Here is a 71584-nt window from a genome sequence, read left to right as displayed (position 1 = left end):
TCATACGGAACTGGTGGCACTGAGTTACTGAGAGATACGGTGCCAGTGCCAGTAGTGCACTGAGTATGCATCTCGGTGCCAGTTGGCCAAGGGGTTGGCGCGTATGTTCGTGTCAAGGTATTATGACATATAGAACCCTGGTTGCAAGTAATTTGTAAGGAAGGCTGTCTGGATGGGAAGACAAAGTTGAGAGGCGTTGGAGGGCATCCGGTGTCCAGCTGCGGGGGATGGCAGGGAGACATACCTGGCCACTGCCCCACCACCAGGAGATGTTCCGGGATTAAAGGGATGAAACATTGAAGATAGGTGGCTCTTGGCTGATGACCCCACAGCTGGGCTGAAGACGCTGGTGCAGGTGCAGCAGGCAATAATGCCTGGCAGGTTATTACAGCTACCTGAGCATCCTTTTAATTAGAGGTTTGATTTAATACCTATCTCTAAATATGGGCAATAGTTATTATGATGCTTGCCTTAGCAAGCACTATTATAGTATCTAAAGTAGTATATTAGTAGATTAGTCTGAAATTCCAATCAATGTCATACGGTCATATATTAGGTCATATATCCCACTTAACCCTTGCCTTTATAGGAAATATTAATTAAAATGTGCATGAAAACCAAACATAATGTCCATAAAAGGCATTCTTTGCTCTGTTTATTGTAATGAACTGTAGCTCATTAGCATCAGAATTTGTGCTCTGGTGCACTATACAAAAGGCAAAATGCCTGAAACTATGTTCTGGTGCACCAAACAAAGAGCACTATGCCTGAAACCACAAGCCTTGTATCCTCATTTGCATTGAAAGCGTGGATGAGCAAAGACTAATTACAAAAGACTCCAGCATCTTTCTGTGCTCCAGTTACCCTTGCAAAACATGCATGACTTTAAATGTCATCCAGTTATTTACCTTAATCAAACGGATAACCAACTTCTCTGCAAATTGCTTCGCTTTTTGGTTTGAGAAAAAATCATTGTGAAATCCATAAATTTGACTACCAGTGCAATTAACTAAATGAGCAGAGCCATAATTCTCCAGCGACTCCATGAAAGCAATTAAGGATGATAATTCAAAATGTCTTTGGGTAATGACACCATAACATGCAAGGTTGTTGATATGTTATCCGCCATCGCGAAAAATGACTTCACACATTTATTGTAGCTAATTAGTGCAGAAGCTCACACATGATCCTACAACTTTTGTGATGGCTCAATGATGTCATTTGTTATTAACATGGGTAATTGGAAGTGTTTGAGTGGTGTGTGGTTTATAGCTAATTTTTACTAATTTGAACTCAAAATAAAAAAATCCTACTGCTTAAATGTATGTCTCTCCAATTTCGAATTCATAAGTGCATACATTAAATTCAGGTGGTTTGCGCTAATTGCCTCTGCGCAACTATTGGCAATCATGTTTAGAGTCTAGAGTTTAGATCAGTCTTTGCTATTTATTTTGATACAGATCATGCTGTTGCTGTTACCTAGAAAGCCACATTCTTATTTGTCCTATTTCTAATGCAGCAGCCTATGCACTTTAACCATGGAAGATTGGGCCTGCATGTAAAATATCTTAATTACAATTTAGCAGAGGGTTATAATTTGCATTTATTCAATGCAACTTAACGAACTCTAGTTGAAAAGACACTTCCCTGTAGAAACCTTTGGTTAAAAGGCTTGGTCTAGGGTTGGATAGCAGTGCTAAGGCAGCAATATACTTACATTTATATTTAAATGTATTAATTCAGCAGATGCTTTTATCCAAAGTGACTTAAAAAATGAGGAAGGATACAACATAAGCAATTCAGTAATACGAAAAGTGCTGCATTACAAAGTTTCAATTCAAATTCCAAGACAGCGAGTAGAGTGCAACAAGAATTCTTAAAATGTTTATTATATTATTATTATTGTATGGTCAAGTGATCGTGAAAAAGTTGCGTCATTAGTCATTTTTCGTAGACAGAGAGGGAGTCTGCTTCACGGATTGAGTTGGAAGGGTTGTTCCACCATCGATGTACAGATAAGGTGAATGTCCGGGAAAGTGATTTAGTGCCTATTTGTGTTTTTACCACAAGGCGCCACTCATTTGCAGACCGCAGCCTTCTGCTGGGAATGTAGCTTTATATGAACCATACAAAGACCCAGTGACTGTTCTGTATGCTAGCATCAGACCCTTGAACTTGATACGTGCAGCAACTTGCAGCCATTGTAGAAAGACAAGATGAAAGACCCTCTCTTGGGTTTGTTGAAGACCAGCCATGCTACGGCATTCTGAAAAGTTAAAAGAGCATTACAGTAGTCCAGTCTAGATATGAAAAGAGACTGAACCAGGAGTTGTGTGGCATGATCATAGAGGAAGGTTTTAAACTTTCTAATGTTGTAGAGTACAAATCTACATGATTGCGAATACACATTATATCATCATTTTGAAAATAATTTGTCCAAAAAGGAGTTTTTGAGTTTGTTTTGGCGGTTCGATACAGCTTGCCAGCACAAACTCTTAGGAAAACTTTGTACCAGCTGATAAACGCCTTACTGCCATTGTTCCACATTATTGTTGGGTGTGGCCTAGTGCACCACCTACTTTGATGCTGACATTTGCTCCCGATTAAAGGAATATTCCAGTTTCGCTTTCAAGTCAGTCACTTCAACACTATGTCAGTACCTGACGCTATGGAGCTCCTCGCAGGTAAACACCTTCTTACTGCCATTGATCATCATTGTTGGGTGTGACTTGGTGCTCCACCTACTTTGACAGCGACATTTGCTCCCGGTTAAAGGAATATTCCGGGTTCTCTTTCAAGTCAGTCACTTCGACGCTACATCAGTACCTGATGCTATGGGAGCTCTTCATAGGTAAACACCTTCTTACTGCCATTGGTCCACATCATTGTCGGGTGTGACCTGGTGCTCCACCTACTTTGACGCAGACATTTGCTCCCAGTAAGAGGAATATTGTGGGTTCCCTTTCAAGTTGGTCACTTCAACACTATGTCAGCATCTGAAGCTATGGGAGCTCTTTGCCGATCTCTAAAAACCTTTTCAATCCCGCCAATATCATTGGCTGATGGTGCTTGGCGCTCCGCCCCCGACTTGTTCACATTCAGCTTATGAGCTCGCTGGTATTTACCCCTGCGACATGGAAAACCAAGTGAGGATAGCCTCTTAGATTGAATTGATGGAGGTCCTCGCCTGGGTGGTAGAGAAACTTCAGCCCGAATGGCCCACTCTTGATATGCTTGAGTGTTTTCAACTCAATTATCTGTTCTTACTGAGTCCAGTGCCATTGTGTCCTGAGCTGTACGTCTAGCTGGTCAAGACATGGCATGCTCCATATTCTTGAGTATTATATAAAGAGAGTAATAATTGATGGTATGTGCTCTTCAGCTGATTATTTGTAAATTGTGATTCACGTTTCATAAAGGCACTTCTATAGCTATAATATAGCTGTTCTCCTTCATTAATGCCTTGTTTTGTTTTAATAACAAAGATTGTAATGTTATGTTGTTATGTGCCTTTGAAGTAACAACTTCTTACACTGAAACATACAACCCAATGAAACACTGTCAGCTGTTTTGATCAGACACGTAACATCGAACTGTAATCAAGGCTTTGATTAAACAAACACGTAATTCCCATTTTCTAACTAGGCATTTTTAAAAACGTTGTTATAGCTACATTATGTAACTATTGGCCCTCTAGTGGTTGAAGCATAACACTGCAAGTTACTTGAGGAGGAACATTTGACATGAGTTGTGATTAGGCACTACTCTTCTGGTGGTTGAATTTCATGTTTTGAGTGAAGACTTGGGAGATTACCTGCAGAGCGGTGTCATGGCAAGCTTTTTTCTTGTTGATATTATGTTATAAAAATGTATAACTGATATATGACTTTGAGGAAGATAAAGAACACTCTTAATTATATTTTAATATGATTATTATATTGTTTTATCCACTACACAATACACATTGTTTGAATTGTACTACACATATCATATTAAGAGGTGAGACTCGTGAAATGGTTGATACGAGTCCAATTGAAGACACTCTATTTTTATATTACAATCTACAGCCTCATTAGACAATGCAAGTGAACAGTTATGCTACAATAGTAGGTCTATGCACTGCAAACAATAAAAGACTGTAATATAAAAATGCAAAATGAGGATTTAATAATGATTAAATACTTTATATGAAAATTATACACAGAAATATGCAATTTAACAATTAAAATAATACATTTTTATTATTTATTTAGAAGTAAGGTTACAACAGAGAGATGGTGACATGCTAACAAAATTGATAAGCATCATTGTGCTATGCAATCGGTACATTGTAGACATCTTGAGATGAGCATAAATTCATGAGGAACCACCTTGTTCCTATAGTGGCTTTTTATTTCTGCTAAAAGGATCAAATGTGCCCATACATGGATTTATTGCTCCAAAAATACTTTATTGGCTTACACATGCTTGTAAAGTTTATACCATTAGGTCTTCCTCAGGCAAAAAAGAGCTTCCTGCTTCTCGCAACACACCTTCTTTCTCAACTTACGGATATGACGTAAACATTAAGGACGAATTATGTATACCTGCGATTTCACACCCTATGACACAGCCAGGTGATAATAGATGGAAAGCTTGTAACATGTAGCACAAAAACACTGTTACCAGGCAAAGAGATATACACTCACCTAAAGGATTATTAGGAACACCATACTAATACTGTGTTTGACCCCCTTTCGCCTTCAGAACTGCCTTAATTCTACGTGGCATTGATTCAACAAGGTGCTGAAAGCATTCTTTAGAAATGTTGGCCCATATTGATAGGATAGCATCTTGCAGTTGATGGAGATTTGTGGGATGGACATCCAGGGCACGAAGCTCCCGTTCCACCACATCCCAAAGATGCTCTATTGGGTTGAGATCTGGTGACTGTGGGGGCCATTTTAGTACAGTGAACTCATTGTCATGTTCAAGAAACCAATTTGAAATTATTTGAGCATTGTGACATGGTGCATTATCCTGCTAGAAGTAGCCATCAGAGGATGGGTACATGGTGGCCATAAAGGGATGGACATGGTCAGAAACAATGCTCAGGTAGGCCGTGGCATTTAAATGATGAACCAATTGGCACTAAGGGGCCTAAAGTGTGCCAAGAAAACATCCCCCACACCATTACACCACCACCACCAGCCTGCACAGTGGTAACAAGGCATGATGGATCCATGTTCTCATTCTGTTTACGCCAAATTCTGACTCTACCATCTGAATGTCTCAACAGAAATCGAGACTCATCAGACCAGGCAACATTTTTTCAGTCTTCAACTGTCCAATTTTGGTGAGCTCTTGCAAATTGTAGCCTCTTTTTCCTATTTGTAGTGGAGATGAGTGGTACCCGGTGGGGTCTTCTACTGTTGTAGCCCATCCGCCTCAAGGTTGTGCGTGTTGTGGCTTCACAAATGCTTTGCTGCATACCTCGGTTGTAACGAGTGGTTATTTCAGGCAAAGTTGCTCTTCTATCAGCTTGAATCAGTCGGCCCATTCTCCTCTGACCTCTAGCATCAACAAGGCATTTTCGCCCACAGGACTGCCGCGATACTGGATGTTTTTCCTTTTCACACCATTCTTTGTAAACCCTAGAAATGGTTGTGCGTGAAAATCCCAGTAACTGAGCAGATTGTGAAATACTCAGACCGGCCCGTCTGGCACCAACAACCATGCCACGCTCAAAATTGCTTAAATCACCTTTCTTTCCCATTCTGACATTCAGTTTGGAGTTCAGGAGATTGTCTTGACCAGGACCACACCCCTAAATGCATTGAAGCAACTGCCATGTGATTGGTTGATTAGATAATTGCATTAATGAGAAATTGAACAGGTGTTCCTAATAATCCTTTAGGTGAGTGTATGTACCGCAAACATTAAAAGAAGTATTGCAAAGAAAAATGTTTTACCACAAAGTAAAACTCAAAGAAAATGTGGTTTTGGGTGAGTGTTTTAAAAGAAATGATGCCTATTAAAGTCTGTTGCAGATGAAATAAGTTGCAAACAAAAAATGCATCTCAATTCTTGGGTTTCATTTGCAACATAAAATAGTTTTTTGGAATTAAATATAGCATTATATTTTACAATTCATAATTTTATGCGAATATATATGGCAGTGTTTTGCCTCTATTGAAGCAAGGTGGCTTTGTAATGCAACCGGTTTGCTTGCACTCTTCTTCTGGACAGCGTTTAGCAAAGCAGAGTGCCACCCCCATTCCACCTTCCACCCAGAAGTTGCAGACCGAGCCACTGATGAGGCCCCAGCAGCCATGGCCTGGATGCAAAATTGTAGTCTATGGCCTTGTCTCAGCGGAAAGAACCCTCCTGGGCATGGCAAGAGCTCCTGATGTTCTGGGTACCACTAAATCTAGAGAGACTAAACCCTATGGAACAGTCTACACTGGTTTCAAAGAAGGCCCAGAACACTTCTTTGTGTCCCCATCAAGAATCCCTCGCTCTCACCGACGTTCAATGCTGGGATTGAGAAGATATTCAGAGCAGGTTTTGTCATATTATTGGCTAATTTCACTAAAACCCTAAAAACTCCCATAAATTTACATCACAAATATAGGAGTTTTCAACAGAAGAATTAATATGTGGCTTTTATAAAATTATAAGCTTTACATTTCTTCCTTTAAACTCTCGAAAAATGGCCCCTATTCGTGCCTCACTGTAATCTCGAGTTTTGTCGCAATGATCTTTTTGGTAATCAACGTTATTCCACAAATGCTATCGGTTGAGCTTAAGTTGTACTGAACCTGAAATATTTCTTTAAGATCAAACTAACTTTCCATTTCCTGGGTCTCTTACGATTGGGATTGAACCTTGACATGATTAAATGCTTGAATGGAGTACTCATTTGTATTTCCAATAAGTGGGCAAACCAACTCCAACATTTACCCCATTTAATATCTTTCAGCTTCTTGATGTTTACTTTTGATCTTCTAGCTGGTCCAATTTGGTCTTTATGGTCATTAGCTGGTCTAAACTAGCCTAGATGGTTGATCAGCTAGACTATCTACTGATGTGGCTGGTAGACCTTTTTAGTCAAGCTGGTTTGAACTGTATACAATATTATATCAGCAACTAACCAGCATGTTTGTGTTTGACCCAGGGCCACTTACTACTTATTTCCTAACTGCCTTCCTTTCAACAGTGTTCTATGCTGCAAGGTTAGTGAAACACGTGCTTTTCAAGTGCCTTATTCACAGCATCCTCCTACGGTACTGTAACTTCCACAATGTGCAAAGAGGTCAACCATAGCACTAGGCCTGGATACATGTAGGTCAGAGCAATTTGTCATGGGGATTCTACAAGTAAGAGATTTGCAAGGTTACAAACTCCAGCCTTTTTATTGAATCAGCAAAGATCTTAAAGGCATTGTGAACAGCTATATCACAACAACCTAATAAAGGTAAAATCATAAGACATGATCTCAGCATCTGCTCTCCTTCTAAACAGATTATGTTTAACAAAAGAATACTTTAGCCCACCACAATAGAGGGGTTCAGTCATGACATCAATTTGTAGGCCAACCTGGAATTTGGATAATTCCACTTGTGCTTTAATATTTAATATGTGCTTTACAAATTATGTGTAATGTGATGTGTAGTCCTTATGTAGCATCCTGTTAGATGTGTTTTAAAAGTACACAACAACATGTTAGAACAAAATGGAGTGTTTCTTCCAGTAGTGATATACACTGACCTTATTTAACAAGTAAATTAAAAAATGCTATCCTAAAAACCCATTTGCAATGAAGGCAACCCACAGCTCAAAAATGCTAATTTTCTTCCAGGTTTTAGTAGTTCACTATTAACAATAACCTTATCATAAAACTTATTATAAATCCTCATAAAAAGAAACAATCCTATACACTTTAAAAATGGTAATGGAAACTGGATTTCATTACAAAATCAGTCAGTTCCCAATGACACAAGAGAACATTTAATCTGAGCCAAGGCAAACATTACCAAGACTTAGAGTGAAATTTTCTTCCACAAAATCTTTAACTGCAGCCAAACCAATGGCAGCATGGCACAGTTATCAGAGAACTGTGCCTGACAACCTTTGCACATGTGTACATTTGTGTGGTGAAACAGTTTATCTAAACCTTATTACAGCCCACTCTGCTAGGAAATGTAGCAATAGATGGTTAGTGGCCAAGTTAGTGTCCCATCATCAAAATAACCTTGACATATCTACAAGCCTCTTTGCTGTTTAATTTGTCTTTGCTTATTCTTTTTCATCCTTCAATGAAACTGACAGCATCATCGGTGTGTAAACAATTCCCTGTGTTCTCAGCCCCAAAGGCGAGACACCAGCCACGTAAGAGGACAGCTGTTCATGGTGACCATAGTAGTGTTAACTTTACGGGAGGAACAAATACCGAAAGTGGATGGAACTCATGAGCAATTAATGACATGACACTTAACAGCACAGCTAGCTGTAACATTGTGTGGTCATCGTGATTCCAAGAATCATCTGCTTTATTGGACAAATGTTGCAAAGGTGGAGCTTATCAATTTATGGATTATTGCTTACTTAGAGTTAGGAGTTTGTTCGAAACCCCTAACATTAGTAATATATTTTGATACATATGTAACTGCCACCACTGTTTGGAAGTAGTTAACTAATAGTGGTGACAGATAGCTCAGCTATCTTCACAGTAGCTTTTCCAGTATCAAGCTACATTTTCCAATGAGTAGTGCTGTAGCATCACAAAACGTTTTGTCATTTGAACACAGCAATGGAAGCGATGGAGTAATCAAACACACTCACTTAAACTGTCCTCTCTCTCTTGTGTAGTGCTGGGATATCCAAATAATTTAAGTGAATTGGTTGTTTTGGACAGTTAATGTAAAATAAGGGGTTAAAATAAATGATTCCCTTACATTCAGCATTGGGAACTCCCATTTATTTCAGTGAGTCAATTATTTCAATGAGTCAGTTCATATACGTATATTAATAAGTTCACTTAAATGATTCACTGATTCAGTTGAGCCAAAACTAATCACAGAATTAAATAAATCATCCAATTTGTACATATCTAAAAACATTTTCTTCTTTAAATAGCTTCAATGTCGTTAGCTACTTATTGTAAGTAGCTTGTAGTGTAGCTAACTTCTTTTTTATATAGTAGCTTGACTGTAGTATACGTAACCACTTTAAGGTATGAATAGCTTGTAGCTTGGGAAGCTAGTTTCAAAGTAGCTTCCCCAACAATGCTAACCACCAGAACCATGGCAGCGAGTCTTGCGCAGCCAAGTACCACTCACACTTTCTGTAGAAAATGTAAAAATCTGGTTATTTAGTAATTGTAATCTGCAGTTATTTAACTTTGATCCATGGGCTTGATCATAATGAAGACCACGAGGCTCTACGTCACAGAATGAAATATCCCCTTATCTACCATCCTATATCTGAATACATAAATAATACTTCTACGCAATAAGGTACTATAATAACTATGCCTTGCCTTACTAGAGGTCTGAAATATAGAATTTCCAAGAAATCATTATCTGAAGGGGGACACACAGATTGTTCAAAACTTGTGGACACATGCAAGTTGCATGTTTTTTTCATGTAAAGCGTTCAAAACAACAAATAACAGATATGCGGCTCCTTCACTTTTTATACCATTGAGTTGGAAATCACCTTAAATGTAGGTCCATACAATGCAAGTGAATGTTGACCAAAACTTTGAAGCTTTAAAAGCCCTTAAAGGCAGCATATAAGTAATCCGTATGAATCCAGTGGTTAAATTCATGCCTTGAGAAGCAATAGAATAGGTGTGGGTGAGAAACAGATCAATAGTAAGTCCTTTTTTCCTATAAATGTCCACTTTCACTTTCTCTTTTACATTCTTCTTCTGTTTTTTTTGTTTTTGTTTTTTATTCTTTTTTTTCATGCATATCGCCATCTACTGGTTGGGACCGGTCAAAGAAATATTTTAAATATTGATCTGTTTTCATCCGCACTTATTATATCGCTTCAGAAGACAGGGATTTAACCAACGGAGTCAGTTGGATTACATTTATGCTGACTTTATGTAATTTGTTTTTAGGAGCTTTAAAGTTTTGGTCACCATTCAATTGCATTGTGAGGACCTACAGTGCTGAGATATTCTTCTAAAAATCTTAATTTGTGTTCAGCAGAAGAAAGAAAGTCTGGGATGGTATGAGATATAAGAGTTTTTTTTTTTTGTTGTTTTTTTTGGTTATGACTGTTTGCATTTCTGTGACAGCTGAATGGCAGGTCACCTCTTTACATGGACACACAATGCAAAGCAGCAGAAAATAATGCAGCATCGTGTTTTGCTTGCCTATGCAAAAGTTACCACCATCATGCTAGGGTGTTGTGAGGGGTTGTCGGCATGTTGCTTTGTGGTTGTGAAAGTGTTCTGAATAATTGCTAGGGCATTTCTAGGTGGTTGCCAGAGTGTTTTAGGTGGTTGCCAGGGCATTGCATTGCAGTAGCTAATGTTCTGAGTAGTTTTATAGGGCATTGATATGCAGTTGTTTGTGTGTTCTGGGAAGTAGCTAGATAGTTGATGTGCAGCTGTCAATGTGTTCAAACTGGTTTTATAGCACATTGATGCGATTACTTGTGTGTTCAGAACAGTTGGGCATTGCTAGCTGGATGCTAGGGGGCTATGGGTGGCTGCCAGAGTGTTGCTGTTTGGTTGCTAAGGATTTCTTATTGTTAATTATTCCATAGGTGGTTGCTAGGGTGTTGCTATGGTGTTATAGGTGGTTTACAGCACACTACTATGCACTTGCTATAGTTTTCTAAATGGTTTTGTAGCATATTGCTAAGCAGTTGTTATAGTGTTCTGGGTAATTACTTAGATGCTTCAATGTGGTTGCTAGGTGGTGTGTATGCAAGGGTGTTGTGGGACATTGTCAGGGTGACTAAAGGGGTTCTGAGTGGTTTTAAGTGCATGTGCAGTTGCTAGGGTCTTCCGGGTAGTCGCTAGGGCATTGCTATGCTGTTGTGTGTGTTGCCAGTGCACTACTATGCAGTTGCTAAATACCATATGGTATTTTGAGTGGTTTTGTAGCGTGTTGATATGCAATTGTTAGAGTGTTCTGGTTGTTTACTTGGATGCTACTTGGTGGTTGCTAAGGTGTTCTGGGTGGTTGCTAAATGTTGTGGTTGTTGCTATGGTGCTGTGGATAGTTGCTAGGGCATTGCTATAGTGTTGCAGGTGGTTGTCGGTGCATTACTATGCAGTTGCCATGGTTTTCTGAGTGTTTTTTAGCATGTTTCTATGCAGTTTTTAGAGAGTTCAAAGAGATTACCTGAATACTTCACTGGTTGCTAGGGCATTGCTTGGTGGTTACAAGGGTGCTGTGGTTAGTTGTCATGGCATTGCTATGTGGTGACTGTGTTCTGACTGGTTTTTGGTACATATGCAGTTGCTAGGATGTTCCGGGTGGTCGCTAGGGCGTTACTATTCTGTTGTGTGTGTTGTCAGTGCACTACTGTATAGTTGCAATAGTTTTCTGAGTGGTTTTGTAGCACCTTGCAGAAAGGTTGCTAGTGTTCTAGTTGATTACTTGGATGCTGCTAGGTTGTTGCTAAGGTGTTCTAGGTGAGGTTGTGAGGCATTGTTGGGTGGTTGCTAGGGCATTGCAATAGAGCTGTGGGTGGTTGCCAGTGCACTTATATGCAGTTGCACTTACATGCATTTGCTTTGTGTTGTTGTCAGGGCGTTACTTTATTATGGCTTAGGTGTTTTGAGTGGTCGGTGGGGCATTGCTTTGTTGTTGTGGGCGGTTGCCAGTGCACTACCATGTAGTTGCTATGGTTTTCTGAGTGGTTTTGTAGTGCGTTGCTATGCAGTTGCTAAAGTGTTCTTGGTTATTACTTGGATGCTGCTTGGTGGTTGCTAGGTTGTTCTGAGTGGTTGCTAGTGAATTAAATGTGGGGGTTTGTTCAAATCCCTAACCTCTTGTATGAACAACAGTAATGATGATGCTTAACTTGAGAAATAGTTAAGCCAACACCACTGATAAACTACTTCTCACTAATAAACTACTTTTAATGGTTTGATCTCTGCAAGACTGGTACACTGGAATATGTTTGCAAAGCCAGAAACACCACTGAGTGTCATGTGTTCTGTGTTGTTCATAGCAGGAGAGATGTGTTGATACAGTTGCTCTGTCTTGCAGACTATGGCCTTCAAAGCCCTTCCCTCATTCCTTGAACAGTTTGTTCAAAAGAGCCAAAAGTCAAGCAAAAAAAGTCCAGAGCAGTTGGAAAAAGGGAGGAAGAAAACTTTAATTACTGCATATTCAACCCCTGCTTGCTTCTTTTTCCCTCCATTCCATTTCCATTTTGGCACAGCGATTGCCGCACACTTAATATAGCTGTTCTCCCCCAAAACAACTCATTTCCTTTGACAAACTCGGGTGTGATCCTTGCGAGCTGGATTCGGTTCTCTAGCTGAACGCTGGTTGACTCTGTGATGTCATTGCTGCTCCACCCAGTGTCCCTTGCTTACATTTCTGGCAGGAGAAACAGGTTATACTGCAATCTAATGTAATTCTGTGGTCATTTTGCAACAAGGCTGAGAGAACATAATTCAAGAATGCACTAATAAGGGCTGAACGGGACCATAAGCATGAAGTAATGATGGCGTAGCAATCCACAGGCCCCCGATTATGTCCTATTCAATGGCAATGATTTAGTTCAACATTTCGGTCAGTTGATAAAAGATGCAGCAATTTATTTGTCAAAAATGACACTATATTTTGAGCTACATTCTCATTATAGCAGTAAAGCTAACGTGAAGCTAGGCAGAATCCTTGTATTATAATATCCACTGTACTAAATATGTAATTTGTGATTTTGTCTCATGCATTGACTCGAGGCTCGTGGCTTTTTAAAATTCTGTTGCGTACAGCTAAAATATAATAAGGTCCATACTGCCATCTAGTGCTTTTATTTTGAAAATCATTACATAAACTCATCAGCTAGTGCAACAATTTTAATAATAATAATGATAATATCAATATTAATAATAACTAATACAAAATACAATAAAACATGTTTACAAATAAATTACAAATATGTTTTGTTCATGTTGTTATAACATTTTCATTTAGTTATATATTATGATTACTCTATTTTCATTGCTCTAATACTTATTTAATACTTTATTTATATATCTGAATATTTTTTTATTTGATTTAAAATTCATATTTTAAACTGCAGAATAGAAAATTCTGGATATCTACAGAAAAGCACTTCTATATACAGTATTTCTCAGAAATGTAATAATTTGGGGGGGATTTTTGTTTTTGTGCAAATTTTATTGTTGCATTTGCACCTCATTACAATTGTAACACAAGTTATTATTCATTGCAAACAACTCTTTGCACATGCCATACACTCAAAAACCAGTGCTCACACCTTTCAAATTAAGGAAACAGTCTTAATGTTCTTTTCTGCCGAGCACATTATGGAGATATATGAGCAGAGCAACAGCAATGCAAAGGTCATGACACTTTATACACCACCTTTCTGACATCACAGCCTCCATCTATAGTCCGCACTAAACCAATAACACACATGATTCACCTCTTAGGATTAGAAATGAACACCTTATAAGGTCATTATAAGCCCTCGCTGATTGGCCAGTGGGGTCTTGAAAGCTTCCAGTTTTTAGGTGTCTTTTCATTTTATGAGCTGCCAGATAATGCCCACTCAATCATGATCTTTTTTCCCCACTGAGTCATGAGCTAGTACAGCATCAGCCAGAGTGATAACAACATACTGGTACTAGATCAGAAGCATGCCTGTTCTTAGACCTAGCATTTGGAGCAGTATTTGCTTATAGTTTACAATTCAGAACCTTGAATAAAAGTTAGAAGAGGGAAAATACAATCTGTACAATATGTGAAACAGCTTTTTTCATTGATAATACACATTTACTGATTTCAGATATTTGTGTGTAACTGTGAGTAAATATTGTGTAATATATACACTCACCTAAAGGATTATTAGGAACACCTGTTCAATTTTTCATTAATGCAATTATCTAATCAACCAATAACATGGCAGTTGCTTCAATGCATTTAGGGGTGTGGTCCTGGTCAAGACAATCTCCTGAACTCCAAACTGAATGTCAGAATGGGAAAGAAAGGTGATTTAAGCAATTTTGAGCGTGGCATGGTTGTTGGTGCCAGACGGGCCGGTCTGAGTATTTCACGATCTGCTCAGTTACTGGGATTTTCACGCACCATCATTTCTAGGGTTTACAAAGAATGGTGTGGAAAGGGAAAAACATCTAGTATGCGGCAGTCCTGTGGGCGAAAATGCCTTGTTGATGCTAGAGGTCAGAGGAGAATGGGCCGACTGATTCAAGCTGATAGAAGAGCAACTTTGCCTGAAATAACCACTCGTTACAACCGAGGTATGCAGCAAAGCATTTGTGAAGCCACAACACGCACAACCTTGAGGCGGATGGGCTACAACAGCAGAAGACCCCACCGGGTACCACTCATCTCCACTACAAATAGGAAAAAGAGGCTACAATTTGCAAGAGCTCACCAAAATTGGACAGTTGAAGACTGGAAAAATGTTGCCTGGTCTGATGAGTCTCGATTTCTGTTGAGACATTCAGATGGTAGAGTCAGAATTTGGCGTAAACAGAATGAGAACATGGATCCATCATGCCTTGTTACCACTGTGCAGGCTGGTGGTGGTGGTGTAATGGTGTGGGGGATGTTTTCTTGGCACACTTTAGGCCCCTTAGTGCCAATTGGGCATCGTTTAAATGCCACGGCCTACCTGAGCATTGTTTCTGACCATGTCCATCTCTTTATGGCCACCATGTACCCATCCTCTGATGGCTACTTCCAGCAGGATAATACACCATGTCACAAAGCTCGAATCATTTCAAATTGGTTTCTTGAACATGACAATGAGTTCACTGTACTAAAATGGCCCCCACAGTCACCAGATCTCAACCCAATAGAGCATCTTTGGGATGTGGTGGAACGGGAGCTTCGTGCCCTGGATGTGCATCCCACAAATCTCCATCAACTGCAAGATGCTATCCTATCAATATGGGCCAACATTTCTAAAGAATGCTTTCAGCACCTTGTTGAATCAATGCCATGTAGAATTAAGGCAGTTCTGAAGGCGAAAGGGGGTCAAACACAGTATTAGTATGGTGTTCTTAAAAATCTTTTAGGTGAGTGTATATATATATATATATATATGTAACGGGAGCCAGCTGGTAGATAGCTGTGCAGTGTGTAAACCTCACTCGACTGACTTTAGAGGCCTCCTTGTTAGAGCACCCGCCTCCCACACCGGAGACGTAGGTTCGAGTCCCGTACGGAGCGGGTAGAACAAGTGCGTCACATTGGTGCCATGACCCGGATGGGAGTGAGGTTTAGGGGAGGTTTAGGGGGGTGAGTGTAACGGGAGCCAGCTGGTAGATAGCTGTGCAGTGTGTAAACCTTCGAGTACCCTACAGAGCGGGTAGAACAAGAGTGTCATATATATATATATAATGTATATCTGCATTATATTCATCAGCCACCTGCTATATAAATATCAGTATTGGCATCCGTTATTGAAAATAAAATATTGATCAAGAACTATTTTACATTATGTGTTTTAACTTTCATAGTGTTCTTGTTATTTGTTGAAATTTCCATAAGCTTTAATAGTTAGTTACTTTCTATATCAGTCATTTTAAATCCACCAAACTAGAAGAAAATAACATACAGTATATCAGGACTGAAGGGATGTTCACAGACCCACATAATCCTTTAGTTAAAAAACATATCGAATTTACCTTAAAGCTGCACTACGTAACTTTGTGCTCTCTACATAAAATGAGGATTCAAGAATGATGGGTGTCATGAGTAATGATAGAATATACTTTAATAAATGTAAAGATAATATGCTTAAATATACTTTATAACAATTACAAGTCCATTTCAGAAGTCATACATTTTAAAAGGGGTGTAAATTAATTGAGTAAAAATACTTAGGTATGATTTTTTATTTTAAACAGAATACTTGTACTTGTACTTAATTACACTTCCAAATTAATTATTTTACTCCTTACAATTTTATTTAGACTTGAAAAGTACTCACTACATTTTTGCAGAACATTTTCTTTTGTCTTAATGGACTGAAGCTGCCTTTTTACAACATCCGAAAAGTGACAAATGACAGACCAGAGGTCAGTCATTTCAAATTGCGGGTCACACGGCGGCTGTGGGGAGTTCTGACCATCTGCAAAGGCCGAATGTTGAATCTTATTAGAGTTTTGGATGCGTTTAAATATTTGTGCAACTAGATCGTATGTGACCACCTGACTGAATATGATGTATTTATTGAAAACTATGAGCACAAAGTGAGAAACACTGACAATTTTTGTCCTAAACTTTATTCTAAATGCCAGCTACTTCAACAGATTGGACAGTTGTGAAGTCAGAAATGATCATTCACGTTGCAAATATATACACTGGCGGCCAAAAGTTTGGAATAATGCACAGATTTTGTTGTTATGGATAGAAAGTGGTACTTTTATACACCAAAGTGGCATGCAACAATGTATAGTCAGGACATTAATAACATAAAATATTACTATTACAATATGAACTTCTTAAACTACTTCAAAGATTTCTCAGTAAAAAAAACGATGATTGTTCGAGAGAGAGAGAATTACGGGCATGTCCGTCATGTGTGTTTATGTTTGTGCTTTGAGTTTAATTAAATAAGATTTATGTTGACAAGCCGGTTCTCGCCTCCTCCTTGCCCATCCTTTAACTGTTTTACATTGACATTCTAGCTCTCAGTTTGTCCAGCTACTCAGGTGACATTTAACCCCACACTTCCTGTAGCACTTGTCATAGATGTGGCTGTCTTGTCGAGCATTTCTCACGCACCTTACAGTCTAGCTGATCCCACAAAAGCTCAATGTGGTTAAGATCCGTAACACTCTTTTCTTTTTGGTTTTCTGTTTCAAAAGTGGCTTTTTCTTTGCAATTCTTGCCATAAGACCTGCACCCCTGAGTCTTCTCTGTACTGTTGTACATGAAACTGGTGTTGAGCGGGTAGAATTCAATGAAGCTGTCAGCGGAGGACATGTGAGGCATCTATTTCTCAAACTACAGACTCTGATGTACTTATCCTCTTGTTTAGTTGTACATCTGATCTTCCACATCTCTTTCTGTCCTTGTTAGAGCCAGTTGTCCTTTGTCTTTGAAGACTGTAGTTACACCTTTGTATGAAATCTGAACCAAATACCTTTAAACTGTGTTTGATATAATGGCAAGTGATTTTCTAGTACCAAATTATCAATTTATCACGATTACTCAAGAATAAGGTGTTGGAGTGATGGCTGCTGTTTAATGGGTCTGTCTAGATTTGATCAAACATGATTTTTTTTCAAATAGTGATGGTGCTGTTTTTTACATCATTAATGTCCTGACTATACTTTGATCAGTTGAATGCCATTTTGGTGAATTAAAGTACCAATTCCTTTCAGAAACAGCTAAATCTGTACATTATTCCAAACTTTTGGCCGCCAGTGTATATAAATATAAAAAAAAAAAAAGCCTTTCGTAATTACTTGTAATTTTTTTTTACACATGCCTTCATATTTAAATAATATCTATGAATTTCTACTCTCTATTTGCTGAATTATTATTCTTGTTGTTAGGCAACTATTAATTATAATAATAACAACTATAAAACCAAAAATGATAATAACAATAATAATAATAATAATAATAATAATAATGTAATCTGAGTAAATATTCATTGTGAATTTTATTGAATTCATTGCTGCTCAACAGCAAGGTTTGTTAGCAAACCTCAGAAAAAAATTCACCTAACCAACAACATTACTAAAATTCTCCAAAGCTTATTTTGATATACACTCACCTAAAGGATTATTAGGAACACCTGTTCAAGTTCTCATTAATGCAATTATCTAATCAACCAATCACATGGCAGTTGCTTCAAAGCATTAAGGGGTGTGGACAATCTCCTGAACTCCAAACTGAATGTCAGAATGGGAAAGAAAGGTGATTTAAGCAATTTTGAGCGTGGCATGGTTGTTGGTGCCAGACGGGCCGGTCTGAGTATTTCACAATCTGCTCAGTTACTGGGATTTTCACGCACAACCATTTCTAGGGTTTACAAAGAATGGTGTGAAAAGGAAAAACATCCAGTATCGCGGCAGTCCTGTGGGCTGAAAATGCCTTGTTGATGCTAGAGGTCAGAGGAGAATGGGCCGACTGATTCAAGCTGATAGAAGAGCATCTTTGCCTGAAATAACCACTCGTTACAACCGAGGTATGCAGCAAAGCATTTGTGAAGCCACAACACGCACAACCTTGAGGCGGACAGCAGAAGACCCCACCGGGTACCACTCATCTCCACTACAAATAGGAAAAAGGGGCTACAATTTGCAAGAGCTCACCAAAATTGGACAGTTGAAGACTGAAAAAATGTTGCCTGGTCTGATGAGTCTCGATTTCTGTTGAGACATTCAGATGGTAGAGTCAGAATTTGGCGTAAACAGAATGAGAACATGGATCCATCATGCCTTGTTACCACTGTGCAGGCTGGTGGTGGTGGTGTAATGGTGTGGGGGATGTGTTCTTGGCACACTTTAGGCCCCTTTAAATGCCACGGCCTACTTGAGCATTGTTTCTGACCATGTCCATCCCTTTATGGCCACCATGTACCCATCCTCTGATGGCTACTTCCAGCAGGATAATGCACCATGTCACAAAGCTCGAATCATTTCAAATTGGTTTCTTGAACATGACATGAGTTCACTGTACTAAAATGGCCCCCACAGTCACCAGATCTCAACCCAATAGAGCATCTTTGGGATGTGGTGGAACGGGAGATTCGTGCCCTGGATGTGCATCCCACAAATCTCCATCAACTGCAAGATGCTATCCTATCAATATGGTCCAACATTTCTAAAGAATGTTTTCAGCACCTTGTTGAATCAGTGCCACGTAGAATTAAGGCAGTTCTGAAGGCGAAAGGGGGTCAAACACAGTATTAGTATGGTGTTCCTAATAATCCATTAGGTGAGTGTATATATATTTTTAACTTTCTCGATGTCTCAGGGGGCTGGGTGCTCTGACATCGCAATTTTCTCATGCTTCCTGTGGCAGCGTTTTTGCTAAATGAAATTATGTGTTTCATTACAGGTCTCAGGGCAGGTCCGAACTGAAATGTCCACTGTGTGGCTCTAAAAGCGAGTGAAATGTTCTCCAGAACAGATTACGTTTTTAAGGTTAATGTTTTATCGAGATTTCAATCAGGAAAACCAACCTCACTACCCTAAACCTAACCAATTGTGTCATAAAAAGCAAATGTGAGATGAAAAAAACAATTTCTAAAACAACCATGTCATTTTGTGGTGCTTCTATGACACTCTGGGCTCTCATGTCGACAAGCATTCTCTTTAGGACTCGGTCCTTTGTATCGCATATGCAACACTCTTCTGAGCTATATCAGTGGAGCTAACGTGCAATTTGATCACAGTTAAACAAGCTTGTAAATGTTGTTGGTCTTTCAATGCAAACATTAAAATGAGTCATGCGCTATAGTAAAAGTGTTATTATATGTCATAAGATAGCATTGTGTGCGGAACAGACATGTTTATGACATATTTGCTCACTCACGTCCCTATGTGTGTGCACGAGCACGAGCATGAGCAACAGGTAGCTTGCAACAGTTCACTTAATGGCCACAGGTGTCCTTAATTACAAGGGTTTCTGAATCTTACATACTGCACCTTTAAGTATAATTTCTGTGTACATTTTACACCACTGCATATAAAACATGTCACAGTAACTTCACCGGACAACATAGATACATCGCGATCGGTTAACACATGAGTAATGTTAGATTCATAAGAGCATGATAAGCAATATTAGCATTAACAACCATACCAGACAACATATCCAAGCATTACCGCAGGTAAACAACTTCACGAAACGATAACAGATAAACATTCATCTAGACTGCAGCGATGCTGTCCTGAACTGTGTGATTGTGACTGAACTGAGTTGAACAGCGTAGTTAGCTTCTCCAGCTGGAACACGAGACAGCCGGCACTTCTTTCCTGTGTCTGCAGACATGATGTAATGACGCAAAGATGAATGGCATAAGCCAGCGATTTTGCACCAAATCTAAACCGACAGCTCAAAATAAAAAGCACCCACTGGGTGGTGCCATGATGATTTAAATTTTTGTATTTCTTTTGTATTTCTGGTCTGGAGACGCCAAGTAAAAACTGTCAAAATGAGCGATCCAGAGGAGAACAACAACCACTGAAGTGTTAATTGGTGTAAAGATTTATTTCTGGCTCACTTGTGCAGTTGTTGGCTGTAATTGTTTATTATATCAACGAAACTAACCTTGGACCATCACTTTATGTCATATACACTCTCTATGAATTGTAACTCGACCCAGTGAAGTCTCGGCATGTTTTTTTTTTTTTTTTTTTTTATTATTAAAAATTGAATACCTTAAACATTACATTACCTGCTAAGAATATACGACGATGCTAGTGAAAACACTGGAGACCGGAAATTGAAAACAGTCGAGTCGTAGAACATTTCCGCATTCAGGTAAAAGGTGAATAGGCTTACCGTACATTGTTTTAAACACAGATTGTTTGTGTACTCAATCAATAATGGCAAGTTGTTAATTTGTAACCCAAAAATGTTACATAGTGCAGCTTTAACATCTAAATTAAATGTATTTAATACCCTGCTTCATAATTATCAATATTGTTAATAATAATACTATAAAGTAAGAAAATTCTCATTATTTGCTTTACAATTTTATAACATCAGATCATATTTAATGTGTGTGACTTTTATTCAACCGCCTCAGGAAGAAGAGTGACTTTTATTTTGAAAAGCCGTGCACAGATGGCAGACATATTTGAGGAAATGGTCACGTCACTACCAGCTCAGCCTAGAATGTAGCATTTGGCAAGTTAAAACTGATTATTTACATTCAGTATGTGTTTTGAAACCCATTTATTATCATTTAAGGGTTCGCCGCTGTTGTGGGACAGAAGTACATGATACGTTTCAGCTCCACAGGTTCATGAACTATACGGTTATTTTCGCACCAGTGAGCCACATCAGAACTTGATTAGTTTCTCAATGATGAGCGCACAGACAGACACACACTGAGACATAAACACACACAACAGCAGCAGTATGGATGAGAAATACAGCAGTAATGTCATCTCCAGTGGTAAACTGGGGCGAGTCGAGGTTCCAAATGCCAGGTAAGACCATATGCATTTATTATTAACCTAAATACTTGACAGAAAAAGATGTGGTGTTAAATCAAACAGTAGTACCATTGGATTTTCAGAGCACTCCTAGCTAGAATACCATGGTATGACTATAATGGTACTGTGCGAAAAACATGGTAATACCATGGTACCTTTAGGGAAAGACCTTCCTAATAATTTCAATGTATCATCCATTGGGATCAGTTCAGTTTTGGAAAGTTTTGATGGCATCAAATGGTGATACCATGATATTTTGATGCATGTTACTGATTGTTTACCATATGCATTTACAATGGTACTTCAAATAATACCAAGGCATTACCATCACGGTGTCCAATGAACATGGTACCATGTTGGCTTTTAATAGATGTTGACAGCACATGTTGGATTTTTTGTAAAGCCTGTTTTTACTTGGTCTGCTTTAACTGTGTTTTTTTGTTTTTCCAGACTGACACAGTACATAGTATTACTGTACTTTACCAAGGTGCTGAAAGCTTTTGGGATATTTGAGTCCTATGATCTTCTCAAAGTTGTGCATATTGTACAGTTTCTCTTCATACTGAAAATGGGGTATGGAGAAAGTCACATCACATAATGAATACTTTAAAAGCTATTAGTGTTATGAGTGTTTAATTACTTCATTGGTTGATAAAGGTGTCTTCTTTTTTGCGTAGGTGTGCAGTGATATTGGTTTTCTTTCAAAAGCCATTTTCGTCAGGAAAAATGATCCCCAAAAGACAGGTACAGTTTGGATGGATGATCAAATCATCTCTTTATAATGAGACATCAAATATTCCTTGATCTTTTGAAGTCAAAGAGTACAACGAAGATATACTGTAATTTTCAGAACTCAAAATTTCCTCACCAGTGGTATCGTATAAAAGCTTAGAATCTGAACATTTCATAGATTGCCAGCACTTCTGCATTTGTTACATAAAATTACAAAATAAGGCCTGAAAACATTCACGTCGCAAATCATGTGATAGAAATTTTTATATGAATATAGAAGTATTTCAAATAGCACTTCAATAGACACATCATAAATTAAATGAAAGCTCTCATTCTCAGGAGTGTGAATGTATAGTTTATTTTGTTGCCCTATTACCACAGTTTGAAGGACTTCAGATTTCAATTGCATTTGAAACCACTTCTCGATGTGCTTTGAATCAGATTCAGAAAAATCAGATTTCAAGTGTATTTTGCTGTCCAGACTATCAAAAACTTATATGAATGGAATTTGAATATGCAAAACAAATCTGATTTTTGTGGCAATCTGAACAAGGCCAAAGTGAAATATGATTTCTGTAAGACATCAAATACAAAAATCTCTTTTATGCACCGATCACTGCTGATAGCTATAACTAAGGATCATAGAGACAATTGAAAAAACTAAATTGGTACAAGAAACCTTGACTAACATCATGAGTGTACCTCAAGGCAAAAAAAACATATATTCTTTTTATATACATATGTGTATGTATGTTTTGGCCCCTTTAAAACATTATGGTGTCAACACTTTGTGTCTTAACTTTGAACCAATGTTTGAACTGATTTCAGTGGATGAAAATCCTCAAGCACTCTGTCATGAGCTGTGTCATCTCTCTTTTGGGTTTCTTTGGACTCACTCTCTGTGGACCGCTCAGGTATCTCATTGAAATAACTAAAAGAATCACATCCCTCCCATTGTTCTGTTATTTCTTAAGCTGTTGTGCTAAACTGACATTTGTTCTTTCAGGACACTGTTGTTGTTTGAGCACAGTGATGTGGTGGTGATCTCTCTCCTCAGCGTTCTCTTCACCAGTTCTGGAGGAGGGCCTTCTAAAGTCAGAGCTCTAGAGAAATGAGTATCTGTGTGTGTGTCAGTAAGAATGACCCAGATATAGCAGCTGACTCATTTCTCTGTGCTTTTCTTTTTTATAGACGAGGGGAGCTGCTTTCTTCATTATTGCTGTCATCTGCCTTTTGCTCTTTGATAATGATGATCTTATGGCAAAGATGGCAGAGCACCGTATCCTTTAAGGGCCTGAGATTTGTTCAAGTTGTTGTAGGTGTTCAAGGTGAAGTGTGGAATATATGTGGCACTAGCTAACCAAACACTTTTCCAAAAATTGCCATTGTTTCCAAAGAGTTCTTATTCCCCCCTCCCATAAAGTCGTGTCCCAAACTCAAGCCAGATGTTCACATGTTGGGGCTATCAAATAAACAGTGCAATTTCTTGAAAGAACCGCAGTGTTAACCAGCTTTAAGCTCAAAATATGCTTTGTCAGATGTACAGGATGCATGACTTAAATGTTGTCAACAGCAGAGTGTGCTAAAGTTGAGCTCAATCGACAGCATAATATCGATTACCTTTTTATCTTTAAAAAAATCAGCGAGGTGGATAGGGGCCAATCTGTAAACATTAAAATTCTCACTATTTGAAAAGTATAGCCACAAGATTTAAGCAATATTTGTGTTAATATGATTTTAGTTTGATAAAATCACTTACTAAACTTTACTGTGTCAAGTTATAGCCATGATGATGTAATGTCTACAAACCATAAAATTACTGTAAAACTTATGTATTTGAGCTGTAAAGTTGTTTAAATCATGAGATTTAACTGAAGAATGAATGTAAGTGCTTTTTGAAAAATTATAATCTTCACATTTCTGACTTTAACCCCTCCAAAAATTGGCCCCATTCACTTCCATTGTCAGTGCCTCACTGTAACTTGGATTTTTTAGAAAAGGAAGGACGATTAAAAATATTTTTTTGTGGTAATCAACATTATGCCACAAATGCTGTTGATTGAGCTTAACTTGTATTGAACCATTGACAGTCATGGTGGGCTGGAGACGAAGGATGAAATCATTTCTTTTGCACACCATGCACAGTGACTGGTTAATGCCAAGTTTTACCAAAAATAGATTTTTTTTTACCAGCCACTTTGATTTTTGTAGACATGTGTGTGTGTGTATATATATATATATATATATATATATATATATATATATATATATATATATATATATATATATACATATATACACATACACCAATCAGCCATAACATTAAAACCACCTGCCTGATATTGTGTAGGTCCCCCTTGTGTCACCAAAACAGCGCCAACTGTTGCACACAATAGCATTCTGAGATGATATTCTTCTCACAACAATTATACAGAGTGGTTATCTGAGTTACTGTAGACTGAGACAGTCTCTATTACTCCGAATGGTGCCAAAAACCTCCTGTGAGCATCAGTTCTGTGGACAGAAATGTCTTGTTGATGAGAGAGGTCAACAGAAAATGAACAGACTGGTCCGAAAGGACAAAGTCTACGATAACTCAGATAACTTCTCTGTACAATTGTGGTAAGAAGAATGTAATGCCAGAATGCTGTTCTGAGATGCGGGTTGGCGCTGTTTTGGCGACACGAGGGGGACCAACACAATGTAAGGCAGGTGGCAGTAATGTTGTGGCTGATCGGTGTATACTGTATAAAGTATATAAAAAATATTTTTATTAAAAAAAAAAATTGTAATATCAGGTGGTGTCAGTCAATTAAAGTTTTTAATCGCATCATTTTACATAGGTAATCGCAGATTTTGAAAGTTTAAAAATGTTACTGTATATCTACTTTTCCTGTCAAATTGCACTTATTTCCTTCTTTAAAAAAAAAAAAAAAGCAAAATAATATGTTATTATAAGGCTTTATTAAAATTTTCCACACAAATCCTTCCACTGTATAAAGATAGAAATGCATTAAAATATCACCAAATCAAGTAATATTAAATTTCTCACAAAGTCTAACTGGGAGGTTTACATATTGGTGGAACTATGCAACCATCGGTAGAGTATTCATTGCAATGCACATTAAATCTCATCCTTCACAGACTGTGGCTATCCATTTTATTACAAAAATCGTGAAACTGCATTCACGATTCCCATCAGGGGTCAATGCCAGCATTAAGCGCCACTTTGAACTCCACATGAAAAGCGCTTGCAGACAAAAACATCTCTTTCTGCATTTTCGTGATAGTTAAGACTTGTTGTGCTTCTGTGTTAATGAAATTGTCCATTACAGAGGCTGCAAAGTACTTGATTTCTGTCAAAAGCCCCATCTGGGCATGTTTTATGCAACAAATAGCATTCAAAAGTAATTTCCCCTTCATTTGATCACTGACACGGCTGTTGTTTGTGGTGTGTGTCAGTTTAATGACTCTGGGCGGACACATCACAAATGCTCTGCCCTTACAACCAGTGTTTATGCTGGTTCATGCTTTATTAATGGTAAATTAATTAATAATGATTAAGAAAAATTAACACGTTAAACTTTTTTAATTAATCGCATGCATTAATGCATTTAATTTTAAGTTTGATAGCTCTAAATATAACATGAAATAACAATGTTATTATTATCATAATTAAAATTTTACAAAATACAAATGGAGGCAAAAGAGTAGACAAGCACAGAAAAGAAACTTCTTGTTCAAGCACCATTTCTGAGGCTGTACTCTATTATGAATGCACACATGACAATTCACCTTATGTCGTTGCATGTCATTTGCATACAGCCACAAATATTTGAAAGTAAACAATGTAAAAATAAACTTAACCTGCTGAGTTGCATTCACAATGCATGGAAAATGCTAACTGCTCCATAGAAATAAAGTGGACTAAACTCCTAACTAAGCCCCTGGCACCCAGTGGAGCTGTCTCTTATAGCTGTCTCTTCACATTCACCTGGAATAGGGGAAAGAATTTTAGCATTGAAAATTTACACACTTTACCTTCAAAGTCAGCTTAAACCGCATTAACCACCAGACCAGAATGGGCCGATTTTAATTTCATGTTGACTTGTTGACTTTAACAAAATGTGCTTAAATCTACAACTCCTTAACTCTATTTCTTACAGCTGAAGGGCACCATGATAGTGCTCTTACTCATGCCTTGTATACAGGGATCGCGTTTTTAGGCTTGGCAGACCACAAAGTGTGTATTTCACCTTTAAGCACTGCTCTTGAGTTTTGTGTCATTGCTTACTCCATTAAAGTCTCTTTTATTCATTGATATTGTACACCGTTGGAGGATCAGTAGAAAACTGACATTATTAACCCTTTATTTTCTGATCAGGGTGGAGTGGTTCTGCTGGTTCTTGCTCTGTGCCTGAAGGTGGCCTTCCACACAGCATCTAGAAAGTTATCAGTGGAGATCGGAGGAGCAAAGCGGCTTTATGCTCTGTCCAACCTGGTGTCCGCTGTGGTTCTGCTGCCCTGGATCATAGTGCTGTCTGCAACCACTGAGGTGAGGAGCAACAGAAGTGATGATAGACTCTAGCTCTCTATACTTTCATTGCTTACAGCCTTTTTAAAGAGATGTCCAATACAAAGCTCCATAACATCTGTATAATGATGATCAAAGGAAATAATTGGACTCATCCCTCAGTTTGAAAACACAAAGTGTGTATACAGTAATACACTTACAATGGAAATCTATGGGGCAAGGTATTTCAGAGGATTTCACATTTTTTCAAAAACATTTTATCAATTCCTCTGGACAGAGAATGTGTATAATTTTAGTTGAAACTTGTCTAAATGATAATTTAGCAGAGGGACTACTGTTCCAGGGATTTTCAAAATGTATTGATGCCAAGCAACCCCAAATACTGCCTTATGAGGGACCCCCTTCCTAAAATATAAAGGTAGTAATATATTTATATATATTATAGTATATATTATGTGTAAAGAGAAGATATGTATATTGAGTGTACATGTATTGAATAGAAAGTGTGACATTATAAAGACAACACATTGTTGGCAAACATTTTATAGTTGGCTTTTAAATTGTCATAGTACTAAAGCCAAAAGAAATTATTAAAATATTAACTGGTAAATGTTTTTTTAGAGTAGAACAATGTTACACAATGAGTCGTGAGTTCGAATCCAGGGTGTGGTGAGTGAGTCCAGCCAGGTCTCCTAAGCAACCAAATTGGCCCGGTTGGTATGGAGGGTAAAGTCACATGGGGGTAACCTCCTCATGGTTGCTATAATGTGGTTCGCTCTCTGTGGGGCACGTGGTGAGTTGTGCATGGATGCCGCAGTGAATAGTGTGAAGCCTCCACACATGCTATATCTCCGCGGTTACGCGCTAAACAATCCATGCGATAAAATGCGCAGATTGACGGTCTCTGACGTGGAAGCAACTGATATTTGTCCTCCACCACCCGGATTGAGGCGAGTCACTACGCCACCACGAGGACTTGGAGCGCATTGGGAGTTGGGGGATAAAAATCAAAAGAAAAAAAGAACAGAACAATGTTAATAAAATATTTAGCTGAAATGTTATATTTGATTGAAATGTATTTGTAGATTTTAGAAAGCAGAAACAGAAAAAATTTCAAATAGTTTTTAAACTTTTTTTTTATTTAGTTTTATTTTCTTTAAACTTTTTTCTCTGAAATATTCAACGGACCCCATAACACCCAATTAAAAAATTTTTTTTAACTTACATCTGGATCACTTTTTTGTTCAATTACGTTGTAAGATATCCGTCCATTTTTCATTCACACAGTGTATATTTTTTAGAACCCATTCAACTTTAATATTGTTAGAAATTGTAAACAAATATTAATGATGACAATAATAAGAATAATAATACATTGTTATTAATATTATTATTATTGACTTTTAATTTTAAATACAACTGTAATATATTTTAATCGTGCACTTTTTAAACCGCGAGTGCATCATCAGCCTGTGGGTGAGTTTGTGTCAACAGAGCAGCACCATTCACTGACGCGCTGGAGCTGCGCATACTATATATTTACTTATTAAACACAGACTTTTGTGATTCACAGAGTTATCGCATGTCTTCAAGTGGCTTTGAATAAAATGCACAAGTCATATGAACTGTTTTAATGGTGTTTTTATGGTTCATTTATGTCATTTGTGGAGCTTGACAGTAACAAAAATGACTAACACACAGTATCGGATTTGGATCGGGCTCATCGGACCAATACCCGATCCGTCCAAAAGCTTCAGTATCGGAGCCGATACCGATCCAGTTATCTGGTCGGTGCATCCCTAATCTCTTTTCCGGTATCCTTGTGTGCATTGTCTGAGATGACATTACCATGAGTTATCATGTTTACCGACTTTACGCGGTCATTAAAGGAGTTTACATTGCAGAAAAGTAGGTGATTTTATTACACTAGTCTTGTGTTAACACACATGTTTTAAGTCTTGTGGCTATACTTTCTAAAACAAAAATAATTATGTTTATTCCATTGCATTGCCTTGCCTCATAGACTTCATTTGTGCTTGAATTAATGTAAACATCTTTCTTTTTTTATTTATTTATAAAGCGCAAAATACACACAACAGAAGTTGACCACTGTGCTGTACAAAACCAGGTTTAAAAAATTAAACAAATAGAATAAAAATTATAATTACATAGTCAAATTATTTTGATTGTGCTGTAAAAACCAAAAAACAAGCAAATAAAAAGTAAATAAGAAATTATTTATGATGAATTAAATGCCCAGGTGAAATGGTAAGACTTTAATAGTTAAAACTTGAATAAAGTTCAAATCATTAAACATGATTTCTTATTTACTTATTTACAAGCTGAGGGACGAGTCAAAATGATTTTCTGTTATATTTCACAGCATGTCACAAATGTCTATAGTGCTTTGCTGGTATTGAACTCAGAACATTCCTTGAACACAACTGTTAGCACCCGAGTGGGTGTAAATCAGTGTAAAAATGTTGAAACGCAAAAACAAAGAGCACCACATTCAGATGCATTTGTCTTATTGTTTATAAATGTCATAAATCCTCAGAGCAAGGTGGAGTCCTGGTCTGGCCTCATCATGCCGTTTGCTATGATCATTTTCTCTGTGATGATCCTGGACTTCTATGTTGAGTCCATCTGCACAGCGAAGCTTGAAGCCTCACGTTGTGCTCGCTACGGCTCCATCTTCGTGTTTCTCATCGGTCTGCTATTAGCAAACTTCTGGACCCACCCGCTGACAGACCAGCTCAGAGTAATGAGTAAACCAGGCCAGGGCAGCACTGAACATGTGCTGTCTGGTGGAGTGCTGGTCAGCGCCTGCTTCTTCATCATGGGTGAGTTCAAATCTCTGACACATTCACAAAAGTAAAGAGTTAAATAGGCAAATGCTTGATTCAAAATCTACTTTTTGCCACCCTTATCAATAGTGTGTGAATTGGGTGAAAAATGGCCATGAATAATTTTTGAGACAGTATTTTGCATTATTTTCTTCATTTTGTTCCAGTGACAATTAAACAGACCAAAAAGGCTGTGTAGCTCTTAAAGGAAGGAATGTTTCACCACATAAGCTTCTTGAGTTATGACCAGTGCTCGACATTAAGCATTGTCATATTCCTGTCCTCCGGACTAGTAAATTGGTCATTCGCTTGTCCGTGTAAAAAGGTTACTTTTCCGGAGAGAAAAAAAGACATTTACGTTACGTGCTCCTGTAACATGTCAAAGTTTTTTGTATATTTGACCATATATTTGACATATTTGACCGTTCAGGTGCGCATTAGCATGAGCATTTTCGGAACACACACACCTGTCAATCAAACATGGTGCAGCTGTTTCTAGATCACTTGCGAATAATACAATGACATGCTCTGGATTACTTTGAACAGCAGAATAAGAATATGAACTTTCTAATAAGTGACACAGGCCTAGGCTATCTGAAATATAGCTGGTTACTTTTTCATTATTTATGTTTTAATCAGTCTGCTTGTCCAATCGGGCAAGTAAAATTCTCTTTCACTTGCCCCTTTAAAAATCCACTTGTCCCGGACGAGCGTTAATATTGAGCCCTGGTTATGACGATAAAAGAAAGGAAATTTCAGATCCCTTGCGACACTAAAATTTCTCTTGAATTACTCACGTTGCTTGTTGCATTGATTATTTTTTTTATTTGGTATTAATGGTTATATAATGTATTGTTAATGTAATTATGTTGGCTTGACTGAATTCTACAAACTTCCCTAAACCAAGACCAAAATTTCTAACACTAAAGCTACATCCACCAAATTGGGTACAGACCTTCAGACTGTTCTGGAATAGTGTGCTATTGACCTGTTTCATGTGACATCACAGTATGACCGTGCCGCCATGTTTGTGACCAAAACTCCATATATCTTCAATGTGCTGTGCTCTGGAATGTGGCAACATTTTTGTTTCCATTTATAAATCTTGAAAAGGTGATTCTGCTTTGTTATTACCAGATCAAACATTTAATTTTTCTTTCAATAAATTTTTATCTTTTAAGTGATGTGGCTTAATTTCGCCAAAGACAAGCAGCGATGAAGAGTGAGAGCAGGGATAAAAACACTTTTACTGGGTATTTGCTTATTTATTCAGACATGTCAGTTATCTGTACACGTGTCAATTATATTTATACCATCATCGATTTGGATACAATAATAGAAATGCACATAGGATGATGTTATACATAATACCCAGACTGTATAAAGGTATGCAGTAATTTGAACACATTGTAATAAATAAAAAAGCACTATAATGTGAATATTTATTATATATTTAATGTGTATATACTCATCTCAGTCAATAAACAATACATCATAAGATTGTGAAGCACAGCCTTTATTCACACCACCAGACTACAATGTAAGCATATTAGTCTCATTCACTAATATACCTCAGTTGCTTTAAAAGCAGTTCTTTCATTAATACAGACGGGATCATCACAGATATGTTGATATATTTTGACCAAATCAGAGCAGAAAACAACACAAGCATTTATAATTTCTAAATGAGAGATGTTCACGGTAACGTACTGGTGGGCATTTGCACTCACCGGTCACACAACAGACTCGCCAGCATATGGAGTTGAATCGTGGATCAAATATATTTAAATGTCCGCAAATGTCAAATTTGTCAATTAGGGCTGAAGCGATTAGTCGTTATAGGCAACACCGACAATAAAAATTGACGACCAAAATTTTCGTTGTTGTATAGTCGTTTGATCTCATTTAACATAACATGGGAACACATTAAACTGTAATGATGATGCGTGAGAGCAGCACTGCAGCTCACGCCTGACTGAGGAGAGGAAGAATTACACGGATCACAGTCCAGATGCACTATAAACCTTCCAAACTGATTCAGCTTATGTAGATCGCAAAGTATGAGGGAATTATAATGCAAAAACACAAAATAAGTAAATACAGAAGCACTCTCATTGTGGAATAAGTGGAGCTGGAGCAAAACTTGCGTGTCGAGCATCTTTAGAAAGAAAACACTGCGGCGTTACATCTTAAATGCAGTTATATGTAATGCGTTATAGCTTAATTAAAGTTCAAATAATACGGAAGGAGATCGTGTAAATAACTACAAACTCCGAAACTGGCGGTCTGCACCTCTTCGATGAGTTGCGTGAAGTGTCCTGATCTAAGGGGGGGGACTGAAACTGCATCCGGCTGAAGCACATACTGTCCCGGGGACGATCGTCCCTCACACGCACTTGCTGTAGCTAGATTGTAACATGATGGCTCACGATTTACTGAATCATAATATATGTGTCACTGTGCATTTCTTATTGTGAAGAAAATGGGCAATACGTGGTTTTATAAATAAGAGAGAGTTTGTTTTTTTGAGAGTTAAAGATGGATTGAAGTGAACAGAAAGGTGAGAGAAGATAGTCTTCACCCCATTATACACTGCAACAATATACGGTTTTCATTTTTTTTTGGTTTGTTTCCCAATAAAAAAATATCTAAAACTCCTTTTAAACAATGTACATTTACTTTTGCAGCTATACTGCAGAAGAAAAAAATCGTTATTTGAGAATGTTGAGTATAATATAAAAAATACAAATATTTTAAAATATAAAAAAATCCTTTAATAAAAGATGCATTCACAAGTGAAGAAATACACTTATATAAAAAAATAAACTTATATTTAAGATACATTCTCTAAAAGCAAGTCTAAATATCTTATGTTGCTACTCAATTAAATGTATCCTGTTTTAAGGATTTTTAGACCACTTTAAATGGAAAACGACAAAGTAGGATTTTTTGCAGTAAATTTCTTTACTGAATTCAGTGAATGTCATTTAGAGGGATTTTTAAAAGGTATTTTTTTTCCTCTTTATTGTTAGTAAGCACATTTAATACAACCTTATATGTCGGGGCACAAGCTAAATAGAGCTAATGATTAATCGTTGCAATAATCAGCGAATAGTTGAATAATCATTAGATTAGTCGATTATCAAAATAATCATTAGTTGCAGCCCTATTGGCAATATATTTGTGCTGACCTCAGACCTGTAAACACCTTTCCTGGGACTTTGCATGGATCAAAAGCGTTTTTTGAATGGTCAAAAATATGGTGGCTGCGGGGGAAAAGTGACATCACTGAAACAGGTCTATATTCTTTCTAACTAATTGGCGGTTTGCGCACAACAGACGATCAAAAATCCAACGGAATGCTTGTTAATTCAAATTTCAACTGTCACAAATTCAAATCTGTCTAGCTTACTGTAATATCTGTTTATCCATCAAACTTCAAAACTTTTAAATCATTTTAAACTTTCAGACAAGATTGTCTTGACAAACTTTACCTATCTAGATGATTAATGTTTTACATTGTGATTTAAAACAATACATTATTTTACCATTCCCACAGACCAGTAACTGCTTTATTTACTCACCAAAACTAATATTTACTTGCATTTGGGGCTTGGTGAGTATTAATGTGTTAATGCCACGTTTGAATGTCTCTAAAGATGTGTGTTTGCCCATCAAGAATTGGTTATAAATAATTGGCCTTGTAGATCAGACTAGATTTAAGAATTTATGCTTAAAACCTGGATTAAGTCTATATAATGGGAGATATATAAAGTTTTATATATTCCCCCCATCAAGACCTGATAATAAGTAATATGCACTGTAGATCAGACTAGATACTTTACTGGGAAAAGTCATTAAATGTGTAAGTAGAAGTAAGTTTCATTGGAGGTAGTTCAAATGATATGCATTTTACTAATTTGGAGTTTCAAATCAAAATGTTTTCAGCTGATAGCGTGCTGTCAGCTCCGTCGTCAAAGGGGCAGAAGGGAACACTGGTGGGTTACTCCCCTGAAGGAACTCCTCTTTATAACTTCATGGGAGACGCACTCCAGCACACGTCCCAGTCTCTACCTCGCTTCATCAAAGACTCGCTCAAACAGATCCTTGAGGAGTATGACTCACGGCAGATCTTCTACTTCCTCTGCCTCAACCTGGTATGTAATGCTGCTGTGAGATGGTTGCTCCACTGTTTTTGGTCCACTGTTCTTTTTTTGTTGTTGTTTTTTTGGAGTAGAAGACCATAGTCCGTTGTTACGCTGTAACATTAAAATAATAATTCACCCAAAAGTAAATATGTTGTCAGCCTCATTTTGTTCCAAACCCTGTATTATTTTCTTCCGTGAGAACCAAAAGGAGTTGTTGGGCAGAATGTCAGGACAGCTCTTTTTCCATACAATTAAAGTGGATGGTCATAAATAATGGTATGGGATTTTCAATAGCTGATACCAATATCTACAGATAAACATAATACAATTTAACAACAGCCAATAAGAAAAAGTGTTGGCTCTCCATTGAAAAAATCTATTGGTAGATTTTGAAACTGACACAAGTTAAAGTTAACACTCTTGTTAAGCGACCAAGCGGACACTGTTATTGGCCGATGCTGATAATCGCAAAATGGGCAAATATTGGCCGATTAACTTGTACTTAGTTTTATCAATGACCTGCAGTACATTAACAGTCTTGTTGATCTTGGTCCAGGCTTTTACATTTGTTGAGCTCTTCTATGGTGTGTGGACCAACAGTCTGGGGCTGATCTCTGATGGCTTTCACATGCTGTTTGACTGCTCCGCTCTGGTGCTGGGTCTATTTGCTGCCCTCATGACCAGATGGAAAGCAACCAGGATATATTCCTATGGGTAAGATACCGCTTTAATATAATTTGCATGTACAATTATTGTTTAAATGAGCTTTTTGACCCTTTTCCCTGGCAAAGAGTGCACTTAATTCTACATTAAATTTTGTTTTCAGAAATAGTATGAAAAATGTTGTGCTTAACCTAGATTAGGAAAACCAGACTTTTTAAAAAGTAAACTATTCTTAGGTAGCCTATGTTGATTCTTGTTTTGTTATGGGATCTGGCACTTTACCTTTTTGCTTCCGGACTCTTTTCGGTTTCTTTATTTTTACAACGGGTGATCCGCCAGAGGGTTGCCTTTTTGAATGACCCATGATCAGTGTCACTCATTTGTTGTGGCTACAAGCTTTCAGCTTCAAGCTACGACCTCACCAGTAGCCGGACCTCCTTTATTTATTCGTCCCGACAGCTCGAAAATATAAATCTTTATTATAGACTTACCAAAGTGAAACAGGGTACTACAAAAACACTGTTTGGTAAATTATTTTCTCTTTAACAAAATTGTTCGTTTCTAACAAAAAAAAATCTTACAAAAGTGTAGCTTTAAGTAGTGAAAGTTTGAGGAGGAGAAAAAACACTCAAAAAGATAAATGGGAGGAATCGCAGTGTTCCATGTGGCATCTGTAGGAAAGAACTCCCCGCTTTCAATTTAATGAGCCAATTGCATTATTGACAAAGGCAATGCTGGTGGGTCTTTTTGATTTAAGCCTTTGAAACCTAAAATTGAGATGATATCAGCACATCCTCATCGGTCATTTTATATTATTTTCTTTATATTTACTGGGATCTTTTAGTTCTTTCTGTATAGTTGAATACTCTTGAAATGAAATGAAATTATGGGACATGATGGCTTTGTTTGTTTATGCTCATACTAACAGTGTGACTTCTCATTTCAGGTATGGTCGTGTTGAAATCCTCTCTGGCTTTATCAATGGCCTGTTTCTCATGGTCATAGCTTTTTTTGTGTTTATGGAGTCCGTCACCAGACTCGTCGATCCTCCAAACATCAACACAGACATGCTAACGGTATGTACCTCGAACTTTCAAAACATGCAGATCCTTTTGGTCAGTACTGACAAACTATTGCTCATTTGGTTTTGTTTATAACATGTAGCCGGTGTCGGTTGGCGGGCTCCTTGTCAATCTGGTGGGCATCTGTGCCTTCAGTCATGCCCACTCTCATGGGGCCTCCAAAGGTAGCTGCTCTGGTCACGAACATGGTCACTCGCATCATGGACACGGCAGTGCAGAACACAGTCATGGAGGACATGGACACAGTCATGGGGGACATGGACACTCTCATGGACACGGACATTCCCATGGATCTGCTGGGGGAGGAATGAATGCTAATATGCGAGGTGGGTCCTGGGTACGGTCAGATATAATCGAGCTACAGTCACGTTTTTGCGTAGTGGAGGTACAGTCTTCGTCTGTCTTCAAATTATACATTGAATATTCGAAGGAAGGACATAAAATAACTAGACGTTGCACATCACCTCTGTGTTTTCAGAGCACGTGCTCAACGGTGAGGCCAATTGTGGTATGATTAATGTGTATATAAATCTAAATCTACATTTTGAATTTAGAGGGAAAGAATTGAATTGATTTTATTAGACTTTTTTGTCTGTATTGTTTTCATACTTTTTTAGTGCATTTCCAGTGTATGGATCATTTGGAAATGAGTGTACTGAAGACATTTCTGTATATAATTTCCCTTTCCGATTTGCAGGAGTGTTTCTGCATGTGCTGGCTGACACGCTGGGCAGTGTTGGTGTGATTATATCCACTATACTCATCAGACAATTTGGATGGCTGATTGCAGACCCCATTTGTTCTCTTTTCATCTCCACACTGATTTTTCTTAGTGTCATTCCTTTGATAAAGGACGCCTGTGAGGTTCTTTTACTGAGAACTCCTCCTGAACATGAGAAAGAGCTTAACTTTGCCCTTGAAAAGGTATGATGGCAAAAGAATTTGGAATTTCAATTAAAATCTTGTTTTCAGACTTGGATGGCTGATCATTTTATTGATTAATGTAAAGGAGAATGTACAGTGGTCTTGTATCATCCTGAAGGGTTTTATTTGTAGGAAATGAGTTGCTATGGTCAACGTTTAATCATAGAGTTTAGCTGTCATTATACAAAATATTTAATTGCAGAATTCTGTGCCATGGAACTAGTGATTTTAGAAACACGTTTTACACACTTTTCCATTTATTTAACGTTTTAACGTTTGTCTCAGATTCAGAAAATAGAAGGTGTTTTGTCGTACCGTGACCCTCACTTCTGGACACATTCTGCAAATGTCCTTGCTGGAACCATCCATCTGCAACTTATGTCTGATGTGGTGGAACAGCGAATTATTCAGCAGGTATGAATGCTACTTCTGCATCTTAATCAAATTTACAAGAATTTAACTGCATTTTTCTTGTCCGATATTTTGTGTAGAACTATTTAATTTTGTTGTTAAAAATACCTATTTTACTGACCAATCTGTAATGCTTTTGCGTTCATTCTTCTCAGGTATCGGCTGTGCTGAAGGATGCTGGTGTTAATAACCTATCTATTCAGTTGGAAAAAGAGGCCTACTTCCAGCACATGTCTGGCCTAAGCACCGGATTCCACGAAGTTATAACCATGACACAACAAATGGAGTCCATGAAATATTACAAAGATGGCACATGTATCATGTAAACTGTTGTTTTAATACATTTAAATATAATGAAATAAAGACATTTAAGGTGTAACTTTAATCTCTTCATTTTTATATATAAAAAAAACATATTAAGTACAGCAGGCTCTGTCTGGTTGGTATCAGTGATGTATTTTAAACACATTAAAAGCATATGTCTCTTTCAGTACTAGTCCAGGTAGGATAGTATAGGATATACAGTATAGTACTATTATAGGAGTTCATATGACATCACACATGAATTATTCAGTATTTAAAATACCTTGGAGGAGTAAGAGCTTACACACTGAATACATTTCTCAAACCACCAATCAATTTTAATAAATAATAGTACACAAAATGTGTTCATTTAAGGGGCCTCTGGGATATATATAAGCATGATGATTCCTATGGGGTTAAACTTCAAACTAATCGGTCAGAAGAGTTTCTTTTTTATAGTCAAACGGGTTTGTCAAAGTTTTATTTGTTAAATGAGCGACAACACAAATAGCAGTACTGAGTGAAATGCATTTTCTATTTTGATTAACATTAACAAAGATTTATAATGCTGTGAAAAATATATTTTTCATTGTTAGTTCATGATACCTAATGCATTAACTAATGCTAATGAATGGAAACTTATTGTAAATGGTTACCAATAAATTAGATATAGAATAAGTAGTAGGGTACAATGGGGCAAAAGGCTCCTTTGGTTTTATTTTCTCAACTACCACAGCACTTTCCTTAATATTTGTTTGACACTTTGAACTACAATTTGTTCCTCTTCCATGAGATCTTGTCTAAACGTTGATTTTGAGGCAATCTGAAAAAAAAAAATTAACGGGGTAAATTTATGTAGCTAAGTAATATCCTGGATATTATCACATATATTTTTAGACAAAATACTTGTCATTTTCAGTTTTGTCCAAGTTCATTAAATCTAAAAAATAAATAAATAATAATAACTGTCCAATAAGTGAAAGGACAGCATTTGGATGTAAAAATACCCATACATACCTGGGATGGCATGAGGGTGAGTAAATGATAGAATTTTCATTTTTTGGTGGAACTATCCCTTTAAGAGTTAGTAGTAAGTAAAATTGGCTACAGATAGTGTTACAGTAGTAGTTATAATACTTTAAAACTTTAAGTGTGAATGTGCACTGTGATGAGAAACACAACTTGGGCTTGCGCACCGTGAGTAATATTACTGAATATGAAGAAATTAAAAAAAGATCGGTTTTTGGATAGTATATTGCCACACACTCCACTACAGAAGACGGCAGTGAACGCACACGACACCATAGTACACTACAAGAAGAACATGTTCAATTCCTGTCCCCGCCCTCTGGCATCACGTGCTCATCAGTTGCCCTGGGAACGCATTGAAATCAGGTGCGGCTGGGCCAATCAGATCGCAATATTTTTCGAACCACAGCGAATCACGTTCGAAAGAGCGACAATTTAAACACAAGAGCAGAAGTCGAGTTATATCGTGCTCGCTTGAGGACAGTCTACCAGTTTGTTCATCTAGTCACAGCAAGAAGCTTTCATAACAATGGCTCTCCGTGTTACAAGGGTGAGTTTTAATGCATTTTATGTTTATCTACTGATGGAAGAGACCCGAAAATACGGTGCATTTGTTATACTTTCACGACGATGCAATTCAGCCCATTGGTGGCTCGTTTCAGTGAAATATAATGGTATCTTCCTTATCCTGCTCTTCATTCAACAGGCTGCGTTGCTTTATTAGCGTGCTAGTTTTAATTGTTTTGCCTATTATTTTTTTTTTTTATTATTTTTTTATTTGTGCAGTTCATTTAATGTGAACTTGTAGGACACGTTTATGTTAATGTAGTAATTGTATGTTGATTTGGGATGCTTTTATCTTTTAAAATTCATAAACTTAAACTAGTTTGCCCGTGCACAAAGGGCGTCGCTGTTTATGCATATTTTATACACTCCCTTCCCGATCAGTTATCCTGCTTTAGATTTAATTATCGACTTGCATGCTTTCGTGTTTGTTCAGACCACCCGTCTGGCCAGCAGCGAAAATCAGACCGCTCTGCCCGGGAAGGCAGTTGTAGCGAACAAAATGCCCGCACTGAGGCCGCGGGCCGCTCTGGGGGAGATCGGCAACAATCCACAGACGCGACAGGCTTTGAGGAAGAAGGTAACTTAACTTTTTTTTTTTTTTTTTTTTTTTTTTTTTTTTTGTAGCCATTGCTCTTTCAGGTTTGTTTGTTCTCTTTGCGCTCCAAGTTAACATCTTTCTGCACAACAGGATGTGAAGGCTGCGCCTACCGTCGTGGCTGAGAAGGCATCTGTAGTCGAGCAGCCCAAAAAGGAGTCAACTAAAATTCAGAATGAAGTTCAGGTGAGTTCCAGAGATGCATAATCAAAATGCAGCAAAAGCTAGGCTGCTTTGACCAGAGGGCTGCTGTACAAGAAAAGTATCTATTCCCCGATCAATGAAACTAGCCCTTTACTCGGCCTCATGCCATCCCAGATATATATGATTCCCTGCTGAACACATGAATATTTCAGCCCTGTAGGTCCATAGAATGCAAGTGAATGGTGACCAGAACTTTGAAGCTCAAAGCACATGAGGCATAAAAGTAAAACATGACTCCAGTGGTTAAATCCATGTTTTGTGCAGTCTCACCCACACCACTCAGATAACTGCAGAAGTCATTTTACAATAATGTTTCCCTGCCCTGTAGGTGGAAAGTGCACATGGAATGTGAATAGCCATAAAAGGATGTGGTGATTTTATGGTAAAGGGCTTAAATCTTGATCCGCTTCCCTACACATCCTATTACTTCTGAAGATGTAGATTAAACCACTAGCTGTATGGGTTTATTTGTGCTGCCTTTATGTGCTCCTTGGACCATCAGTTCTGGCCACCATTCTTTATGGACCTATGGTTGTGAGTCCTTAATGTTGGTAATTTTATACCAAGATCACCCTAGGCTGATTAATAGGCTGACATGTGTGTAGGGAACTGTCAGCCAATCACCACTCTTGTTGCCATTTGCCTTTTAAGAAGGAAGTCTTTTAAGTAGCTCCAGAAATGGAACTTTAATGTAGAACATCCACATTTAGCCTAAAGGTGCTAGGGAGTGTTGGCCAATGCTTTGTATTTGAATGCAAGGTTATTCTGCTGCAGCACTCTTTAATCTGAGTTTATGCAATTCAGAGTCTTAATGGTGCCTTATTCACCGTAGCGCCATCTTTAATGGAATGAAAACAAGACCGTGAGGGATAGACTTGACCACCTCTTCAATGACATGCTCTGTACTATTTCAAGTTTCCACTAATGAAACTTAACTAAAGCGTTTTTATATATATATACAGTGAGGAAAATAAGTATTTGAACACCCTGCTATTTTGCAAGTTCTCCCACTTGGAAATCATGGAGGGGTCTGAAATTGTCATCGTAGGTACATGTCCACTGTGAGAGACATAATCTAAAAAAAAAATCCAGAAATCACAATATATGATTTTTTAACTTTATTTGTATGATACAGCTGCAAATAAGTATTTGAACACCTGTCTATCAGCTAGAATTCTGACCCTCAAAGACCTGTTAGTCTGCCTTTAAAATGTCCACCTCCACTCCATTTATTATCCTAAATTAGAACCACCTGTTTGAGGTCGTTAGCTGCATAAAGACACCTGTCCACCCCATACAATCAGTAAGAATCCAACTACTAACATGGCCAAGACCAAAGAGCTGTCCAAAGACACTAGAGACAAAATTGTACACCTCCACAAGGCTGGAAAGGGCTACGGGGAAATTGCCAAGCAGCTTGGTGAAAAAAGGTCCACTGTTGGAGCAATCATTAGAAAATGGAAGAAGCTAAACATGACTGTCAATCTCCGTCGGACTGGGGCTCCATGCAAGATCTCACCTCGTGGGGTCTTAATGATCCTAAGAAAGGTGAGAAATCAGCCCAGAACTACACGGGAGGAGCTGGTCAATGACCTGAAGAGAGCTGGGACCACCGTTTCCAAGGTTACTGTTGGTAATACACTAAGACGTCATGGTTTGAAATCATGCATGGCACGGAAGGTTCCCCTGCTTAAACCAGCACATGTCAAGGCCCGTCTTAAGTTTGCCAATGACCATTTTGATGATCCAGAGGAGTCATGGGAGAAAGTCATGTGGTCAGATGAGACCAAAATAGAACTTTTTGGTCATAATTCCACTAAACGTGTTTGGAGGAAGAACGATGAGTACCATCCCAAGAACACCATCCCTACTGTGAAGCATGGGGGTGGTAGCATCATGCTTTTGGGGTGTCTTTCTGCACATGGGACAGGGCGACTGCACTGTATTAAGGAGAGGATGACCGGGGCCATGTATTGCGAGATTTTGGGGAACAACCTCCTTCCCTCAGTTAGAGCATTGAAGATGGGTCGAGGCTGGGTCTTCCAACATGACAATGACCCGAAGCACACAGCCAGGATAACCAAGGAGTGGCTCTGTAAGAAGCATATCAAGGTTCTGGCGTGGCCTAGCCAGTCTCCAGACCTAAACCCAATAGAGAATCTTTGGAGGGAGCTCAAACTCTGTGTTTCTCAGCGACAGCCCAGAAACCTGACTGATCTAGAGAAGATCTGTGTGGAGGAGTGGGCCAAAATCCCTCCTGCAGTGTGTGCAAACCTGGTGAAAAACTACAGGAAACGTTTGACCTCTGTAATTGCAAACAAAGGCTACTGTACCAAATATTAACATTGATTTTCTCAGGTGTTCAAATACTTATTTGCAGCTGTATCATACAAATAAATAGTTAAAAAATCATACATTGTGATTTCTGGATTTTTTTTTTTTGATTATGTCTCTCACAGTGGACATGCTCCTACGATGACAATTTCAGACCCCTCCATGATTTCTAAGTGGGAGAACTTGCAAAATAACAGGGTGTTCAAATACTTATTTTCCTCACTGTATATAAATTAGGGCTGGGATAAACTATTCATTTTTTTCAGTCCGATTTCGATTAATCGACTTGTGACAATACCTGTTTTATCGGGGGTGGGGGTGTATAAAAACACATGTTTGACTGGCGATCTGATCAATCATAATACGCCATTTTTTTTGTCTGACAAAGTAGTCAGGAGAGAAGATTAACGTTGGTGGATTTGGATTTGAATAATGGATTGTAGGCTACTGTTCTGACATCTTTCCGCGGTTAAAACAACAGTCCTTCTGATGTAGGCTACATTCATGTTTAGCCTATTTGATGCTATAAATTAACCAAGGAAAAGATGATCGGTTCACGAGCAGCTTTAACTGAGGCAATCTGTCACGACACATTAAAGAGCCCCAAAATAGTAGGCCTATTTATGGATTAATTTTCTTTGAATGACCAAATTTGAAAGTTGAGACTTTTTATTAAATGTTACCTGCTTGGTCCTGTCTGTCAGCGCGTTGTCTGTGTCCTCTATGTATTTTTCACGACATTCATAGCTATAAGCATTATTAATAGCTATAAGCGAGAACTTTAGGTGTCGACAACGTATTATAGCCTACTCCAACATCAAGTGGGGAGTTGAGAGAAAGGAAGGAAAGGGGGGGGGGGGGAAACTTACGGTTCTGTCAGATGCTGGTGCATTGCCGTGGTGCTAGAATGGAAGGCCATCTCCATTTTGCAAAGACGACATATCACGGAATTGTTTCCTTTTAAATTAAAGAATTCCCATACTTTAGAGGAATGAGTGCATGCCGCCTTGCACTTCTGATAGTCTGAGGAGCCACTCGTGTTGCTACTACTTGCCGGCGCCGCCATCTTTGTTTTGCCTCGACGCGTTGTCCCAGCCCTAATATAAATGCCATGTGTAACCCATTGAAGAGTCCGTACATCTATCCTTCAGTCTTGTTTTCATTCCGTCAAAGATCAAGGTGTTGCTGCTGTGAAATGAGTTCTATTCTGATGTTTTGTTACAAAGATTAATTTCTATGTCATCAGATCTTATCGGAACCTTCCTCTCCTGTTCCCATGGAGACCTCAGGCTGTGCTTCAGATGATCTGTGTCAGGCTTTCTCTGACGTTCTGCTTAATATCAAGGATGTGGATGCTGATGACTATGATAATCCCATGCTTTGCAGTGAATACGTGAAGGACATATATCTGTATCTTCGTCAGCTTGAGGTTGGCATGGAAAAACTGGCTCAAATTATGCTGGTTTTAGGGAAGGTACAATTTATTTACTCCATTTGTCTCTCCCAATAGGCTGACCAAGCTGTTAGGCCAAGATACCTCGATGGAAGAGAGGTCACGGGAAATATGCGTGCTATTCTTATTGACTGGCTCATCCAGGTCCAAATTAAGTTTAGGTTGCTGCAGGAGACCATGTACATGACCGTTGCAATCATTGATCGCTTCCTTCAGGTGAGTTCCTTGCAGATTCTGAGGTCTTGCCTAATATGAACTCCATGAGTTTGCTTCAAATGGGCAACCACTATTCTCCCATCAGGATCATCCAGTTCCCAAGAAGCAGCTCCAGCTGATTGGTGTAACAGCCATGTTCATCGCCTCAAAGTATGAAGAGATGTACCCACCTGAGATTGCAGACTTTGCATTTGTAACAGACCGTGCCTACACCACCGCTCAGATCCGTGAGATGGAAATGAAGGTCTTGAGGGTTCTCGACTTCAATGTTGGAAGACCTATGCCCCTACAGTTCCTCAGGAGGGCTTCAAAGATTGGAGATGTAAACCGTTTTTACATCCTATTTCAGAATGCTTGTTTAGGACATGGGCTTTTGGTGTTAATATTAATGTCAATGCTTTGCAGGTGACTGCTGAGTATCACACTTTGGCCAAATACTTCCTGGAGCTAACCATGGTTGACTATGACATGGTCCACTTTCCTCCATCCCAAATGGCTAGTGCAGCTTATGCACTTACTCTAAAGGTCTTCAACTGTGGAGAATGGGTGAGTGCTTTTGATTTTTGTCAAGGGTTTACTTTATTTTTGTTAGTAGTCTAACCAACATGCCTTTTGGCACATTGCAGACCCCTACACTCCAGCATTATATGGGCTACACCGAAGATGAGCTGGTTCCTGTGGTGCGGCATATTGCCAAGAATGTTGTGAGGGTCAATGAGGGACTTTCAAAGCACCTGGTGAGTGGACTGGCCTGTACTTGACGGTTTGAAGTAGCTTGTTTTTCTAAATGTCCATGTTTTTGCCTTGTGACTCATTGAGTTTCTCTTCTGCAGGCTGTGAAGAACAAATACTCCAGTCAGAAGCAGATGAAGATTGCCACCATTTCTCAGTTGAAGTCATCCTTGATCAAGGACCTGGCCAAGCAAATCTCATAGTGTGGTTATTTTTGAAGAGACTTGAGCACTGTGTGCTGCTTTGTAAAAATTGTAACTTATGCATGCTTTTACTGTTCAAATTTTAATTTCTTCTGAGGAATGATTTTACAGGTTTTTCTCCTGCACTGCCATGTTCCAAGAGTTTATGTAACCTTGTACATTTTTGAATTCAAATAAACATTTTTAGAAGTCTTAACTTGTCTCCCGTTTGTATGATTGGCAACTGTCATGAAGTGCATTCATTGTGCCTTATTTCAATGGTATATTTTTCATGAATGGGGGAGCTTTATTGACCACCTTTGTGGCAAAAATTTGATTTCATTGAATTTGGAAATTGAGGCACTTGCAAGGACGTTAATGAGGCCTATAAGTAATTTGTGAGTTAAGTCATTTTAGGTTTATTGTGTTGCATTAAGGCAGTTGTAAAATTAGATCTACTTCTGTAGAGGCCAGTAAGTGTCTTGCTTATTTGACTGCACCGTTTGTCTTGTGGCTGTACTTTTGAAACTAAGAATTTTAGTTTACTGATTGGCCCAAATTTGTTTTGCCTTCTAACCCCAACTTTAAGGGATTTTCTGAGGGGAGTATTGTGACTAGCAAGGGGGGTTTTTTTTTTTTTTTTTGTCTTCTGGATCGATCTTGGTTTCTATGCTGGGTCTGATGGTTAAATATTAATGGTAGGAAAAAGTTAATGGGGATGGTTCACCCAAAAATTAAATCTGTACACATGCCATCCCAAGATGTGAACTGATTTTAGGACATCTCAATGCCAGTGAATTATCCTTTAGACACTGAAATTGCAATGTCTGCATAGTTCATCCATGCCTTCAGAAGCAATGTAATTGGTGTGTGTGTGAGAAATGGATCAATTTAGTAATTTTCACTATAAATCCTCACTTTCATAGATTTATAGGAAAAAGGGATTTAAATCTGATCAATTTCTCACCTAAAGTGATTGTGGTACATGGATGTACTTTGGATGGCCTTTTTGTGTGTGTGCTTTGTTCACCATTTGTTGTATGTACTACAGAGAAGATATTCTGAAAATCTTAATTTGTGCTCCGGAAGAAAATCGTACACATCTTGGATAGTAAGGAAGTAAACGAGGACAAATTTTTGGATGAACTGTTCCTTTACGCTTACCACTCACGTGGAAGACAAAGTAATATCAGTCTTAGAGAAAGGCTGCTTTATTCTACAAATGGTGCAACATTTTTGTTATATATTTAAAGCTGAAGATGGTTTAAAAGCTTAAGTCGTCTAATAAAGACTTCTGTTGAAGTTTTCTTTCGAGTTTTCGTTTGCACAAAAGTTGCTCCTCTGTGAACGATGAAGTCTTGTGGCCAGTAGGTGGCGCTCTTTTACTGTTCATAATGTGCGAGGCAGATCTTAAAAAGAGTAAACAAAATGGCCTTTTTGTGTATTTAATTGATGTTCATGTGTTTGCTTAATATTCTTGCGTTTCAGTTATGTCTAGAGATCTTTTTTTCTTGCTAGAGTCCAGTCTTTTTACTCTTTATATAGATTGTTATTGTTAAAAGGCTAATTAATGTAACCTGATATTTTGACAATGTCTTTCGTCCCTCGCATTGTGTTGTTAATGGGTAATAAGAAATATGCATTCTGCTCTGTACCTATATACTGCTGCATCAGGCTAAATGGACAGTCTCTAAGGACACATTTATTTACATCATTCATTGAAACCACAGAGAGGTTCAGAGAGCTTTTAATGCTAAGGAGCTATTTCCGTATATATTTAGTGTTTTACATTGTGGTCACCTTCAAAAAACAACAGACACAGATGTTAATTTATACTGCTGTGTTGATGGCTGCATTTACAACAGCCAAACCATCGAATTGTTTTTATGTGAAGTGCACTAAATAAATCTTGATACATCACGGAAAGGTATTAAGACCATGTGATGAAATAGAAATATAGGGGAGACTGGGGCTACATTTTCTTTACTCCAGTGAATAATTCTCATAGTAGGTATATTAAAAGGTTTATGAGTCAATTTCTGTATAGACCTCAAGTCTTACCTACACAAAATATATTTCACATTAATATCTACATTCATAATAATGTTTACTTGTTACAAAAATATGAGAATATTGGAAATTCCTACACTGAAATCTGATACATGGCAATATAACACATATATCAAATATATGTTCATGTTTGGGTTTCAACCCATATAAAATATTGTGTGTGTGTGTGTGTGTGTGTGTGTGTGTGTGTGTGTGTGTGTGTGTGTGTGTGTGTGTGTGTGTGAGCGTGTATTTATCACTTTGTGGGTACCAAATGTCCCCATAAGGATAGTAAAACGCGACATTTTTGACCTTGTGGGGACATTTTGTCGGTCCCCATGAGGAAAACAGCTTATAAATCATACTAAATTATGTTTTTTGAAAATGTAAAAATGCAGAATGTTTTCTGTGAGGGTTAGGTTTAGGGGTAGGGTTAGGTTTAGGGGATAGAATATAAAGTTTGTACAGTATAAAAACCATTATGTCTATGGAAAGTCCCCATAAAACATGGAAACACAACATGTGTGTGTGTGTGTATACACAATGAGCCAAAACATTATGATCAGTCACAGGTGAAGACAATAACGTTGATCATCTTATAACAAGGCCGCTTGTCAAGGTCTGGGTAGATTAGATGGTAATTGAACAATCAGTTCTCGTAGTCAACGTGTTGAATGCAGGAGAAATGTACAGGAGTGAAGACCTGACTGACTGAAAAGAGTCAATTTGTTATGGCCAGACGACTGGGTCAGAGCATCTCAGAAACGGCAAGGCTTGTGGGGTGCTTCCGGTCAGCAGTGGTGAGTACATACTGACAGTGGTCTGGAGGGTCAAACCACAAACTGGCAACAGGGTGTTGTGCATCTAAATCTCACAGATGCACCAGGGCAAAGAAGGCTATCCCTTCTGGTCCAAACCGACAGAAGGTCTACGGTGGCACTAGTCAAAGAAAATGGTTATGGGAGGAATGTGTCACAACACACAATGCATTGCACCCTGCCGTGCATGGGGCTGCGTAGCTGCAGACCGGTCAGAGTGCCCATGATGACCCCTGTCCACCGTTGAAAGCACCTATGAGCAAATGAGCGTCGGAACTGGACCTTGGAGCAGTGAAAGAAGGTCGCCTGGTCCATAAACCATCCAAACCTAACACACATGGTATTTATATATGTGTTCATGTGCCCATTTCATCAGACTTCTGTATGCATTTAAATTGAAGTACACATTTCACAAAAATAATCCTAAATTAAGACAATTTTGAGTCCCAACAATAGGATTCCAATGTCCACACACTGGCCAAATTTAAAATGTAATTTAAACCAGTAAATAAATAAAAGGTAATTTTTTTTTTTTAATTTGAACAATTTAAAACAAAGTTATGTTATTATGTAAAATGAAGATTGATTTCTAGCCCACTATCAAATAAGCAAATTTGTGGCATTGATTATGTTAAATTCTTTGAACAAAAAGTCAGATATTCTTGCGTCCATTGAAGCACACAAGATTATCTGTGGAACATTCTCAAATTGCTGGATCATCAAACTTGTTAAGTCCATGCCAGCTTGAGTGCATGCTGTCATTAAAGCAAATGGAAGACTCAACTAATATGAAATTCATTTTCATTTTCCAATTAAAATTTTCACTCAGATTGTGCTGATAATATAATTTTTAGTGCAGAACAAAACTTTTGAACTCCACAAAAAGCATTTTGGTAATTCAACTTTGACTATTCAGCCTTTCTTTGTGACAACTTGCCCTATTACCCTATCTGTGGTTTCCCTTTCTAGGGAACAACACAGCACTGCTGCTTCCCACATTGGCTATGAATGCTTCCATCTTGTAGAGGCTAGGGCTTATCTCCTCAACTCCACCCTCGGCGCTTATGTTGCTCAGGGACGGGTGATAATGAGTCTCAGTTTCTCTGGCAGGCTGTGCTGGTTTAAAGCAGGTCTGGGCTGAGAACTCATTATTTCACGCTGAGGTCATGACTGGCCAGTAAGATCAGTTTACAAGACAGATTTCTTGTGAAAGGAAGAGCCATAGGGCTGCAATTCAACAATGCAGCTATATCACTGAAATTGTTGTTCCATTGTACACCATTGACTGTCAGTCTTGCAACTAACATAATGTGCACATCGCTGATAGAGCATACAGGGAATTCAGACCAAACATTCTACATCACAAACTGATTTGGTTCTGGAGTTGGTGCCTCATAAATTACCAAGGGATAATGCACAGACAGTCATTATCGCAAAATAACCAGACAGTGTGATCAGACCCTGACACAAAGCAGAGATCGTGCATCACCTAGAAAGGGTTTAATTTGCAATAATCACCGGCTGCCTGTACATTATCCCACTTATTACACAGCTACTTATCACATATATATATGGTATAGTGGCCAATTATACAGTTTAGCAGGCATTATACAGTGGATAAAAAAATTATAATATTTGAACACAGAATGCTGCCTTTAACCAGAATCAGTAATTCCAGAGAACATTTTAATAATGTCTAATAAAGAAACTGTCTCCAACTACAATAACCTTCCTATATTGTTTGGTAATTTTTGTACTTAAATACATTTTTCTAATGTAATAAAAATATTTTCCTTTGAGGAATCTAAGTGGTACACACTTTCCACTACTTGCCATCTGAACACACACACAACATTTTTTGACTTCGAAAAGTATAAGTGCTCGTTAAAAAAAAAAAGAGCAATGCCTTTACCATTTGTGGTCAAAATTGAATGACCATAGGTAATGAATGAAACAGATTAAAATCAGAGTAATGTTTATTTTATTTGTCAACTTAAAAAGTGACTTGTGATCAAATTTAGAATTACTAAAGAGAAAATAGCTACATAGAACACTACAGCCACCTACTGGCTATTATTGTCATGACATGACTTTCAAGTCATGTTTTTTTTGTTCTTCACCACATGGCAGCAATCTGACCCCAATATATGAGACATTCTCATATTTTCTTCATGTTTCAACTAGGTTTTTACTGTAGTGAAGTTACATTAATTTGCTTATTTGCACATGCAAATGAGCTGTGAAACTGAGAAATGTATATGTAAATATGATCTTAAAAACATAAAATACCAAAAGAAGTGTGGTGAGCATTCTGGCGCACTATGGCTATCTTCGCATCATCCAGGTGGATGGTGCACACTGGTGGTGTTTAAGTATATTCCCCTATATACATAGAGCTATACTATGTAAAGAGTTTTGCGTGCCTAGAAAAGTGCTAAATACATTTAAGGAATTATGATTATTATCATTAGTGTTTCTGGTAAAAAATGTTAAGTAAGCTGCCCTTCTTGAACAGAATAGCAGGGTTAAGGGTATGCCCTGACCGTTTGCGAATGGTGTGGTTGACTCGAGTATAGGTCTAGGTCAAGTCATCCCCCCCACCCTTTGTTGTTTCCAACATAGTCTCATGACATTGCATAATAATTCAAATGAGATGGTGAAATCGTGAAATATCAGACAACTTGTGTCATAAATAAGGTGTTATTTTATTCCCCAAGACACCAACCGATCAACAAACCAAATTTCAGATCAAAACAATACAGGCATCAAATTTAAGTGAGCCTTCTATCCAATTCTTTATTTTAAGAAAAAAATGTAGTAACTCACTCCATATTTATTTATGGAATAAAAATGACTGAAACCCCAATGATTTCTGTCCTCCGTGGTAAATTGTTTTCCTGTTAAAGCTGAAATGTGTAATAATTTCTGCGCTACTAGCGCTATTGAATGGAATTGCAAAAATAAACATTGTTCAAACAGCTTTCTGAAAACACCACCTGTCTCATATTGATCAAACAAATGGATAGTCCCACCCCCAACATACGCCATTGGTCGAGTCAGTCTTGTGTCTCATGAGACGGGTCACTCAAAACGGAGGAATTTTTACACACGATGTTTACAGTTTATTCGAAAATGAATGGCTAACTTATAGTTGTCTGGATATTAAGCTGGGATAGGAAAAAGTATTTTAACACCGATTTTTCTCTATTGGAGTAAAAGGTGTATGTTTTAGTACGAGCCTATTATCTCAAGCAATTATGATGACCTATGAGACCAGGTGAGTTGTTTCATGTCAACATTTCGACCATTTACTCCATCTCCCTGATCTTTTTAGACATTTTTGATGTAGCTGTAGGACTCTATGTATTTTATATTTATATTTATGCATTTGGCAGACGCTTTTATCCAAAGCGACTTACAGTGCACTTATTACAGGGACAATCCCCCCAGAGCAACCTGGAGTTAAGTGCCTTGCTCAAGGGCCCAACAGTGGCATCTTGGTGGTGCTGGGGCTTGAACCCCCAACCTTCTGGTCAGTAACCCTGAGCCTCAACCACTGAGACATGTATGTATGCCTCTATGTATGTCAATGATCTCTGTCAAATGATGAACAACGCTTATATACTCACAAACTTCGGGTTTTCTGTCGAGTTCAATATTTATTTATTTTTTATCTGTCCCATCTTCAATCCCTTCTTTTTGCACCAAAGCCTGCATCACATAATGACACAATTACAAAACAATCTGTGCTGAAATGTGCTGCATAAACCATTAAGATCAGACCGAAAATATCAGGGATCTTTTTAAATTTAAACATCGGCCACACTTTTCTAATGTTATCTTTTGGAAGGATATTTCAGAGCATGAAACATTAAGTATACATATTACTCTTATAGTTAGGTCTTGTGGTGTTTTTAAATGTTACTACACCACGACTGGGCAGGCCATGTTTTTATTTACCAGGTGGTGGTGGCGTAGTGGGCTAAAGCACTATACTGTTAATCAGAAGGTTGTCTGTTCGATCCCCACAGCCACCACCATTGTGTCCATGAGCAAGGCACTTAACTCCAGGTTGCTCTGGGGGATTGTCCCTGTAGTAAGGGCACTGTAAGTCACTTTGTATAAAAGCGTCTGCCAAATGCATAAATGTAAATGTAAATTTACCCAAAAGGTGCACTTGATGTAAATGTGAGCAGTCATGTGTTCATTTAATTCCAATAACAGACATTGTAGAAGTACAGCGAAATTCGATTTTGCAGTTTAGCGTCAATAAATGGCCTTTTTTCTAAGTTTTTAAATAAAAGTCCAGTAAAATTTATATGACCCTTTTAAATAAGCCAAACCAAAGAGTGTGCACTGCTAATGTAAACTGTCACAGCACACTGAATTCCAGATACAAATAGATAAGTATAGACTCCAGACGAGATTGATTACTCTTTCTGTGCCTCTCTTCATTCAATCTCTGAACAGACCCACCCGAATGAGGTGCTGACATAACCATGTGGAGTGGACTGAGAGACACTAACAAGAGCACAGCTGGCAACAGAGCTGTAGTCTCTCACTGCCTGGAACCCCATGCATATATAAACACACAGGCATTCATTTTCACAATTTATAGATATTCAAATAAAAGCCAAATGTGCTTCCTGAACGTTACAGACCTCTGCTGTTCTATGACACACGAAGGGAAGAAAGTGTTCTTTTGTGCTTGAGCCCCAGTGTGTCATTTCAGCCAGGTGTGAACAGGCATTAGGACTGTAGTGTTAGTACAATTAAATGAGAAGAACGTTCCTCTACCCAGAACCTGTACAGATCAGTCAACATATGCCTCAGCCTAGTGATTTTGAAGGAATTCAAGTGAAACTACTGTATATATTTGTTCTCTTTTAAGCATTTTAAAGGAATATTCCAGATTAAATACAATTTTATAATATAATGTAATGTAAGGTAAGGCAAGGGTTGGGAGGGTTACTTTTGAAATGTATTCCACTACAGATTACAGAATACATGCTGTAAAATGTAATTTGTAATGTATTCTGTTAGATTACTCAAGGTAACTAATGTATTAAAAATACTTTGGATTACTTCTTCAGCACTGGTAGATTTTTTTCACTTGTTTTGACTATAAAATCTCACATGTTAAAAATACATTCTCTGAAAAATCGAAATACTATCTATCTATCAATATATATATATATGTGTGTGTGTGTGTGTGTGTGTGTGTTCCCTAGATTTATACACTGAGACTGAAAGACAACTCGAGCCATATCTAGGGAGTAGAATATCCTAAAGACTTTGTATCTAGGAGGTAACACCCTAGCAACCACTCAGAACATCTTGGCAACCGCATAGCATCACCATAACAGGGTTATTATAGTTTTTCATTCATTTTTATTTAGTTTTCAACTTAGTTTCATTTTAGTTTGTTTTAATTGAGCATAAACCGTTTTTATTTTGGTTTTATATTTTAAAAATTTCTCTTTACTTTTTTAGTTTTAGTTTACAAATATCAAGTTATATCTCAGTTAATGTTATTTTCAACATATAATAGTAGAACATGTTAATAAATGGTATTTGTAAACATTAGTTAATGCATTATGAACTAAAATGAACTAGAAGGAGCAATTCTAGATCTACCATTGACCAAGATATATAAAATGGCAACACTTTACAATAAGGTTGTATTTATTAACATTAGATAACATGAACTAACAATACATAATACTTTTAGAGCATTGATTAATCTTGGCTAATGTTAATTTCATCATACTGTAATAAAAATAATGGAATTAAAAGTTGTAGACATTAGTTAATGCACTATGAACTAACAATGAACAATTGTATTTTTATAAATTAACATTACCAAAGATTAATAAATGCTTTAAAAATATATTGTTCAGTGCATAGCGACAGAATAGCCCCCAAAACGCAACATAAGCTGGTGACCAGCAATGCTGGTCTTTTCAGCAGGGATATTCTGTATAAAGACAGGACATCAGATCAGATTTGTTTACTGTAATGTGTTATTTGGATTGTTGGATTCTCTAAAGGTATATTTAAAAAAATGCCCAACATGTAACTACTCAGCAGTTCCAAATCCCATCACTGGTGGGAAGGTTATTGATCTAAAGGAGGCATCTTAATGACTCTTTTGACTACATAATGACTCACCACGAGTGTATGGTTTGATCATAGGCCTAGAGTAGGCCAAAAAACAGTGTCTTGTTTTAACCCATATATAAACACTGATGCTTGCCTTCTAAAAAGGCCCATGTACTTTAGACCGCCATGAAGTTCCACGCTGGTTCAAAATGTTTTTTTGCTAGTTAACCCTGGTTTGGTGCTGGTCTAACTGAAGGACCAGCCATGTTGTTCAGCAAAAAATGCAAGTCAACCAGCATGACCTTTCCAAAAGGACAACATGCTGGTGACCAGAAATGCTGGTCTTTTCAACAAGGTTAATATGAGCTCTGGGATTTCTACATCAATCTTTTTAAAATTCCTGGCTTCTAGGTTCGGCCTTAATGGTGAAGAAAGCTTACTTAAGGATAAGGAGACATGATAATGTTCTTGGCTGTCTGACTACATTCTGAACTACACACAATGGACCTTAAAGCTGAAATGTGTAACTTCTTAATATACAGAGACAACTGTAAGTAAGCCATTTGTAGGTTAATTTTCTCATTAGGTTAAGTGTCTGTGAGGCTCTGTAATAATTCATTGTTTCGTTTTGAGCGACCTGTCCAGCCCGACTCAAGAACATTGTCTCGACCCGTGCCGTTAGTGGGGAGCAGTACAATCTGTTTGATCAATGGCAGATGGAAGGAGTATTCAGAAGGCTGTTTGAAAACAATGTTTATATTTTGTTCAGTTCTATTCAGTGGCGCAGAATTGACACATTTAAGCTTTAAGACTTTTCAAGATCATGAACCACTGAAACATGCTTTCATGACAAGGCTGGTAAAATCTCTCCATGTCTGTTAGATTATTGAAATTAAATGTTATTGATTATTGAAAGCATGAGCTCCATTAATCACAAGACAACAAAACCCTGGTGATAAAAGACACATTCTCTCAGCTGCAAATTCTGCCAGATATTTTCATGATTTGGACGAAACTGAGGAAATGTTTTTCCATTCAACCTTTGAGTTTAGTTTAACAGATCACTTCACTGTCATAAATCTTCAGACAAGTGTGTGTGTGTGTGTGTGTGTGTGTGTGTGTGTGTGTGTGTGTGTGTGTGTGTGAACAGTAAATTATCTCTCATGATTACTTGGTCATATGTGCCTGAGTCATCAGCTGCTTTCACTACCAAAAAAAATATATATATATATATATTTTTTTTTGCATGATTTCCAGTAAAATATTCCATAAAATAATTTTCCTTAATATTGGATAATTTATACTTTATATTATGTAAGTACCATTGATTTTTGTTGTTGTTTTTATAAATATAAATGTAACATATTTAGTGATGTTTATACATTGAACAGGAAAACCCCATTTAAAAAGGGGAATAGAAAACTAAACGCATTATTCAAGATATATTCTCTGAAAACAAATCTTAATGTTTTACAAATCTATAAAAAAAATTATTGTTTTTAATAATATTTACATGTGTTTTACTGGAGAATAACAATATTGATTAAATTATTATTATTATTTATTTCGATTTTTTACTGTGCAGAAAAAGATTGCATACTTATAAGTGATTAGTTTCTGATTGGGTTATTTTCTTTCATAAACAAAAGTTTTATACATTGTTTATCAATGGCCATGATATCTGAGTCACCCTAGATGATGTTATCCTTAATTGATTCATTGATTTCCTGAAGGACGCAACCATACGTGGCTTATTCTCATAGGCCATAAGCAATTATCTCCAGTTATTAAAGCATATCTCAAAATAGTTACCATAGTGAAGAATCACATTTCATCTCACTTTTTTTTTTTTAAACACAAGCTCCTGTCACTTGGCACCAACAAGATTTCATTATTGCTCAAAAAATATAGTCAAAAATGTAAGAAATATGTGAAAATTCCATTCGGTTTTAACGTAGCCTTGACTCCATTTGCCAAAATGTCTTGTTTTCCCCTCACATACAAAGAAAAAGGAATTATAGATTCGATTTAGTCAATAAAGTCTAGTTTCCTCCACTCTGATCCTAATGCCTTTAGGGAGAAGGTAGAGGCTGGAATGACTGGCCAGGTTATAACAGAGCAGAATGCATAGCTCATATATTATTTAGGAGCCTTGCATCTGCCTAGGCCTCCATTAATGATGTCACCCAACTCCGTGGGGCAAAACACTGTCCCATGGGATGCTATGCTTGACACTGATAGTGTGGGGGTGCTGATCCATTACTAGCTATCTTTAGCTTTCCTGAATGGATAAAACATTATTTATATTGTTGCTTTTCTGTAAATCCACAGATATTTTGCCAGGAGCTGTAGCCAGTGAAACAGAGAGCACTTGAATCACCAGATAAACATTGACTGACATTGGCTTGAGCAGTGACACATGCCCTTATTGTTTAAAATCATTGGGAACCCTGGAAAACATCATGCATGACACACTGTTTGCGTATTTAAAATGTCATTTATTTTGTAATTTTAAAAGTCTTTGTGTTTCATATGACAGAAATTGAAACTTGCAGAGCAAATATAAGAAAAGTCTTAGTGTTTCATATGACAGAAATTGAAACTTGCAGAGCAAATATAAGAAATGTCTGTTGAAAATGTAATTGAAGTCCATGTAAAGAGTGCTGATTTCATTGTCATACAAACCAATATGATCACACGGTAAAACGTTTGGTTACGTATGTAACCTCCGTTCCCCGAGGGAGGGAACGACACGTTGTGTCGGAGAAGAGACACTAGTGGGTCTCTCTTGAGCGCCGATATTCACCTCTGACCTATTGAAAAGGGCCAATGAGAGTTGGCAGTCAGTATTTGCATACCCCGCCCCGCATACGGGTATTTAAGCGGGGCAAATACGGAAGTTTAGTCAGGATTTTTCTGAGGAGCCGGAATGGTCCGGCCACAACAGTGGCTCGGTTCAGTGACATGGCGGAGGAAAGACACAACGTGTCGTTCCCTCCCTCGGGGAATGGAGGTTACATACGTAACCAAACGTTCCCCTTCTGTCGCTCTCTCCGCGTTGTGTCGGAGAAGCGACACAAGGGGACCCATTCCAATCTTGCCATGCCCTGAACCGTGTACGTGAACCACCGATACAGAGGCGGGCAGGGATTTCATCCAGTGCCGCGCATCATCTGTACCTGGCTGCACGTACCCTTCCCCAATGCCCCATAAGAACATCGGAATCCTTCTAGTTACCCTGGGAGGGGAACAAGGCGATGTTTGCCAACATGGGAACGGGCCAGCCTGGCTGGGCCTCTTTTCTCTCTATGTTTCTCACATAGAGCAATCACGGCCGGGGCCCTTACACGCATATAGGGAAGGGGGGTCTTACCCAGACCCTGCGGAGACCACACCTGCCCTTTTTCTTGGGGAGGAAAAGGGGTAGACACGTCACACGGCCATCTTAGGAAAGTATGGTGCGGTGGTAGATCCAGCCTCGAAAGGGGGGAGTTGCTACAGCACGGAGACACGGGGGTCCGCTCGTAAGGGGACAGAACCGTGGAATTACACACAGGGGGAGTCCGAGCAGAGGCCCTACCTGTGGAGCACCTATACCAGTACAGGGTAGCCATCAGGGTACCCGCAGTGGCTTGGGTTGGCGAGTTCCTCCGCTGAACCGCGGACCCGGAGGGCTGGGGAGGAATCGACCAGGGTTCCGACTCAGAGTGGGGCGCCCTGGTTAGAAGTCGCACTACTTTACCTTGACGTCAGGAAAAGGGCGCTGGGCGCAAGCGATCCACCTGGCCGGTCGGTCTACGTGTTACTGAGTTCTACGGGCTCGGACCTGACAAAACACGAGACGCAACCGACTCAACGCGGAGGTTGTAAAACCTCGCGAAGGTGTTGGGTGTTGCCCAACCCACGGCTCTACAGATGTCTGCTAGGGAGGTGCCCTTGGCCAGTGCCCACGAGGACGCAACATCCCTTGTTGAGTGAGCTCGGACCCGCAAGGGTAGGGGCACGGCCAGGGTGTGATAAGCCAGTGTGATGGTGTCGACAACCCAGTGGGCGAGCCTCTGTTTGGAGACGGCATTCCCTTTCTGCCGTCCCCCAAAGCAGACAAAGAGCTGCTTAGAGCGTCTGGTGCTCTGTGTGTGGTCCAGGTAAATGCGCAGGGCGCGCACTGGACATAGCAACGAAAGGGCTGGGTCTGCCTCCTCCCGGGGCAGCGCTTGCAGGTTCACTACCTGATCTCGGAAGGGTGTGGTAGGAACCTTGGGCACATAGCCCGGTCGTGGTCTTAGGATCACAGACGTATCTGCCGGACCGAACTCCAGGCAAGTGTCGCTGACAGAGGACGCTTGCAGTTCCCCGACCCTCTTGATAGAGGCGAGCGCGATCAGCAGGGCCGTCTTAAGAGAGAGGGCCCTGAGTCCAATTGATTGAAGCGGCTCGAAGGGAGGTCTCTGGAGTCCTGCCAAGACTACCGAGAGATCCCAGGAGGGAACTAGGCCTGGCCGGGAGGGATTCAACCTCCGGCGCCTCTCAGGAACCTGAGGATCAGGTCGTGCTTACCCAAAGACTTGCCATCTACAGGATCGTGGTGGGCGGCAATGGCGGCAACATACACCTTGAGGGTGGACGGGGACAGCCTCCTGTCCAGCCTCTCCTGTAGGAACAGGAGCACTGACTTGATCGCGGCATCTCTGTGGGTCTTCAGTTCGGGAAGAACACCAATCTGCGTACAAGCGCCACTTTAGGGCGTAAAGGTGCCTGGTAGAGGGGGCTCTGGCTTGGTTGATTGTATTCACAACGGTCGCCGGTAAGCCGGCTAGCTCTTCCACATCCCATCCAGGGACCAGACGTGGAGGTTTCAGAGGTCTGGGCGCGGGTGCCAGAGCGTGCCCAGTCCCTGAGAGAGGAGGTCCTTTCTCAGGGGAATTCGCCAGGGAGGAGCTGTTGCGAGAAGTCTGAGTTCCGAGAACCAAGTCCGAGTGGGCCAGTAGGGGGCCACTAACATGACTTGCTCCTCGTCCTCCCTGACCTTGCACAGCACCGGTGCAAGAAGGCTCACTGGGGGAAATGCGTACTTGCGCAGCCCCGAGGGCCAGCTGTGTGCCAGCGCGTCTGTCCCGAGGGGAGCCTCTGTTAGGGCGTACCAGAGCAGGCAGTGGGAGGTTTCCTGGGAGGCAAACAGGTCTACCTGGGCCTTGCCAAACTGTTCCCAAATCAGCTGGACCGACTGGGGGTGAAGCCTCCACTCCCCACTGGGCAGGCGTTGTCGTGATAGCACATCCGCTACGACGTTGAGCTTGCCGGGGATGTGAGTGGCACGCTCTTGAGTCGCTGCTGGCTCCATAGGAGGAGACGGCAGGCGAGTTGTGACATGTGGCGGGAGCGTACGCTGCCTTGGCAATTTATGTACGCCACCACCGTGGTGCTGTCCAATCTCGCGAGGACATGTTTGTCCCGAACTAACGGGAGGAACTTCCTGAGAGCAAGAAGGACGGTCAGCAACTCCAGGCAATTGATGTGCCAACGCAGCGGGGCCCTTTTCCAACGGCCCGCTGCTGCGTGCCCGCTGCACACGGCACCCCACCCGGACCGGGAGGCGTCGGTTGTGACCAGAACACGTCGGGACACCTGCTGCAGGGGCACTCCTGCCCGTAAAAAGCAGAGGTCTGTCCAGGGTCGGAGTGTTTTGAGGCAGGCGGGGGTGATCCTTACCCGATGCATGCCGTGGTGCCATGCTTGTCTCGGGACTCGAGTCTGGAGCCAGTGCTGGAGTGGTCTCATATGCATCAACCCCAGCGGCGCGACCGCCGCGGAGGACGCCATATGCCCCAGGAGCCTCTGGAAAAGTTTTAGAGGGACCACTGTGCCTGGCTTGAAGGAAGCGAGGCAGTCCAGCACTGACTGAGCACGCTCGCTCGTGAGACGTGCTGTCATTGAGACCAACCCGAGAAAAGAGATGCTCTGAACCGGAGTGAGCTTGCTCTTTTCCCAGTTGACCTGAAGCCCCAAGCGGCTGAGGTGCCGGAGCACCTGGTCTCTGTGTGTGCATAGTAACTCTCGAGAGTGTGCTAGGATGAGCCAGTCGTCGAGGTAGTTGAGAATGCGGATGCGGCTACTCGTAGCGGGGCAAGGGCCACCTCTGCGACCTTCGTGAAGACGCAAGGGGACAGAGACAGGCCGAAGGGGAGGACTTTGTACTGAAATGCCTGGCCGTCGAACGAGAACCATAAGAAGGGTCGGTGTCGTGGCAGAATTGAGATGTGGAAGTACGCTTCCTTCAGGTCTACCGCTGCGAAGCAATCTAGATGCTGAACACCAGCCAGAATATTTCTCTGCGTGAGCATTTTGAACGGGAGTTTTAACAAGGCCCGATTGAAAACTCGCAGGTCCAGGATTGGTCGTAAGCTGCCGCCTTTCTTGGGTACAATGAAGTAAGGGCTGTAGAAACCCTTCCTCATTTCGGTTGGAGGGACGGGCTCTACCGCGCCCTTGGCTAAGAGGGTCGCGATTTCCGTGCGCAGGGAACTGGCATGCTCACCGTGTACTGCAGAAAAGCAGACGCCCCTGAAGGGGGGCGGGAGCCTGGCAAACTATCATTGCGTAACCGAGATGTGAACATCTCCTAACAAGTCCACATGTCAAGGTGTGGGTAGATTTGATGGTTAGCGAACAATCAGTTCTCATAGTCAATGTGCTGAATGCAGTGCGCCCAATCATCAGTGGAGGGACAAACCACAAACTGACGACAGGGTGTTGGGCGGAATGTGTCACAACACACAGTGCGTTGCACCCTTCTGCATATGAGGCTGCATAGCCACAGACAGGTCTGAGTGCCCACAATAACCCCTGTCCACCATCGAAAGTGCCTACAATGGCATGCGAACGTCAGAACTGTAACTTGGAGCAGTGGAAGAAGGTCACCTGGTTTGATAAGTCCCATTTTCTTTTACATCATGGAAGCCAGTGTACATGTGTGCCGTTTACCCGGGGAAGTGATGGCACCAGGATGCACTGTGGGAAGACGACAAGCCGGTGGAGGGAGTGTGAGTCTCTGGACAATGTTCTGCTGTGAAGCCCTGGGTTTGGCCATCATGTGGACATCAAATTGACACATGCCACCCAACTAAACATTGTTGCGGACCAGGTACACCACTTCATGGCAATGGTATTCCCTGATGGCAGTGGCCTCTTTCAGCAGAATAATGCGCCCTGCCACACTCCACACATTGTTCGGGAATGGTTTGAGGGACATGATGAAGAGTTCAGGTGTTGCACTGGCCTCTACATTCCCCAGATCTCAATCCGACTGAGCATCTGTGGGATGTGCTGGACCAACAAGTCTGATTCACTGCAGCTCCACCTCTCAACTTACAGGACTCGAAGGATCTGCTGTTAATGTCTTGGTGCCAGATACCAAAGGGCACCTTCAGGTGGGTTAGTGCTGTTTTGGCGGCACGTGGAGGACCAACAGCATATTAGGCAGATGGTCATAATTTTTTGGCTCATCTGTGTATATTTATACTGGATTGTCATTAGGTAGTGCTGATACAGTAAGTCAGTGGTTTGTCTCAGTGTATCAGAGCTTGAATTAGGGGCTATTCACACAAGATGTTTTCTTGCATTCAAAAATAGAGAGACACAACATAGCGAAATTGGAATAAAACAGAGGGTTCTTGAGAAGTCATGCAGGGGTCATGGCGTAAGATGCTGAAAAACAGCTATGTGTGTCACATCAGTCAAATACGTCTGCATGTTTATATAGAAAAACTATTAAAAACACTGCAGACTGTCAAAAGAACATCTCCTGTTTGAGCTACTGCTAATAGTTATTAAGTGTTCTGTGAAAAAACAGCTTTAAGGGGTTGAATACCAAAGTTTCTGGTGTGGCACCAAGCCATTTCAATTAGTATCATTTGTATGGCATTCGCATAACATTATCCAGTTTTTAAAAACTGCTTTATTATTGCTTTTCCTAGAAAGCTCCTCATTTTCCTCCAAGAAGGCAGATGAATAACAGAACAATAAAATGTTTCCAGATGCCAGATTTTCTCTTTTAAACTGTAAAATAAATAAATAAAAAAAGGATAATTACTTGAAAAAATGTGGGTTCTTTTCCAAAGTAATTTTTAGTCATTTTACATGCTTTGCTGTTGAGATTATCTCCATACATAAACTATTGCTTTACTGGCATTCTTCACAGTTTATTTAAATTCTTCTCTTTTTTTCTCTCAACAAAACAAGAGAAAATTCTTAAAAATAAAAAAATAAACATCCTTAAAATTAGCACCTTTTTAGAAGCATTCTAAATATTAATCATTAAAGCAGTTGACTCTATGCAAATATTCATACTGACATTTAGAGAGCACGTATTTAGCAGCATTTACATAAGTTACACATTCCCCCGAATAGGTCACCCATCTGACGTTGGTTACCTGGGGAAGTTATGGCACCAGGATGTACTCTGGGAAGACGACAAGCCCTGTGTCTGGCCATCATGTGGACATCAATTTGACACGTGCCACCTATCTAAACATAGTTGCAGACCAGGTACACCCTTCATGGCAATGTTATTCCCTGATGGCAGTGGCCATCAATTTGACACGTTCCCCAGGTAACCACCACAGATGCCTTCTCTGTTTTGGAATATCAATGTCATTGAGATGAGGCCAGTTGGGCTGAAATGAGTTATCGTTATTGACAACGTCGACAATAAAAAAATTGTGACAAAAATTTCCGTTGTCGAATAGTCGTTTGATCTCCTTTAACGCAACATGAGATCATTTGAAATGCTAATGATGATGCAGGAGAGCAGCACTTCAGCTTGTGCTTGATTGAGGAGAGGACGAAAGAACAGCTCACACTCCAGACACACTCCACACTTTCCAAACAGATAAAGGTGATGTAGATTGCAAAGTATGAGGTAATTAGAATGTGCTTTACTAAGTTGAGTACTAACCTCGCTCTCTTGGCTTAGCTGGTCCTGTCCTGTCACATCACTCTCTTGGTTGCTCATGTTGTGGTTTCAGGTTGAGCCAGTACTCTACTCTGCGCGGTGACACATTACTGACTTGTTAATAAATATTTTGGAACTGTTGCCTCTGCTTCTGGGTCATTCTGTCCAGCACCTACACCTTACAATTCAACCTTTTTAAGTCAAGGCACAAGCTGAATAGTCTGTTAAGAGCTAATGATTAATTGTTGCAATAATCGCCCAAATAGTCGAATAATCATTCTAATAATCGTTAGATTATTCGATAATCAAAATGATCATTAGTTGCAGCCCAAGGCCAGTATTTTCTCTTGTCTCACTTAAAATTTTTTTTATTTTGTTAGAGCACAGACAAAACCTAGTGTGCTGCCTTGCTGTCTACTGCTTACATAGGAAGCTGCTTTCTAAAGCAGCATCCTAAGTCCTGGAAACATACTCTATGCAAGTATGTGAATGCAGACCTTTCTAGCTATGCAAGATCAATTTTGTGCGGTGTGCTCCAAATGTATCAGACAACACAAGTAAGTAAGTAAGTAAGTAAAATTTATTTATATAGCACTTTTCACAGATAAACATTACAAAGTGCTTCACAGTAAAATGTAATACAAAAACAATTTAAATACATTCCCCAAAATACAAACAACAAACACTACAAACAACCATAAAAAAACCCTCGACTAACCAAAAGCCTGCTTGAAGAGCAAAGTCTTCAGTTGTTTTTTAAAAGAATCAACTGAGTTTGTGCAACGTAAAACAAGAGGCAAAGCATTCCACAGCCTGGGAGCGACTGCCTGGAATGACTGGTCCCCTCTAGTTTTAAAATGGGTACGGGGAACAACTAATAGCATCTGATCTAAAGACCTGACACTCCGGGTAGGAGTGTGCGGCTGTATCAGGTCAGTGATGTAGGTAGGGACTTGGCCATGCAAGGCTCTAAAAGTAAGAACTAGAATTTTAAAATGAATTCTATACTGGACTGGTAACCAGTGAAGTGAAGCTAAAACAGGTGTGATGTGTTCTCTTCTCTTAACGCGGGTTAAAAGCCTTGCAGCAGAGTTCTGAACAACCTGGAGGCTGATGAAGCTCCTTCTTACTCAAACACGTAAAAAGACTGTTACAATAGTCTAAACGGGAGGAGATGAATGCATGAATAATCATCTCTAACTCACCTTTAGTCACAGATGATCTTAATTTTGAAATGTTCCTCAATTGAAAAAAGCAGTTTCTAACTAATTGTTTCGAATGAAGCTCCAAGGACATAGCTGACTCAAAGACAACACCTAAGCTCCTGAGGCTCGGATGGCCAGACGGACCTAAGTCACCAATATGTTGTATTATCTTTGGGATTTTACTTTCGGGGGCGATAATTAGTGTTTCTGTTTTGTCAGAATTGAGAAGCAAAAAGTTCTCACATAACCACTTTTTAATACTAGACAGACAGTTAATTAAAGAGGACAATTTAAACAACTCAGTTTCCTTAAAGGAGCAATACAGTTGGATATCATCCGCATACAAGTGATAAGATATGTCGCTAAACTGACTAATAACCTTACCAAGAGGAAATATATACAAGAGGAACAAAATAGGACCCAAGACAGAACCCTGCGGTACCCCACACGACAACTCTGCAGTTTCAGACACAATCTGATTCAAATTCACACTAAAGCTTCTACCTGACAGGTAGGATGAAAACCATTTTAAAACTGATCCCGACATGCCAACCAAATCACGAAGTCTATTTAACATAACATTATGATCAATTGATGATCAACAGCTGCTGAGAGGTCCAATAAGACCAACACTGTATATTTTTTAGAGTCAGCTGACATCATAATATCACTTGAAACTTTAAGTAACGCCGTTTCTGTGGAATGTTTTTTATGAAAACTAGACTGGAATTTGTCAAATAACTCATTATTCTCTAGGAAAAGGGTGAGTTTTTCAGCTACAACTTTTTCTAGAATTTTTGACATGAAAGGAAGCTTCGAAATTGGTCTATAGTTTTCCGGTTGTAGCGGATCCAGATTCGTTTTTTAAGTACAGGCTTAACAACCGCATGTTTAAAAAAAGCAGGAACAACACCATTTAAGAGTGAGGAGTTAAGCATCTCAACAATACAGGGGCCAATGTAGTCAAAAACTTGTACAAATAGCACAGTAGGAACAACATCCATAGGACAAAATGATGGTTTCATAGAATGTAACAGAGAGGTAATGTCAAGTAACGTCACAGGTTTAAAAGTGGACCAACAATGCGGGGGGGACATGTCACAGGCAAAGCTCTGAGCCAATGGTGGTTCAATGTTAGCCCTAACGTCTCTGATCTTATTAACAAAAAAGTTGAGGAATTCATTACAGTCAGATCTAGATAACACTGTTGTTTGAGAGCTAGTTGGAGAAACTATTGCATTAATGGTGTCGAATAAGATTTTAGGATTGTGCTTATTCGAGGAAATAAGTTGAGAAAAAAGCACATTCTCGCCTTTTTCAACATCTCATTCAAGGTGACCATTAGATCTTTAAGATGGAGCCTGTGAACCTCGAGTTTAGAAGACTTCCAAAGACGCTCTACTTTTCTACAATTTTTCCTAAAACTTAAGATAGGTTCATCAATCCATGGACAGGTTTTATTGTGGGAGACAGCGCTCAATTTAATTGGTGCTACTTTATCTAGAATCGATAAGCACTGACCATTAAAAGATAAAATAAATTCATCAACATCAGTACATCCTTTCAGAGAACATGTGTCAAACAAGGCAGAGAACCTCTCTGCAGTGTCTTGATTAATAATCTGCCTTTGTGTCATAATTCTCTGGGGCGGAGGATCTTGAGGAAAGTTAATATTAAAAAACACACAGCTATGATCACTCACATGTACATCTTCCACATGTGTATTTACAATATCTAGACCAAGAGAAAAAACAAGGTCCAGGGTGTGACCCTTAATGTGTGTGGGTCCAGTAACGTGCTGAATGAAATTAAAAGAGTCTGTAATAGAAAGGAGATTAGCAGCTGTATTGCATGTAAAATCATCAATATGCAAGTTAAAGTCCCCCAAAATTAAAACCCTCTCAAGTTTGATGATAGATGATAAAAAGTCAGTAAAATCAGTAAGAAAGACACCTGCCGGGCCAGGAGGGCGGTAAATTAACACACTGTAAAAAACATTAGAAGAGCCTACTTTAAGCATTTGAGATTCAAAAGAGGCAAAATTTTCTGAGTTAATCACTCTACATATGAAACTGTCACGCTGCACAACAGCAAGTCCACCACCACGACATGCCAATCGAGGCATCCCAGTAACAGAGCAGCCAACAGGACAGAGCTCGTTTAGGTAAACAAACTCATTTTCCCTTTGCCACGTTTCCGTAAGAAACATAAGATCAATGTTCATGCTCATAAAAAGCTTGATAAGAATAAACGATTTATTAGAGATGGAACGGGCGTTAAGCAAGGCAAAGTGGAGTAATGTAGCGTTCGACATACCGGCATCAAGAACAGCTGATTGTGACGGAACTGACCGTAAACAGCTGACACAATCACGAGGACTCCATTTGCGGGGAATTGACATTCGCTGGTCAGGCGGCACAGAGAACATCGGTAATGGCAAGACCATCACGATCCCGTCAACAAATTGCTGATACACGCGAGGTTCACATCCAACCAGTAAAAGCATCGCGGGGTGTTGGTGCTGAGGAGCATTTTCACCCGTATTTAGGGGGAAAACTAGTCGCAGCCACCGAAATCGTTCCCCTCCCAGGATTGGCGCCTTCTCTTCACTTGAACGCCAGCTCTGCAGCCCCTTCTCTTCAGTCTCTTCTTAGGATTCCCAGGTCCCCTGGCTGTAAACAGGAGCCGGTACTCAGGTGATGAAGGAGGACGCACAAACGGGGGTGAAAAGGTTTGTCTGAAACTTTCCCAACTTTCAGAGAGACTTTCCATAGCCACTCTGATGTCCAACAACGAGCGTCGATCATAAGTCCGAGCAGCAAAGACACAATAGTCAGACGATAGGGCTAATATGGCAACATATAGGGTGAATACAAACATAAAAAGTTTACGCAAGTGCGATGCAGCAACGGCCAAGCCAAACACAGGCGCCATCATATTTTAAACAAGCACACATTCCATTCTCAACATTGCAAACTGTCAGGGTGACTGTTCTTAGCAACTAATCAAATAAATAAATACATGGACATAAAATATTGATTTGCGTTTAAATCATGTAATTATGTGAGAAGAAATAAATAGCTGAACAGTTGAATTCCACCTCCAATTGTAACCCGCACAAGAAGAGACAGTCACAATGTCGAATACAAAACAGCTTTATTAAACACAAAGCGTGCAAAGTACAAAAAAGGGCAAATCCAGTGAAGAGGCGTCAAAGGGGAGCATGACGTCAGAGCCGGGGAATCAGAATAGAAGGAAGGGGCAAATCCGGGAGAGAGTGGTCAACGAGAGCGGGAGGTCGAAGCCGGGAAAACAGTTAACAACTATGGCGTAGAACAAGACGGGACTAGCGGGATCAATGACAGGGGAACAAGGGGAGCTGGCAAGCTAAGGGGTAAACAAGAGGAGTTCAAAACTAGGCGAGACTAGCGGGGGGCAAGGACACGGGAAACTAAATACAATAACCAACAAGCGGGAGACAAATGTGCTGTGATATTTAAAGAGACGAGTGCAGGTGTAAACAATGACAGGTGATAGGGACGAGTGCAGGTGTATACAATGAACAGGTGTGCAGATGACGCGAGTGCAGGTGTACATAATGTTCTGGCGATAGAAGTGGGCATGTGAGCCCGAGGGGGGGAGATAGTGTACGAGCATGTGAGCTCGTAGGAGTAAAACGAGCGTGCAAGCTCGAGCGAGCAAAACGAGCGTAGAAGCTCGAGGGGGCGGAGCGAGGGAGCGGGAAGCGAGCGAGTACGCTCACGGAGTGCGTGTGTGTGCTCGGTGAAGCCGAGCGTGCGCGTGAGCTGGACGAAGGGGAGCGCGTGTGCGTGCTCGAGGAAGCGGGGATGGGGCAGAGGAGCGGGGTTCGTGACACCAGTTTGCATCAGAGTTCATTTGGTGTTTATTTTGTTATTAATTTACATCTGACCAGGGCCGGTTCACACTCTTAGATGTAAAGTGGCAATAGGACCCTCCGGGTGGGCCAAACAGATAGAAGGGTGGGTGAGTGGGTTTGGGTTTGCCAAGGTAGGCCTATATCCCCCTTTGGGGCCTTTGTCCCCTTGAGTACTGAGGTTTGTTAAAGCCACACTTATGCAAACATGCATGTTAAGTATGTTTAACCAGACAGTATGTTAGCAATGCATTGGCAAAGCACTTGTATCTGCATTCATATACTTGTGTAAAGTATGTTTCTGAACCAACTGTCATAGAAACTCATAAGTGACTTATTTAAAAATAATTTTATGAGCATCAACACTGTTAATGGTCACTCGCATGTGCCAGTGGACGAGAAACTCAGCTAGAGTTTGGCATTAGCATGTTGCTAAGCAATGACACAATACACATATAAGGGCAAAAAAACAATTTTATCTCCCCCTCAAAAATGTTCTTGCTCATATCAGACATGTTTTCCATCAGAGCTTCCTTTATTGTATGGGAACTCAGACCTCCACAATAAAGACATTTAAGAGCCAGTAATTGTTTAAAAAATATTTTGCCTCAGTTCCAGAAATTATCTTAGCATGGAAACTTCCACAAGCTAACGTTACACACTTGACTACAACACTGTTTCAAATTTGCTGCTGTTTGGCACAGTTGAGCTACCACTGGAACAAAGGATTTCCAAACACAATAATTCAGCTAACAATCAGTTCACTGAGGTGCAAATTTGACTTGCATCTATTCTGACTGTGCATGAAATGATTATGATAACATCCTTTTTATCATCATTGCACAATACTCCAAAACAACTCCTTATTAAATGCAAAGTATTGCTCCTTGGTTAAGGTAGTTCAGTAGTTCACAAGTAAATGTAATCCTGCATTGATGATAGTGTAAACATGTGTGGCTCAATATCCTGGGCGAAAGGGGCTCGAGGCTCAAGACTCGACCCGAGCTCGAATACCACCCCCCGGATTTAGATTAGTTATTGATGGATAGATAGGAGGAGAAGGGGAGGTGGAGGGATGCCAGAAGAATCAATGCCACATAGAGGTAAACAGCGATTTATATACTCTTACTCTGGCAGTGTAATTAGTCAGATTAAATGACTTGCTCCTCCTGAACCTTGTTAAATGAAACTCCACTTCAGTAGTTCACAATTAAATATAATACTGCAATGAAGATAGTGTAAATGTGTGGCTCGCTGTCCTGGGTGAAAGGGGCTTGAGGCTCTAGACTCAACCCTAGCTCGAATACCCCCCAAAAGATGCCAGAAAACGGGACAGCGAGCTGTTGTCTACAGAAACTTTTTATTTGAGATGTAGTTTATGATGCCTCTTGTACCCTTCAAAAAGGAGCGTGAAAAGATTACTGCGCTTGCTGAGCCCTGTGTGAGGTGGGCAGAAGTTTAAAAATATGATAGAACGAGCAGGGGCCTCGCACTAGAGTCTGCTCGGGGGTTAGGAAACTGGGAGGTGTACAATAGGTAGATATGGAGAATAAAAATAGGCAGAAGCAATGAAGAGAAAGTGTCGTTGCAGCCACATGGAAATTACCTCTGCGAGAGCTTAAAAGTGCTGGAGGGATTGTTATGCCTGAACACAGGTGGGCAGGGTTGCCCCAGACATAGGCATGAATCCTAGCTGCCCAGACCAACCTTAAGTCCTCCAGGCATGGTGAGTTCAACGGATGGGCCCATGCAGTGAACGGGCGAACCCCAAGGGAAGGGGCACTGCGGCCGCTCGAGCAGGCGAGCCCAACCTGCGAATGAATGGGGGCCCTCGCTGCATTCGACTGGGAGAGTCCTTTCGAACTTCAAACAGGAGAGCCCACGATACAAATAAATGTGAATAGCTCACTCTGCGGGAAAACAGACAGGAGAACCCTTGCTGCGGTTTGAACAGGAGAGTCCTTGATGGATTGCGCTGGAGGAGTCTGCCACGCCAGAGCAGAGGTGTGAATCCTAGATGCTCGGGCAGATCGTCCCAAGTGAAGGTGTGAATTCTAGGTGCTCAAAAACTACCTAAGCCTTTCTTCCTGACAATGGGGGCCCTCATGGCATTTGAATGGGAGAGTCCTTGCTGCACTTTGAACAGTGGAGCCCACAACAGAAATAAATGTGAGTTAGCTCACACTGCATTCGAGCTGGAAAACCCACTGCTGTGATTCGAACAGGAGAGCACTTGAGTGTTTAAGGCAGGCCCATCGCAGAGTCTAAACGGTGGGGCTGACCTATTGACAGACGAGGATGAAACAAGAGTCTCCCTGACTCCAAATATGAACATTTGTGAATAGTTAATTAGGGTTTGATGTGCTTTTCTGATGTGGAGATGGTTGGTGTGGATGTAGCTGAGATATGCTGCTGCTGTGCATGTGGCGCCAATGCAAAATAAATGGCTTGAGAGTGGTTTATCTGAGATGCCGGAATAGAGCAGGACGGATTTTAGGTGTTTTTGTAACCAGAATCGAGATACTGCTTGATTTTTGTCATCGACGAAGAGGGGATCTAGAGGGTTTTTGGTTTGGGATCCTCTGTAATGTAGATAGTTTGCTAGTGATTGGAAGGACTGGATGGGAGTAGGAAGGAAGGAAATTAAATTTGGATGCCTTCTTTTGGTTTGGTCTGTTTTGCTATGTTTGATGAAGTATCTGATTGTGTCGTTGTCTAGGATAAGTAGGTCCAAAATAGTAAAATGGAAAGCAAGGATGAACATGGCATCTAGGGATTTTCAGGTGTTTAGAGAAATGTAGTCCTTATGGAGAGTGTTTAGGCAATGACTCAGTAGATTTATAGTAAGTGGTTTTCTGGTATTGATTTTGGGGGTGGGTTTTTGTCAATGCCCATGATGAGGAGTTAGATCTGGGGATGGCTTATAGTGTGGGAATTGTTTCCCAAAAATTATTTGTGGAAGAAATGGATGCCACTTAGGTACCCTTTAATAGTACCAGGATGGAGGTTTTTGGTTTTGTTGAGGTGTGAGGAGGAGGAGAATATGGAGAGGAGAGAAAAATCTGGAAATGGCAGATTGTAATTTGGGTGGAAATCTTTGAAGCATTTCGATATGTTTGTAGGGTTCGGGGAGAAATGGCTTGAAGAATGTCCTGGGGGGTGTGGAGAAGTTGTCTGAGAAGGTTATTTTTGAGAGCAAAGGGAGGCCCTACTCAGTATTATTATACTGTTCCTAATAAAGTGCTCAGTGAGTGTATGTGACCAGACCTAATTATATAAGTTACTTTTGCTTGAACACCCACATTAGTTATCATAGTAACGACAGTAAACTTGCGTAGGTTCACCACGCATGAGAGTTTAGCAATGGATGTTTTGCCATTGATTATGTTTTTCACTCTTGAAAAAGACCCCAGTACATACTGAAATTGCTCAAAATGCTCAAGCGTCCCACATTCACTTAAGACATTTAGTACCTGATTATGTGGTGGTGACTTGCTCCCAGTGTGGTTTACCGCACCTTAGCACATCTCTTTGGGTGAGTAAAGCCAATGCCTGTATTATAGTAAAAGAGGTTTGGGACCTTTTGGGCATATTTACGACATATAGGTGCATTCCATTCAGAAGTGATCATCCCTATGCACTTTTACACTCAAAGACTTTACCTTCCACTGTGTTAAAAACAGAGTTTCAGAGTGCTAAAAGGTGAAATAAAAACGGTCATTTTGAAATAAATTTTTAATTATAATTTTTTTTTTTATTCAGTTTGGAATGATTCTAGAGCGTGTCCATCATAATTGTTTTCCCTTTGAAGAGCCCCATGAAGAGATCATTTATGGCATCTGAAACACAGTAAATGTCTTCTTGTCACAAAACACGATGTAACAATCCGCAGCGCTCAACAAATTAAGAAAAATGTCATGGTTCCTGTTGTAACTTCCTTTCCCTGATGGAGGGAACGAGACGTCGCTTCGAATGTAGTGACACAAGGGGTCTTTTTTGAGAGCCTTGCGTGCCCCTGGATTTGAGAAAAGGCCAATGAGAAATTGGCAGACAGAATTTGCATGTCCCACCCCAGACATATGGGTATAAAGGGAAGCGGAGCGTCTGTCAGTCAGGTTTTTCAGTGAAGAGCCGAGAGTAAGGTTCGGCCGTTTACATTGGTAGGTCTAGTGTCATGGCAAAGGGGACACAAAGTCTACAACAGTAACCATGACGTTCCACTTCTGTCACTCACTCGACGTTGTGCCCACAA

At 39.6% G+C, this 71584-nt stretch overlaps 2 protein-coding genes across 2 annotated transcripts; both read left to right on the top strand.

Annotated features, from left to right (window-relative positions):
* Positions 1-20994: 20994 nt before the first annotated feature.
* slc30a5 (solute carrier family 30 member 5) lies at positions 20995-37075 on the top strand. The gene is made up of 16 exons (XM_052102679.1): positions 20995-21352; positions 21809-21931; positions 22036-22102; positions 22919-23004; positions 23097-23184; positions 23282-23369; positions 26257-26333; positions 26475-26645; positions 29182-29467; positions 33419-33627; positions 34175-34332; positions 35228-35357; positions 35446-35689; positions 36061-36287; positions 36573-36701; positions 36854-37075. The coding sequence occupies exons 1-16, from the start codon at positions 21282-21284 to the stop codon at positions 37022-37024; spliced, it is 2325 nt and encodes a 774-aa protein (XP_051958639.1). The 5' UTR covers positions 20995-21281; the 3' UTR covers positions 37025-37075.
* A 1391-nt stretch (positions 37076-38466) lies between these two features.
* ccnb1 (cyclin B1) lies at positions 38467-44518 on the top strand. The gene is made up of 9 exons (XM_052104581.1): positions 38467-38580; positions 39031-39174; positions 39286-39378; positions 42977-43159; positions 43241-43399; positions 43485-43721; positions 43805-43945; positions 44026-44136; positions 44233-44518. Exons 1-9 carry the CDS (start codon positions 38560-38562, stop codon positions 44332-44334), a joined length of 1191 nt encoding a protein of 396 aa, XP_051960541.1. The 5' UTR covers positions 38467-38559; the 3' UTR covers positions 44335-44518.
* Positions 44519-71584: the final 27066 nt, after the last annotated feature.

Source organism: Xyrauchen texanus, chromosome 3, assembly GCF_025860055.1.
Source record: "Xyrauchen texanus isolate HMW12.3.18 chromosome 3, RBS_HiC_50CHRs, whole genome shotgun sequence".
NCBI classification, from domain to species: domain Eukaryota; kingdom Metazoa; phylum Chordata; class Actinopteri; order Cypriniformes; family Catostomidae; genus Xyrauchen; species Xyrauchen texanus.
The sequence above is the reverse complement of the archived record's forward strand: the minus strand, read 5'-3'. Positions and strand labels throughout refer to the sequence as shown.

Bases quoted from the DNA above. Each gene is read 5' to 3' on its own strand.
- slc30a5 (XM_052102679.1), top strand. From the start codon at position 21,282: ATGGATGAGAAATACAGCAGTAATGTCATCTCCAGTGGTAAACTGGGG. The intron at 21,353-21,808 runs GTAAGACCATAT...TTGTTTTTCCAG, and splicing joins GTCGAGGTTCCAAATGCCAG to ACTGACACAGTACATAGTAT. The intron at 34,333-35,227 runs GTAAGATACCGC...TTCTCATTTCAG, and splicing joins ACCAGGATATATTCCTATGG to GTATGGTCGTGTTGAAATCC.
- ccnb1 (XM_052104581.1), top strand. From the start codon at position 38,560: ATGGCTCTCCGTGTTACAAGG. The intron at 39,379-42,976 runs GTGAGTTCCAGA...CTATGTCATCAG, and splicing joins AAATTCAGAATGAAGTTCAG to ATCTTATCGGAACCTTCCTC. The intron at 43,400-43,484 runs GTGAGTTCCTTG...TTCTCCCATCAG, and splicing joins TCATTGATCGCTTCCTTCAG to GATCATCCAGTTCCCAAGAA.